The sequence below is a fragment of the Anguilla anguilla genome, chromosome 5 (genome assembly GCF_013347855.1).
Source record: "Anguilla anguilla isolate fAngAng1 chromosome 5, fAngAng1.pri, whole genome shotgun sequence".
NCBI lineage: Eukaryota > Metazoa > Chordata > Actinopteri > Anguilliformes > Anguillidae > Anguilla > Anguilla anguilla.
In genome coordinates, this window is record NC_049205.1 from 36,746,179 (window position 1) to 36,816,790 (window position 70,612).

Sequence of the window (70,612 nt, forward strand, 5' to 3'; positions counted from 1 at the left end):
GCTCACAGGGGAATATGAGAAGGGCCTTAATAAGAGTATGCTATTGATCGGCAGCTTCAGACTAGTGTGAATACAATGCTCTTTGGAAATACAGTACTGTGCAAAAGTCTTAGGCACCTGCAAAAAAAAATGCTGTACAGCTAAGATGCTTTCAAAAATAATGAAATGAAAGGTTATACATATCAAATAAATAATTTAAAGAGCAGTAAATAGTTAAAAACTAAGTAAAATCAATGTTTGGTGTGACCACCCTTCGCTTTTAAAACTACATCAATCCTCTTAGGTACACTGTCCGGCAGTTTTATAGGAAAATTGGCTGGTAGGTTGTTCCAAGCATTTTGGAGAACTTGCCACAGTTCTTCTGCAGATTTTGGCTGTTTCGCTTGCTTCTGGCTCTCCAGGTAATCCCAGAGACCCTTGATCAAGTTTTTATCTGAAAAGTAGTCTATTACTTAAAATATTACTTTATTTAACAAAATACAAAAATGTATCTGTAAAAATTCATGTTTGGACATCTCAATTTTGCTCTTTTCTACTGACATACTAATGCAGAAAACAAAAAATAAACATCTAAGACCAAATATATACAATATATTATATTTAAAAATCTAGGGTACCTAAGACTTTTGCACAGTACTGTATAAAACAAGCTTGTCAGGAGAAAGTTATTATGGGTGACTTCAATTACTCTGCTATTAATTGGGAATTGTTGACAGGACAAGAAAAAGGTGAGGAAGAATTTCTAAATTTTGTATATTACCATGTTTTAACACATTATGTCAGTCAGCCTACCAGAAGGAAATAAATTCTGGACTGGGTGCTATGCCATGTAACAATCCTGACATCATTTGCAGCATAGAGACAATGAAGCCACTTGGGACAAGTGATCATTCAGCAGTTAGTTTATATGTATTTGCAAATATAGGCAAATTATATTTGCACATTACGAGGGCCTCCTTGAAGTGCAGAATTTTTTATTTTAGGTGTGCCAACTTTAACAAGATACAAGCGAAATGAAGTCATATAGACTGGGGGCAACTCCTTGATTGTAAGACAGTGAGTGAAGAGTGGGGCAGGTTCAAAAGAGTAGTCCTTGATACACATTGTAAATGCATTCCAAAGGTAAGGGAAAAAAGTTGAAACAAGACCAGGTCAAAACCTAGTATGTGGCTGGACCGGCTGACCAATGGTGTGACGTCATAACTCGGCCGACCAATGGTGTAACTTCATCACTCGCATTTGTAGGGCTGGCCCCGCTGTTGCGGTCCAGCCAAAAACAGTCTCCACCATGGATGAATGAAGCTACATTGGAGAGTTTGAGAAAAAAGAATAAACTTTATAAGACATAGTAGTGATGCTGTGTGAATGACAGCTAGGGTGGACAGAGACAAACAGAGAAGGAAGTTTAAGCCAGCATGCGTGGTTTAATTAATACAGGAAGGCAGCAGAGGCTGCGAATGTGCAGCGGTTCGGGAGGAGCCAGGTGCAGAGGTGGGGGAATTGCTTCCTGACAAAACAGTAAGCCGGTTTCAGGAGAGGCGGGGAGGCTCTCAGACAAGGTTTCGTCCAGGCACATGGCTTTGTTGTCCACGTCTGTTAGGCAATCACACTGAGGTTAGTGTGAGTCTAAAAGCTACATCTACACCGGCTGGTAAAAGTGACCCAACTGACCCAATTCACCATTTAGAAATTACAGAACTTTTTATACATAGCCCCTCATTACAGTATACTATGATGTTGGGAACATATTAATGTTATGTAAATGAAAGTCGTTATGTTTAGTAATTTGTTGCATATCTTTGGATCTTGGGTGGTTCCTTTTTCCAGGTCTTTTAGGTACTTCTTAGGTACTAGCAAACTGTAACTTGGCCATCCTGTTTTTTGTGGCTAACTAGTGGTTTGCATCTTGCAGTGTTTACTCTGTAGTTCTGTTTTTGATGTATGCTGTGGATAGTAGTCACTCACACATCAATAGCCACATCCTGAAGAGATCTTCCTTGGTCAACCAAGACCTCTATGATTACTGAGCACACCAGTGCTCTCTTTCTACTTAGTCAAACAGTTGATTTTGGTAAATCTAAGGTTTGGCCAAGGTTCTCTGACAGTTGTTTTCTAATTTCTTGGCATCAAATGGTAAATGGACTGCATTTATATAGCGCTTTTATCCAAAGCGCTTTACAATTGATGCCTCTCATTCGCCAGAGCAGTTAGAGGTTAGGTGTCTTGCTCAAGGACACTTCGACATGCCCAGGGTGGGGTTTGAACCGGCAACCCTCCGACTGCCAGACAATCGGTCTTACCTCCCGAGCTATATCGCCCTCACATGAAATGGCTTCATTGACTTTCATTAGCACTACGCTAGTCCTCATGTTGACAAATGCAAATGCAGGGCACAAGTGGTCAGTGGTGACTCTCAAATGTGCAATCGTCTTTGTAATGAGGGGTTTATGCACTGACATCCTACTATAATATCCCGCTCTATGTAGTCGTCAATGGACTGTTCTTGCTGACACTGTCTGATCACGTTGTGCATTGACATTCTCAGCCATGAGGAAGAGTTGCTCTTCTTTTTTTCCTTACATATTGCACTAATGGATCAGCATCATGGTCACATAATGTGCACTTTTGACAACAATTTCTGAACCTATTTACTGATGTCTTTCTTCATAGATCATAATGCAGATGTTACTTTAATCCAGTTGAGCAGCCTTTGTGACTGAAGCTCCTGCTATCCGTGCCCCAATAATGAATCCTCTTTCAATGTCACTTAGATCTTTTCCTCTTGCCATCTTGATCCATTGAGGTCAACTGGTCCTGCTCAGAATTTTTTACATGGCTCAGAGCATGGTAACAGCTGGGATGTTAACTGCTTAATTGCATCATGCAGTACACCTGTATGGCAGCATCTGCATTTGTTATGTTTCTCCACTCATTTATTCAGGGGTTTCTTTTAATTTGCCACCAGTCTGTATATACATACATACACACACACACACACACACACACATATATATATCCTTTGGCCCACAAATTAGCGTTTCATTTGAAGTAAATTACTCTACAACGATTCAATACCTCCCCCCAGCGGCCGTTCAATAATGACAAACTGCATTGTAGTGTTACTTTTTTTAGCCTATTTTTATAAGGTACTTGTAATTCTTTCAAACAAAATCATATTGACAAAATAATTTGTCAAACACCTGATTCATAATGACATCAACAATTAGATACCAAGGCTCAAACTGGTTGAGAGACAAGTAAAAACAAAGTCAAGATGACAGCCCGGCGCCGAATGAAAAATAGAAATGCTTGCTTAATTAGTTGTGCGTTTGGTGCACTACAACTCCTATAATTCCTTGCAATACCACGTGTTCGTCGGTCATGTGGTTTGAAGGGAAAATTGACGCTGCCGTGCAGCTGGAGTAGAAAATAAGTTTTAAAGAAACATGCACGGAGGGGATGAGAGTGAAGCAAATTCCCATCGGAACTCCGCGATTCCGGCTATAAAGTCGTTAGAGGCGGCCGACATTGAGGGTACAAAGGAGGAGGCATCGAAACTATGCGGTTATCTGAATAAGATTGTGGGTAAGGGCCCACTAAGAGGTTTCAAATCCCGATGGTTTGTGTACGATCCCAGAACATGCTATTTGTATTACTTCAAGACTCCTCAAGACGCTCTGCCTCTGGGACACATTGAAATAGCCGATGCCAGCTTTTGCTACGATGTGGAAGGGGAGGAGGGACAGTTCGAGATCCACACTTCAGGGAAGGAATTTTTGCTCAAGGTAACGTTTGTAGGCTACACATATCGAGCGACCCATATTCACTTTACTTTGTGCATTTCACGGCTTTGTCAAAAAACCATGGAACGTGACTGTCAGTGTAAGTGCTGGTTCTCGTGATATAGTTAATGGAGTCATTGTAAATACGCGTTTTAGTGTAGCTATTATATGAAGCTACAGTTTTGACTAACAGCAGCACGTCGACTGCTGACATCTGTATTTGAGAGCGAAATGGTCCAGGTTTAAGAGCAGCGCACACGCTCACATGCGTTTGCGTCGAGTGGCGTGGTGGGCACGGTGTTGGTAGTATTATTGCAACTGCGCACGGTATGGCGCTGTGCTGCTTTATTAAAGCGTGCGGCTGAGAAGTTAGAATCGGACTGTCGTCCAAGTGGTTCTTCAGGTATAATTTTAATCCTTTGAATAGTTATCATTTTGCCTTTACCGGGTAGTGCTTGCTTTTCAATGCATGAATGGGATTTTGTTTTAATACAGTGCTTTAGGGCAGGACGAGGTCTACAGGTTTGCACTCGGATTTTAACCTAATGTTAATAGGTAGAAAACTAATATTTTAAAACATTAGAACATTTTAAAATTCGTCTTCCGTGTCGGAAAAAAGTGTATCCTGCTGCTACGCGGAAACATATGCTGGTTTACATGTACTCAAAATGAAAATAGAATTGTTGCGCTCAGTCAATAAAGGTTGCCGCAGGTGCGCATAGCCAAAGCCAATAATGAGAAAAATAAAAATGTGCCTGTAGAGCGCGCTTACTCTTTTCCATATCAAATATCATAAATGAAACTTCTTAACGTGTCAAACCTGTTTTACAGTATTGAGAGCCCCCTTGACATTATGCGCTATTAATATAGAGTGTAGGATACCAATAATAAAATGGGTTGTAAAATCTGCCATAATGGGCAGAACGGTCCTCTGTGTTCAACGCTGAATATGGCAAGTATTTTTGCTTCTGTACAGACTGCAAACCTGTTTTAAAATTACTTTAAGCATTCGACCAAACATGACCCGCAGGGCTCAATGGTTCTTTTATCTATAGTGATATACTGAAGTGGATAATTCTGTGATTTAAGCATCTTTTATGTTTTCTTATTGTTGACTAGGACTGCACATCAAATGGATGTTTTTATTGTGTTACTGTACATCAGTACATCAGGGAGCGTTGTTGGGCTGAATGGCCCGCTCTCGTTATATTATGTTATCAGTTCATTCAAGTTGCAACTGGTACAGTTTTCAACACTGGCAGCCAGTGTGAGACAGATTGGCACCATGTTTGACGTTTGTTGGTTGTGAATCCAAGTCAGAATACATTTGTATTGACAGCCCCTCTTAAATTAAGATTGAAGAGTACATACGTCAAGTTGAAGAGTGCCATTGATTCTGTTATTGTTGACTAAAACTATGCATTTCTTGGATGTTTGTCTTTATGCTGTGGACTTCAGATACGGGAGTAAACGTGAGCAGAAGTTGATATCACCCCCAACAGCCTGAATAAGAGTACGGTTTGCTTACTCGGATAGAAGATTCACTCTGTTGTTAGCTCTCTGAGCGAATATCTGTTATTCCGTGGATTAGGAAACCACAACAGGCTAACCACAACAACCGCAGCAGTTATTGAAAATGCACTGTACTGCACCCCACACCAGAAGCACAGAGGCTGGTGTCCCAGGTACAGACACAGGAAAAAAGCAAATAGGCATGCTGTACATGGACTCCAGCTACGGGTACATGTCATTTCAGCCATTGGTCAGCAAACATAGCACAAAGCTGTGTTTCCTTGTCACTGACTCGAGTGTGAAGAATCGCCAGTCAGTCACCCGAGGTGGCAGGGAAGATGTCAGGGAGTCTGAACAAAAACAATTCCCACATCAGTCTTCTTTTAACACCACAAAAACTGATTTAATAAATATCAATTATTCCTGTATGTGCATTGACTAGCACTGCTGCTGCTACTTTATTTAGGAAGAAGCTAAATTTGGTCAGGTAAGAATGTTCGGTATACATGTTGAATATTGCTTTAGTAAGAAATGCCCTGTTGGCAGTAAAAGGAGTCCACCTGGCTGATACAGGGATATGCTGGGACCTTCACCACCAACCAATGATTGGCACGAGCATGAACGGCTCATTTCAGGTCCTGCCACAGCCTCTACTGGGTTCAAGTCAGGACTTTGAATTGGCCAACTTTTATGGTTCTCCGAGTGGCTAGGCCTGAATGTGGGTGACAACACATCCTGTTAGTTTCAGACACATGCAGGTGTTCAGGAAACTGCTGCATGTGGAGGAACTGAATGCAGTTCTCTGGCTAAAAGGAAGACCGTTATTCTCCACTGAGCTAAGAATAGCGAAGCAGTACAAAGAGAATGACAGAGAATTTGCCATGCAGACAGCTTAGAAAATAATTTAGTGACAAATTAAAAAAAAAGAGCTTAAGTATAGTATAATCTATTACATTTTTATATAGGACTTTACATGGATGCTTTACTGTGAAAGGAGAGGAGAGAATAGCCTGAATTGAAAGAGTAAAGAGTAGCACCCACCTCTCAGGTATTTTTTTGTGGAATGCTCGCTACATGTCAGCTGAGTTGGAGCAGGAGGGGTTAATTAGCCAGTCTTACAGGAGGATTAACCCTTAGAGACCAGGATGAGTTATCCAATCACATGGCTAAACCCTGACAGCGAGGGATTAACGGTCAGTCACTCTGGACGATAGACCCTTACAGCATGGATTTCACAGGGCTGCAGTGTCTGTTGGTATTCACTCAGTTCCCACAATTAAATGCTTAATTTAAGCCGTTGATTGGCTACAGCAACCTGGAGGAAATTTCTAGTGAAACAGGACGTAACCCAGCCAAGGGCTGTGCCACAGAACCTCGTGGCAGACAGGGAAGATGGTAATCAACAGTGTCAAATGCAGTGGGGAGGTCAGTGGGAATCAGACCTGAGGAAAGTGAAGCCGCTCGTGCAGTCGGTGGCCTGACTGACCGAGAGGAGTGCAGTTTCTGTGGGGGGTGGCCAGCTGTGACTGGTGATGATGGAGACTCCTCCTTTAGAGGGAGTGATGGAAACCCAGTCTCATTCCAAGATAAACCCCGAGAGAAAGGGAAGAATCAATCACGTGGCCAATCACGTGGCCGATCTAGACCAACCAGGGGAATTTGATTGCTGTTTCTTTTGCTCAGTCAGAGAGGTTGAGTGGATGGAAAGTCCCAGCAAGGTGGATTTTACGTCTGGGAGAACTACAGGATCATACAGAGGAAGCAGTGTTCTGGTTTGAATGGGAATCCAAGGGATTTTTTCCCCAACATTTCAAGTCAGCTATTTTACTCATTAACGAGTAGGCCTAATATATTTTGGAATAACTTTACTTACTAATGCCTAGGTGGTCAAGAAAATGTTCTCATGAAAATGTCACAATAAGGAAATTTTGTGACTAATTATTTTATACTGTATGACTGTGTTACTTTATGTACATTATATTAATAAAATAGGTATGACATTTGTTTGGACGGAGGACGGAGTGTAGCACAGTGGGTAAGGAAATGGGCTTGTAACCGAAAGGCCGCAGGTTCGATTCCCGGGTAGGACACTGCCGTTGTACCCTTAAGCAAGGTACTTAACCGAAATTGCTTCAGTATATATCCAGCTGTATAAATGGATACAATGTAAAAATGCTATGTAAAAGCTGTGTAAGTCGCTCTGGATAAGAGCGTCTGCTAAATGCCTGTAATGTAATGTTTGAGAAGTTATGTTGGCAGTTTGAATAACTTAATGGATTGTTCACACTTTCTCATTTTCTTACACAACTGAAAAATAGGCCTTTTATTGGCATTTGAGTTAGCTCTCAAAGTCATTGTTTTGGTTAATAACTGCATGCTGCTTGAATGTTTGTGCAGATGTTCTTGCATTAAGACTGTCTAGTCTCAACACGTCGAGTAAGTTTTCTGACAGATTACAGTCTGACTGCCACTTGCAGATATCAGTCTCCATTGACTTGTATTGTAATGTGTGTCTTGGCATTTCCTCCACTATCTTTGGCTCAGTGGACCTTTGCATTGTAACGTGTATCTTGGCATTTCCTCCACTATCCTTGGCTCAGTGGACCTTTGCATTGTAACGTGTGTCTTGTCATTTCCTCCGTTGTCTCTGACTCAGCAGACCTGTTTGCCTCCGGCGCTATGATGTGTCTCTTCCTCTGTCCTCTGTCTGCAGGCGCAGAATGCGCAGGTGATGCGTTACTGGCTGCAGCAGCTGCAGCAGATGCGCTGGGAGTTCTGCACGGCACGTGGCTCCGTCAGGCGGGACAGCTGGAGCTGCCCGACTCCGCCCCACCTCCACAGCGGCCTGGTGGCTCGCGACGCAGGTACACCTGCACCGTCGACCCCGCGGGCACAGACCAGCACGCTCACACACACACACACACACGCTCGAGCACATACACGGACACACACAAACAGAAACATACTGCTTTTAGAACTTCTCACCAGATATTATCCCAGAAAAGTAGTTTTTCAGTATATATATATGGTGAATAATTCAGAGGCAGAGGTATCCTATAATTCAAACAGCTACCACACTAACTCTTTTTGGTAAATGTAGAACCTGTGGCCATATGGCAGGGAATGGGTGTCCAGTGGGCTGTGGCTGTTCGCTATAGAGCTGGAGCTGTAGCTGCTCTGAGAGAGGAGAGCATGTGTCCATGCGGCAGGTGTATTAATTACAGCTGCGCTGCTGCTGCGGACAGCGTCTTTATGGCCGTGATGTAGCGTTCCCTACTGAGATCGTAAAACACTAGAGAATCACATTAGCATGCTTTATGCCATCTATAATTTTTAGGCTTACTGGTCCGTTGGCATTGGTTTTACACTTTTTAAAAAAATATATTGCTGTGATTTAAATTTTTCATGTTTTTTTTTCATAGTAAAGTATGTTAACATAAAAAATAAAACCACGTCTATAAACATAGATTCCGTCTTGGTCTGTTCATTGTACGGATGTATGTATTCAGCCAGCAGCTACATGAGCTGAGCCTTTTCTGGCATATAATTTGGAAGAGTTCTTATAAGCAGCTTATACCCGATGTTGCAGTTGGGCTGAGTAAGATTCCATAAGTTGGAGTGTGCAGTTATGAATGTGTTTGTTGTGTTGATCCTGACGTGATTTCCCCACAGATGTGTATAGTGGGAGTCTCCTCTACGACAGTCTTGCCAATAAAGGGCTTTTATGTGTGCTTGTGCTGAACAAGTCGCTTTTCCTAAAGTTATTATATTGAAACTGCATTATTTGTAGAATAAAAACAGAAATGTATAATAAAATAAATTTAATAAAACGCAAACCACAGAAACGTACAAGTGGTTGTGTGATAAGGGGATGAGGGACTTCGGTGTGCAGTGATTAAACCGAGTTGAGAAGGCTTCAAGGATGAAAGGAAATGGTAAACTATGCCAATCGGGAAGTACTGGCGAGTAAATATTAACTCAAGCTGGTGGACTGGTGAATAACACCTGGTTCTTAGAAGGTCACGCTTTGGAAATTATGATGGTGTAAAATCCATAGCTTAGTCGCTGGTTTGAGTTCCTGCTCTATGTTAACGCAAACTTGTTTCATGTAAGATGAGAAGAGCTGTTGACGGAGGGCTTCCACACAGCATGGCAAGCAAATACTGTATGCGTATGCTCTCTCACTCGCATACGCATTCATGCATGCCTTCACACAAACGGGCACAAATGCAAGTACATGTAGTTATTGGTGCTCTGAACCAGGCCTGGGTCAAATACATATTTCTTTTGGATTCAAATACTTTTCTATTCCTTACTGATCTTGTCTGGTTTATTGTAACCAATGAAATACTCTCAAAAAGTGCAAACCCCGCCTTCTGGTCATATTGTCGGGCTCAGTTACTCCAGGCAAGATCAATAGAGCACAGAAAAGTATTTGAATCCAAAACAAATGCGTATTTGGGTATTTGACCCAGGTCTGCTGCGAACACATCTTTACCGTGCTTCTCTGTCCCAGAGACGTTTGCCCCGGACAAGCGCACTGAGACCGTGGAGAAGGTGCGCAGCGACTTCGCCATGGAGACCAGCGCGGAAGGCCAGGTGGGGGCGCACACCGCCCGCAGCCCCACCGCCAACATCAACCGCTCCTTCCGACAGTGGGGCACCGAGCTGAGGTGAGGCCGTCTGAAAGACCCCGCTGACCCCGCCCTGTTCCGCCCTGCTGCACCACGCCCTGCCCTATTCATCCAGCCCCAGCATGTTAAACCAGACAGAAATGGTCCACATGCTGTCCCAGCGCAAGTCTGTGTTAGGGAACACTGTGCAGGCCTGTTTCATGCTGGTTTTAATGCAGAAGTTATTATGCTGTATGCTTTTCTCATTATTATGGAGCCTTACACTTCCTCTACCCTGAGGCCTTAATGTTGTCATGATGCACATGACGCAGTGACCAGTTTCGGTTGGCTTATGAGCCCTGGTTTCTCTTCCATGTTCCATCTGATCATTTATTACAAAATTGGATCATTTACTATGCAAACTGAATGCTTGTGACTGACTCGGTGTCCTAGGCGGTAAAATTCTGGGTACCTCCCGTACGTAGGCAACTGCCTTGATTTATTGTAATCATCTGTTTTGTCATGCATTTTAAAACCTCAACAAAATGTCAGAAAAATCAGCAACATAATCTGATCAGCTGCACATGTGCTGATCTTAGTATTGAACTAGCCTATGGTCAGTCCACTTGTTTGAATCCCTATTGTGTTTGAATGCCAAATCATTTCTGTACGTATATGGAATAAAATAATACAGAAGTGATAATAATAATAATGCAAGCAGGAGGAGTTACAGCTTCGTTATGTTGTTATGAAACCTGGTTTATAGAGCGGAGCACTGTGGGAATTCACCTGGGTAATGATCCTCTTTTCTTGTCTGCATTGGTGGATCCCATACCTGCTAAACTAGTCACGCTTGTATTTCACCTGTTGACGTAGAATCTCATGCATGCAGCGCTTTTTGAAAAGGCCCATTCCGGGAGTTTGCATGTCTCTCCTTCTCCTCCGTGCCGACAGAAACTCCATGTCGCATTTCCGCCCGTACCGCGGGGGCGAGTCGAAGCGCAGCGTCTCCCTGCGGGGCCGCTCGGGCGAATGGGAGATGGCGGACCCCCCGGAACAGGGGGCACCGCTGGACACCCCCAGGAAAGCCCCCACAGAAACCCGCAGGAGTGAGGCCTTTCTTTCTTTCTTTCTTTCTTTCTTTCTTTTCTTCACCGGGGGCGGGGGGTAGAACGGTAGTCCTCCAGGACTGAAGATTAGTCACCCTGCAGGCACCGTGCGAGTTGCCCCTGTTGCCTGGTGTGCTAGTTGCCCTGAAAACACTGGAGCCCTCAATGGCTATGGTTTATTGGGGCCTGTATTTTGTTTTTGCAGTTTTATTTATATTTTTTAAGCGTAATTATTTTTTTGTATCAATTTTAAAACGAAAAATGTAACTCAAGATGATCACTTTCTTTTTGCATTATATTGCTTGGTTATTACCATATTTATGATATTTGTTCAGCTATATTACACCTACATTTAAGATTCTCTCGAACAGCTTACAGTTCTATAGATTTACAGGTAAAGTCTCTGTCTGCTGGAATATTAGTTTGCTTCTTCGTTAATTTGGGCAAGCCATTTTATAAATATATAGTTACTGGTTGAAAAAAACACGTACATCTGTTGCCCGGTTAATAAGTACTCGGGGCTTTCCTAATGTTTGTTTCTTGGTTAATAATCGCGGGAGCTTTCCTAATTTGACGACCTTCCTCTGTGCCCCAGACTCCGCCAGCTCGGCATTCACCTTTGACCTCAGCCGCGGCTCCCTGCGGTCCAGACGGCCCTCCCCGCGGGGCGCAGCGGCGTCGGGGAGGCCGGGCCGCGGCGCGGACGCAACGGCATCGGACTGCAACGGCAGCAAGGCGTCCGACATAGAGCTCCGCCTCCAGAGCCAGGAGGAGGAGCTTACGCTGCTCCGTGAAGAGATGGCCAATTACCAGGTAGCATTCATTCTCTCTTTCTCCCTCTGTTTCTCTCTCTTTTCTCTCTGTCTCTCCCCCCCGCCTTCCTACCTCCCTCTCTCGCTCTCTCGCTCTCTCGCTCTCTTGCTCTCTTGCTCTCTTGCTCTCTCGCTCTCTCACTTTCTCACTCTCTCTTTCTTTCTGTCTCCCTCTCTCTCTCTCTCTCTCTCTCTCTCTCTCTCCCTCTCTCTGTCTCTCCCTCTATCTCCCCCCACTTCACAAGGCACCTTTCCATGTATGGGCAATTTTGTGCTCCACTTATCTCCTATCCTACACAAAGGACCATTCTAAGAACAAAGATCGAAGCGATAGCTCATCATTTCAATTCAGTGTGCACACTTGCCATTGGCCATGGCGGGTTTCCCCTTGCCATCTGTGACAAATTTTTCTTTTAAAAAAATTCCTTGTGGGTGTCCTAGCTGTGTTTAAATGTTAATAAGTGATGGGAGGTAGATTCCCACTGTCTACAAAAAGCACATCTTTGTTTGTATTAGTCTTGATGATTGATTTCTCTTTAAGTCCTGACTATTTGTACAGTGATGGGTGCTTTCTGGGTGAATTCTGCACATGGAGAAGTGGTGATGTTCATTCCTGATAATAAACAGCAGCATTTAGGTCAAACAATTATTTCAAATATGTTAACTTGTATATATCAATAGAGATTCTGTGGATTACATCACTTTCACCAATATGCAGAACAAGTTCCCTCTTTCATAACATGACGTTGTGGTTAAAAATATTTTTTGTCAAAAAGAAAAAAATTTTCTTCAAAAATTTAGTTGGCATTGTGCAGTTTTTGAGGAACAGACTCTATGACTAACTGTAATCTTCTTAATGGTCTGCAATGTTCAGCTGCAGGGAAGTGAGAGTACAGAGTGTGTTGGTGATGTCATCCTGCCCGTCTCCTAGGATCTGGTGAAGGTCCTACAGCACAGCCTTAAGGGCCTTCAAAGGGGGAGGAGCCCTGTGGGGGCCACGCCCAGTGGTCTCCAAGACACGCCCAAAGACTTGCCCAGAGGGCACCCGGACATGCCCGCAGGAACCCTGGACATGCCCGCTGAGCCCCGGGACACGCCCGAGACCTTGGGGGCGGAGGATGAGCAGGTGCGGGCCCTCAGGGGCCACTTGGAGAAGCTGTCGGCGGAGAAGGCGGGGCTGCAGGGCGAGGTGGACACTCTGAGGACCAGGGTGGGGGAGATCGGCGAGCAGCTGGCCATGCTCATGGAGACCATCCAGGCCAAGGACCGGATCATAATGGAGCTCTCCCAGCAGGGCGGCGCCGTGCTCGCGGCTGACTGCAGCTCCCCCACCTCCATGGCCCAGGAGCTCCAGGAGCTGGACAAACTTAGGGTAGGAGACGCACAGACCCAAGCTAATCCCATGCTACATGTGCTAAACATACTACACCTACATACTGCTACACCTGTGTTAAACTCATGTTACACCTGTGCTGAACACATGCTACACCTGTGCTGAACACATGCTACACCTGTGCTAAACATACGCTACACCTGTGTTAAACTCATGTTACACATGTGCTGAACACATGCTACACCTGTGCTTAAATTCATGCTACAACTGTGCTGAACACATGCTACACCTGTGCTAAACGCACGTTTAGCCCTGTGTTAAACACATGCTACGCCTGTGTTAAACCCACGTTACACATGTTAAACATATGCTACACCTGTGCTAAATTCACGCTTCACCTGTGCTAAAAACACACTATGCCTGTGCAAGATCCACACTACACATGCGCTAAACCAACATTAAGCCTCTTGTAAACACTCTTGTAAACTAAATCTATGCTAAATTAATTTTTAAATTACTCCAAAGTGTGGACTAAACTGATACCTAGCCCATGCTAAACCTCCAATAAACACATGCTAGCCATACAATAAAGCTTTCCTTAACCTATGTGAATCTTACATTAAACACCCCCTGAACTTAGGATAAATCCACGGTAAACCCATGCGTGCTAAACCTATGCCCAACCTACACTCATTATGCATAAGACGCAGGAAGGTGATGTGATGTCATTGACAAGACAATACAGACTTATCATGTAACGAAACAGTGTAGTTATGTGCATGGGAAACAGTACCTAGAATAAAGTGGAGAAGCTTATTTGACCTGTTTATCACAGCTGTTGTGGAGACCTTTGCTGGAAATGGTGCTATTAGTTGTTTTAAAGCTGAGCCCCCCCCACACACACACACACACACACAGAATCAATACAGTGTTCTTATTTATTGGTTTCTACGCATGTGCTGTGGTATTTAAGGCCATAGCATTTTAAGACGAGCCTTTACGTTGCAGTATCATATTACTCTGAATTTTTGGTAAGTGCTTTTCAGAGCCATTATCAGTCAGCCACGCACTAAGTACGTTTAAAGCTGCTTGTGGAATCTCATCGTTAAATACTGCATCTGGGGCTCTTTCATATGGAGAGTATTTAAATTTGCCAGTTTAAGCTGGTCTTCACAGTCACTCATGATAACCGAGTGACTTTATGGGAGAGGAGCAACAAGAGCAGAAATGATCTACTGTAGATATAAAACAGCTAGAGTTGCAGTTAACAGGTATTAACGATGAAGACAATACAATGAAAGCATAGAAGCCTATAGTGCATAGCAATTATCCTTAACTGCAGCAGACTACTATACACTACAATAAATGCAGAGCCATACAAGTATCTGTAAATGCTGCATTGAACTGCCTTAAATCATGTTGTGCCAAATAATGTTCCCTAGGAGTGACATTAACTTGCGTGATAATACTGTCACCATGAAGCAATAATGCTAATTGAATGAATGAAGTGATTGGACTTTTGGGTTCTGGGCAAAAATATATACAGAAATGCCCCCCATCTGTACAGCTTTTTGTTAGTGTGTTTTTTAGTGTGTGGGTTTGGTTTGTATGAGCATTAATTGTAGTTTTTGAAACATTTTTTGGCAGTGTCACTTTTTAGCGTGTCCTTTTGCTCTCTTTTCTGTCTTTGTCCGCTGATGTTTGGCTTTGTTTGTGCGACTGTAGGATAGTCTTCAGGGGTATAAATCGCAAAATAAGTTCTTGAACAAAGAGATCCTGGAGCTGTCCGTACTGCGCCGCAACGCAGAGAGCAGGGAGAAGGCCCTGGAGGTCAAGGTAACTTTCAAACAACTGCACGTGTGTGTGTGTGTGTGTGTGAGATTGGGCATGTGCATGTGTGCGCACGCGCGCGCGTGTGTGTGTGTGTGTGTGTGTGTGTGTGAGTGAGAGAGTGGGCATGTGCATGTGTGCGCACGCGCGTGTGTGTGTGTGTGGGCGTGTGTGTGTGCGTGTGAGCGTGTGTGCGTGCATGCGAGGGTGTGCGTATGTCTGTGCGTGAACGCGCTGCTAACCATGTCGCCCGTGCAACAGTGCACTGTGCTGTCTCCTGTGTAACACTGCCCGGTGCTGTCTGTGTATCTTGTGTAACGGTACCCTATGCTGACTGTGTCTCCTGTTGCAGTATAAATCTCTGGAGGCTAAGCTGTGCCAGGTGGAGAGTAAGTACCTGGTGCTGCTGCAGGAGGTGAAGAACCCTGTGTGCTCTTCATCAGAGCAGAGTCCTGCACGCGAGGTAATCTGCAGACTGCTGGAGGATGCCCTGCAGGTGGACAGCAGTGAGGAGGAGAACCCCATCTTTAAACCCCACCCTGTCAGGTACTGAACCTCCCCCCCTCCTGCTAAATCCCTCCTGGTCAGGTTCTGCAGCCCCTCCCCCTTCTGCTAAATCCCTCCTGGTCAGGTTCTGCAGCCCCTCCCCCTTCTGCTAAATCCCTCCTGGTCAGGTACTGCAGCCCTGCCCCCTCCTGCTAAACCCCTCATTGTCAGGTACTGCAGCTCCACCCCCTTCTGCTCAATCCCTCCTAGTTGGGTACTGCAGCCCTGTCCCCTCCTGCTAAACCCCACCCCTTTAGGTATTATAGCCACACCCATCCCTCTTGACCCCGCCAAACCCCATCCTGTCGGGTACTATAGCCCTGCCCTGTTGCTAAGCTGCACCCAGTCACGTACTGTAGCTCCACCTTGCCACTAAACCACAACATGGTATTGACACCCCCATCACAAATGGTCGCTTCGTGGTCACGCAGTCCTCACATTACCTCAGAAGGTAAACACAACGTGTGCCAAAAACTCTTTGCTGCTCCAGTTTCACTACCGGGCTCTTACAGCTTCAGCTTTACTTACACTCTTCGCTTCTCTTCATTTACTCAGATTCTGCTACTTCAGCTGTACTCGCGGTCTATCTAGCCAGTCTCAGCCTCTTGCCATGGGTCCTGTTCTGCACTGGATTCTGTGACTGCATTACTCTTCTTCAGCTGCTTTTACCTGAAGGACCTGTATCCATTTTGCATCCTCTGAAGTTTAAGCAGCTCAGCTGGCTTACCTAATGAAATACAGCAGGACTACAGAGTTATGGACTGACTGGTCTACCAAACGGGATGTGAAACTGGAGCATACGCATTTAATATATAATTGTGGAATGAACCTCTCTGTTTGGAAGTATCATGTGGTAAGGCACTCTATTACCTGAAACATGGAGATATATGCACAATAACCAGTTTAGTGCTTCGCTGAACTGGATTGGTCTCGGCTGCACCGGCTGGTGGAGAGAGCATACACACCGGGGTTGCGTTAACTAATCAGCCCAAGTGCTTAAAGGTGTGTTCCTCTCCGCAGTTTGGGGCAGAGAGAGCGGTTATTTATTTAGTTTTTGTTTTTGTGTGTTTGTGTCAACACGAAAAGGAAGTAAACCACCGCTGAAAAGCTGGAGGAGCTGATCAGCTAAAAAACTGGCCCCCTGAAACACCTGAGTCTACTTATCAAAGTCTGGATTGAAGACCGTGTTTAGTTAATTAGTTGAATCAGGTGTCCTAGAGCACCCACACTGGCCCTTTTTGAATAAGATTGGGGACCCCTGGTTCACCGCATCGATGTTGTAAATGCAGAAGTGTGTAACTGGTGTAGCCTCTTTAATTCCTTTTGGTTATTCACTGATCTCCCTCCTGCCCCCGCAGCGAGTATGACGTGTACGGCTTTAAGACCGTTCCTGAGGACGATGAGGAAGAGAGGCTGGCGGCGAAGGCCCGAGCGCTGGACCTGCATTCCCTGTCCCTCACGGAGCAAGAGGTGTCCGTGGGGGTGCGGTGGGAGAACTATCTGGCAGGGACGGTCACCCGGGAGATGACGCGGTCGCCGGAGCTCAAGGTCCTGATGCGCAGCGGCGTGCCCCATGAACACCGGTCCAATGTGTGGCGCTGGTGCGTGACCTTCCACTCCAGAAAGTTCCGGGAGAGCGCCCCACCGGGCTACTACGAGGGCCTGCTGGCCAAGGCCCGGGAGAAGCAGAACCCCGCTTCCAAGCAGATAGAGCTGGACCTGTTGCGCACTCTGCCCAACAACAAGCACTACTCCTGCCCCTCCTCCGAGGGCGTCCAGAAGCTCCGGAATGTTCTGCTCGCCTTCTCCTGGAGGAACCATGACATTGGCTACTGCCAGGGCCTGAACAGGTAAACATACTGTCAGGGTCAGTACAGGTAGCTGTACTGCCGGGCCCCATACAGGTAGCCATGCTCTCCGAGTTGATACAGGTTACCATACTGTTTGGGTCAATCCAGGTAACCATGCTGTCAGGGCCTATGCAGCTAACCATGCTGTCAAGGTAGATATAGGTAACCCCTCTGCCAGGGCTTCTATAAGTATAAGCTCAAGTGGCCCTTCAGAAATATTTTCTCAATGTTGAATACTGTACTACAATGTTGGGTCTATTTCGTTGACCAGAAGTCACACTGGGGGATTCAGCTGACCATGTCTCATCAAGGGTGGGCTGGGTTTCACAGGTTACTGGCCTTCATCAGAAACATTTTCATTGATCTTAGTGGACATGTAGGTGGTACAACAGTAACTCAACCACAATTCATTTAATAATAATAATAATAATAATAATAATAATAATAATAATAATAATAATAATGATAATTAGAAAGGATTTATTAAAGAAGAAAGAAGACTTGGTGAAGTGCTCTGATTGACTGAGAGCAGTGGCTCCATAGTGTGGCTGATGTCTGTCCCTCTCTAAGGTTGGCAGCCATTGCCCTTCTCTACCTAGAGGAGGAAAATGCCTTCTGGTGCCTGGTTACCATCGTAGAGGTGTTCATGCCACGGGACTACTACACCAAGACGCTGCTGGGATCACAGGTAAGGGCAAGGAAGAAAGGGCAACAGGGACAGTGACCGCTTCCAAACAATCAGGCTGAACCAAGGGTTGCTATCTTTTTAAACTAATCGCCAGCTCATGTGCTCATGCTGTAGCTCGCTTGAAATGTGAACTAGTCAGTGATGGGAGCTTTAGCTGTAGCTGAAGTTTCCTGTGGACAGCACAATCATTGAAAGACCACCGACTATGCAGCCTAAACTTCCCCATCACCTTCACTCATGTTCGTGTTTAACCTGCTGGTGATATATGCAGGTTTACACAGAGCAGCTCAAATGCATGTATTATTTTTACACTGCTAGAGACAAATCTCTCTGAGCCTCTCTCACTTCTGTGGTGGTTTGTAAGCAGAATTTAAAAAATGATTTTGGAAAAACACCATCTGTCTAGTTTAAAAATAACATAAAAGCTGGAGTTTATGAGGTGTCACCACAGATTCTATAGACCCATCAGATATTCAGCCCTTATTATTAACATTGAAAATTCTAGCTCCCCACCACTGACTAAGCAACATTCCACTCTGATGCCTCCTATGAATGTTCACGAAGGGATGTAACCATATTTAACACAAAAGAATGGTCAACATATATATATATATATATATATATATATATATGGAGCTCACAGTGTGTTTGTGTGTGTGCATTTTATTAAAGTATATTTTTATATAGTTTGAATTTCATCATGTAGAAATTGCAGCACTTCTTATTCATTAGTCAGGTGTGTTCAGTTTCTTCCTTAGTGCAGGTATAAAAGGGCTTTCAGTATCTAATCTTGATTCTAGGCTTTTGTTTGCCTTTGGAGTCTGTTATTGGGGTTTGTCAACATGAGGACCAGAGTTGTGTGAATGAAAGTCAAGGAAGCGATTATGAGGCTGAGAAATAAGAAAAAAACAGTCTGGGACATAGGCCATACCTTAGGCTAACCAAAATCAATTGTTTGGGACATCAAGAAGAAAGAGAGCACTGGTGAGCACAGTAATCATAAAGGGCCAGGTAGGCCAAGGAAGACCTCAATAGTTGATGCTCTCACTATAATGAAGAAACACCCCTGAACACCGGTCCGTAGATCAGAAACACTCTTCAGGATGCAGGCTTGGATGTCCATGACTACTGTACACAGAAGACTTTACAAACAGAACTACACTGCAAGATACAAACCACTAGCTAGTCATAAAAACAGGATGGCCTGGTTACAGTTTGCTAAGAAGTATCTAAAAGAGCCTGCAGAGTTCTGGATAAAGACAACTTGCGGACAGTTGAGATCAAGATTCACTTGTACCAGAGTGATGGCACGAGCAAAGTGTGGAGGCCAAACAGAAATGCTCAAGATCTGCCCAAGACCCGTTCATCTGTGAAACATGGTGGGGGTGTTATGGTTTGGGCATGTATGGCTGCCACAGGTACTGGCTCGCTTATCTTCTGTGATGATGTGACTTCTGATAGCAGCAGCGGGATGAATTCTGAATCACATGGAAACATCTTATCTGGTCACGTTCAAGAAAATGCCTCCATACTCATTGGACGGCGCTTTATCTGCAGCAAGAAATCTACTCCCAAACATACTGCTAAAGCATCAAAGGAGTTTGAGCATCAAAGCCAAAAACTGGAAAATTCTTGACTGGCCAAGTCAGTCACCTGATCTGAATCGAGTTGAACATGTGTTTCCTCTGTTGAAGAGGAAACCTAAGGCAACAAGCCCCTGAAATAAGCGGGAGCTGAAGATGGCTGCAATACACGCATGGCAGAGCGTCACCAGAGAAGATATCCAGTACCTAATGATGTGTATGGGTTACCGACTTCAAGCAGTCATTGCATGCAAAGGATAGACAACAAAGTACTAAACATGACTATCATAACTGTGGCAGGGCTCGGTTTGCGGGAAGAATTCAGGGCAATTAGAGGACCACGCCTACTGGTTAAGTAGGCACACACCTGGATTGTGTCACGAATCAGTCCAGGATTTAAAAGTGTGCTTCTTTCTGCAGTAGGCATCTGAGACTGGAGATCCCCCACAACGATGAGAGAGAGCACGTACCACGGAAAAGGCTAAAAAGCGACCGTATAATTTCATTTATTTTGTCTTTTTGTTTTAGTTTATTGTCTTTGTCCAGATCCCGTGAGGGTGATGGGCGAAGGTTTTTTTCGTTTGTGTTCATTACTGATTATGCTCTCTCTCGCTACTCCCAGTAAAACGGAGGAGTTATTCGGAATTTCTGCATCTCCCTGTGTGCAGCTCTTCTGTCCCTACTAGGATAGTCACAGCGTGTGACAATAACATTAATATGTCCCAAAATATTGACACCCTGAAATGGGAGGGTGTGTATGAAAAGTTGCATAATTTCTACGGTGTGAAACCAATGTATAAAACATCCTTAAATATAAGCTGAGAATGTTCACTTTAACCTCATGTGAATTATTTAATTACAAATCTAAGATTGTGGAGTACAGAGCCAAATCAAGAAACTATGTCTTTGTCCCAGACGTTATGGAGCTCACTGTATGTATAATATGTATATATTTTTTCTTCCCCCCCCAAAAAAACTTTGAAAATACCAGGTGTACATTGCATGGGAGAAATGAGAATTCACACCAAATATTGTACTTAAATGTCTCTGGTTTGTTAATTTATTGTACTGTAGCGCAACATCTACATTAACATTACAATGGATTTATCTAAACTTCAGATAAACAAATTAAAAGTGAAGTAACATGGTTAATGAATTCTGGATTCTCCCCCCTGCTGTCTCTGCAGGTGGATCAGCGGGTGCTGAAAGACCTGATGAGCGAGAAACTGCCACGCCTTCACGCACATTTTGAGCTGCACCAGGTGGACTTCTCCCTCATCACCTTCAACTGGTTCCTGGTGGTTTTTGTGGACAGCGTGGTCAGTGACATCCTCTTCAAGATCTGGGATGCCTTTCTCTACGAGGGGCCCAAGGTAGACATCATATATGTAAAGTTTTCAGAAACATTTAAGGCCCCATTTTGGCAATCAATGTCGAATGCTAGCAGTAATGCAGTGCGCTGCCAGAATAAGGTGTGTGCAACTCAATTTTGGTACTGGGCCGATAAGAATAAATTAACTGTGGGTGTGATGGGGGTGTGATTTTATTGCGTCCAATCGGATCGCTCCCTTTCCCTTTGAAAACAGTGCATTAGCACCACAGCCAACAGCTAATTTCTTCATGGCTGAAGAGCAAGTATGTTATGAGGAGCTCCGTATCATTAAAGGTCAAAACCAGGCTCAATTTCCTATACAGGGACAAACGTTAACCCTGGTCTGCGTTGGTTTAATTGCAAATGCATTATTCAACACCAAACTTGCACAGCGCAAAATGTTTCTAATGACACATTCCTGTTGCGCTGCCCAACCCATGTTGAAGAAAATGGGCAAATGGAAAGTCCAGGGGTCAGAATGTAAAAGTCCTGCCATGTGTTTCTTCCACCCAGGAATTCAGTCAGCTGATATAACCCATTAGTTGTTCTTTCTGGCTGAGAATTGTTCTAATTAGCAAATCCAGGTGAACAAAAATACTGGGGAGAACTTTCACTTTCTGAACCTGGATTTTCTGCATCTGAAAACGGGTTTGTTGCACACCTGAAAACTAGAGCATGTGAAAGCAGTCTGTTTGCACGAGACAAAACTTGCAATTCCACTTGTGCCCAGGCATGTTTGTTCTTGCGTTGTCGCCAAAATAGGGCCCCAAATGTTTTAAGCTGTGCTGTATACTCTGGATTTCGAAGATAATGCATTGTTGCAAATATATACATTGCATGGCCAAAAGTATGTGAACACCTGGATAGCGCACCCATATGTGGTTGATGAACGTCTAATTCCAAAACCATGGGCATTAATATGGAGTTGGTCCCCCCTTTGCTGCTCTAACAGCCTCCACTCTCCTGAGAAGGCATTCCACTCGATTTTGGAACATGGCTGCGCGGATTCACTTACATTCAGCCACAAGAGCATGAGTGAGGTCTGGCACAAAGGTGTTGGATGGGGTTGTGGTCAGGGCTCTGTGCAGGCCAGTCAAGTTCTTCCACACTAAACTCAAACCATTTCTTTATGGATTTCGCTTTTTGAATGGGAGCATTGTCATGCTGGAACAGGAAAGGGCTGTCCCCAAACTGTTGCCACAAAGTTCTCTAGAATGTCATTGTATGCTGTTAGGTGTCCCTTCACTGGAAATAAGGAGCCTAGCCCAAACCATAAAAACAGCCTCAGACCATTATTTTTCCTCCACCAAACTTTACAGTTGGCACTATGCATTTGGACAGGTAGTGTTCTCCTGGCATTCACCACACCCAGATTCGTCTGTCAGACTGGCAGATAGTGAAGCATGATCCATCACTCTAGAGAACGCCCAGCTCCAATGTCCAATGGCAGTGTGCTTTACACCACTTCAGCTGAAGCTTGGCATTGCGCATGGTGATCATAGGATTGTGTGCAGCTGCTCGGCCGTGGACACCCATTTCATGAAGCTCTTGACGAACAGTCACTGCACTGAGGTTGCTTCCAGAGGTCTGCAACTCTGCAGTGAGTGTTGCAATTGAGGACAGATTTTTAGGCGCTATGTGCTTCAACACTTGGCCGTCCTGTTCTGTGAGCTTGTGTGGCCTGTCGCTTTGTGGCTGAGAGGTTGCTGCTCCTATACGTTTACGCTTCACAATAACAGCGCTTAAGTTGACCGGAGTAGCTCTGTCAGGGCAGAAATTTGACAAAATGACTTGTTGGAATGGTGCCACATTGAAAGTCACTGAGCTCTTTGGTATGACCCATTCTACTGCCAGTGTTTGTCTATGGAGATTGCGTGGCTGTGTGCTTGATTTTATGCACCTGTTAGTGATAGGTGTGGCTGAAGTAGCTGAACCCACCAATGAGAAGGGGTGTCCAAATACTTTTGACCACGTAGTGTAACTGTAATAAATATTTGTTTGTTAATATTGTCTTTAATGTTGTTTCATTAAATAAGTCAGGTTTATTTTAAAGAAAATGAACAGGGTCAGTTGCTCGGTAATTATACTTTGTCACTGCTCATGTGATATGGACTATATGCATCATGCCCTGTTGGCTCCGTGAGTCAGTCTGTATAAGAATGTCAACTGATTAAATAGAAGAAATAATAATAGCCCTTCACTCTGTACAATGGGCCATTATTTTTGTGTGTCACCCAGAGATGTTTTCATGTCTGGCTATTAAGGATATCTGTCAGATGAGAAAATTATTTTAAGGCCCGGTAGGTGCAAGAGAAACTACTTGTAAAGACTGAAAAGTGGAGAGTATATTCCATACATACACATATGTAATCCCCGATTTCATTTATTTGTTTAAGTGTGTGTGTGTGTACGTGTGTGTGTGTGTGTGTTTGTGTTTGTGTGTGTACACAGTGAATTTGCATTACATATTTTGGATCAACTGGACCTTGAGGCTGTGGCAGGCCATCTTGTCCATTATAATACTAATAATAATAATAATTATTATTAGCAGCTGTAATAGTAGTAGATAGTCATACACATATAAAATATATTGCAGTCATTGTATTTGAATGCTTTTTGTCCTCCCCAGGTAATATTCCGCTTAGCCCTCGCCCTTTTCAAGTACAGCGAAGAGGATTTCCTCAAACTTGACGACTCTACCAGCATTTTCAAATACCTCCGCTGCTTCTCCCACAACATCCTTGATTCCAGGTACAAATGCATTTGGTTTCCTTCTTTATGTTTGACGGTAGCGTAGATATTGTATGTTCATGTATATTAATGTGAGTCGGTGATATGTCGCAGCTGTTTAAATGTATGTGCACAGATGGCTGTGCAGGTGTTTTATCTTCTCTGATTTTCTAAACAGTCTGTTTTCAGATAATCTGAAATGCTTTGTTTTTAGCACTCTCCGCATTCACAACAAAGCTTAATATTGAAATATGAAGAGTCTATGGGTAACTTTGAGCTGGCATCATGATTTCCCTGTAACACACTGACTCAGTGTGGTATTTTGGTCTCAAACGTTACATGCTTATCAGTATTATCAATAATCCCATCAATTTAAAGTGTGGCATCCGCACTTCAGACAAGAGCCAACCTGAAAGAGAAAGCTATGTGGTAACCACATTTAGTACACTTAACCCTGCACGTTGTCTCCCCCTACAGGAAGCTGATGGCCCTGGCATTCCAGGGCTTGAACCCTTTCCCTCTGAGACTGATCCGGAATCGCCGGGCCTTCCACCTGGAGAGAGTCCGTTTGGAGCTCACTGAGCTGGAAGCCATTCGCCAGACCTTCCTGAGAGAGAGGGAGACCACGCCCCACGACAGGGCTCTCCTCAGCGACGACGACGAGGATAACTAGCCAATGGCTAATTAATTCTCACGGACACGTGATTGGCAATCAAAAGTTCAGATTACTTGTTTCGGCATTCCTTCCATTCTAGAATTGTGGGCCAATTGCCATGCAGCAGTTTCCTGATTGGGCGGGCGTAGTCTGCTGTGAGCGTACTTATGTAAGCTGGAACCAGGCCCACTTCTGGGCATTTAGACTTCTGTCAATTACAAGAACCAACAGACTATTCATGTTTACAGGCCTTCTTGCCAGTATGTCAGCATGCCCACCTGTGCTTCTGGTTTTGTCTGTCTGTTTAATCTTTTCTAGTGGGGGTCTTGGGGGGCGGGGTGTTGTTCCCTGGGTGTACTGGGGTGAGCGGTTTATATGACCAAACCTAACTATGCTGCTGAATGTAAATTATGATTGCGACTGCAGGCTCTTCAAAAGATCATGACCAGTGTTTCATTGTCATTCCTAGAATTATAATCATGAGCCATTAGTCAACATGAGACTTTCAGACAAGAATCATGAAGTGTTTGAGCAAATATAAATGATTCATACACTTGGGTACAGTAGTGATAAAAAGGCAGGGATTGTTATACCAAGGTTTTCAGGTTTATTGGTGGGAGGGGTGGAGGGTGGAATGGTGTGGGGGCTAGGCACTTGCTGTTGAGCAAGGTATTTAGTCTGACCTGTTCCTGTAAGTCCAGGTATTGGTAAACTGGGATATTGTGCACTACAGATGCTAACCAGTACTAGACAACAGCTATACACATGTGCATTGAATATATGCAGAAATTCGGGTCTGTGGCACAATTCACAGTACAAGCCTTACAAATGGAGTACAGCTTGGGCTAACAGTTCTTCTGTGCAGTAATTACACACATACGGAGATGTGTTTGCATCTAGCCTCCTCCTAGCCCCTTCCTGAACTTCACGAGCACTTCTTGAAGTCGTCCATGTCGTCTTCTGGCACTTGGAGCACTTTAATTTTCATGGATCTGCAGTTTACGGCACTCGCTCCTGATCCTCCAGACAGACAGGAAATGTCTCTGAATCATTCCACGCAGCTGGATTCCAGTCGGTAACACCGGATGAGCAGGGAACGTGAAGAGCCACAAAGAAAGGAAAAAAACCTGGAATCTGAACTCAAATGTAAAGACTGGGCTGGATGCCAAATAACTGAGCACAAGACATTTAACTCTAAATGGGTGTCGTGGAAATGATTCTGACATTGCAAATCCGACTTTAAAACACAGATTTTTGCTTTGTTTTTCTGTTTATATTTTGATGTCTCTGTCTCTGGCAGGTGGTTATGTTTTTGAGAAATGTATTTTTGCACGTTTCTGCAAACCCGTCCTCTTTCATTTTACTGTTCAAAGGTCCTGTGGCCTGCCTTTCAGTCTGTATATATTCAGCAGCTTGCACTCAGCATGTCCAGAATGTCAGAAATGTATACACGTCTCTACATTCTTTGACCTATGACCTATGACCTGTGACCTGTGTCATGTACTTGGAGTTGGAGTTACAGGCTCAGCTTCAGTCTCTTGGCTTTGTGACTTTGATTGCAGGTCTATTTAAAGTCTGCCTTTATTTCTGGGAACATTCTTCCATTTCACCTGCAGGGAGTTTGTGTATGTGCTGCTGCAACTGTACAAGACAGGGTACGGTGACTTTTTTTTCTTGCTGTTTTACCTTTGCTGGCCTCAAGGGGGTGTGTTTTTTTTAAAATCCCTTTTTTAAGGATATTCCGGATATAAAAAAAACTCTGACACAGAAATTAAACAGGATGGTCGTGCATACTAATTGAATTGCATTTCTGTAGACAATTTCAACATCATTATTATATCGTTGGGCATTTTTATGCCTCTGAGCATGGCTGTATTAAATTCAGGGCTCAAGTGGAACTAAGAATAGGACTGAAGAGTGAGAGGACGCTCCTGAAAGGAGGGTAAGATTAAAAAAAAAAAAATCCTGCCCTGTCTTCTAGCCTCTGTATTTACATTTTATTTACTTAAATATTTTTCTTGGATCTTTTCTGATCTTTTTTTACATTAAGAAATTCCTCAAATTCCAAATGCGTGTTTATTTAATTGGCTTATACAATATTTTATACTTTTATGTAATCAGCATGAATCTTCATCATATAAATGTATATAGAACAGTAACCAATGTATTATGTGGTAATTTGCGATGGCTATCACCATGACGATGCTGGATTAGCGTAGTGTCTATATCTCAGTCTGGGAACCTTGCGGTTCAGATGTAAAAAAAAAAAAAAAGGAACATATTTAACAGTCTTTAGTAAAATTGTAGGTTTTCATTTCTTTTGGGGTCACGTCTCCTTGACCTGGTATTGTTTTGGTCTATTCCCTTCTAAGATTTAGAAAAGCTGATTATATGAATGGGAATTCCACTCCAGGCAGCAGGGCTACTAAATTACTCAAATGAATTAAGGTCAGGCACACACACTCATAATTCCTCTTCTCTCCTGCTGTATTTTTTCTGTTACATATTGACCTACCATCAACAAGCTGTATGTTTTTTTTAGTTATTATAAATGATGTTACCAAAGCCATTAAATCAGTTCTTTTCTTTATTGCTACATTTTATTGATATCTGTATGTACGTGTGTGTCTCTGTGTATACATATGTGTGTTTGTGTGAAAGATTCAAGCATGCCATATCACAATTCTTCAGTACAATGACATTTATGTACCTTTGGAATATACAATAAAACACAACAACAAAATGTTTGGGACAAAGATCATATCAGAATTCCAGTTTGGGCCTGTTTTCTACTGTGCTGCTGAATAACATACAGCTTAGTTTCTCCTAACTGCTCTAAGATAGGTAATGTTCTTTGCCAAAGGACAGTACCTGTGACAAATGCATGATATGTCCTTAGGTAGGGTTCCTTGTGAATATTCATAAATATACCAGCAATCAGCTGGAACCTCTAGAGCTCAAAAGGAAAGCAGGATCTGCCCGGTTGGTTACTGTAGATAATCTGTGGCCGTGTGCTGCGGCTCCCTGCTTCTTCCGAGGAATTGTTTTTCCTCCTTTGTGTGTGGAATGTGTCTTGGCTTGCCTCGGTGAATGCTTGTGAATCATACTGCGTGTTGCAAGGTCTGGAACCTGAAGAACAATCACAGAACAGTCTTCCTGTGGGGGGTGTTTCTAAATCAGTAGCAAGGCTGGTTTTGTGCTTATGCCTTTGTAAATAACGGAAACCCCTTCTGTAAAAAGTAATTATTAAGATACTTAAAACACATCAGACAAACCTTAGGTCATTACACCACTTAAATGGCATGCTGTACTGACCACAGACATTTCAAGATGGAAAATTAATTAAAGCTTAAAGGCCAGCAGACCAATACCATAGCTATCTATGGAGTACAGTATGTTGTATTTAAAAAGCTGAAGTTTTCTCTTGGTATAGTTGACATTGTGCTAGTCTTTTTTTATTTAACATTTTACTCCAACCTTAGCGCTGTATGACTTCTATTTCTCCTCTCTGAATGTATGCTGAAGTGTTTTCAGGACCAATAACCTGTGTAAATGTTTATCTACAGAAACAAAAGTGCATTGTAACAGTGTCTTATGAAACTCTTATGAATTTTGGCAGCATAATTTATATCTCGTATACACTCTTTGGCCACTTCATTAGGTGACAGGAGTGGCCCCCGGTGTGGTCTTCTGCTGCTGTAACCCATCTGATTCGAGGTTTGACGTGGTGTGCATTCAGAGATGCTCTTCTGCATACCTCGGTTGTAACAAGTGGTTATTTGAGTAACTGTTGCCTTTCTATCAGCTCGAACCAGTCTGTCCATTCTCCTCTGACCTCTGCCATCAGCAAGGCATTTTCACCCAGAGAACTGGTGCTCACTGGATATTTTCTCTTTTTCAGACCATTCTCTGTAAACCCTAGAGATGGTTGTGCATGAACATCCCAGTAGATCAGCAGTTTCTGAAATACTCAAATCAGCCGGTCTGGCACTAACAACCATGCCACGTTCAAAGTCACTTAAATCACCTTTCTTCCCCATTCTGAAGCTTGGTTAGAACTTCAGGAGATCGTCTTGACCATGCCTGCATCAGAATCGTATTTTTTTTTTATTGCCAAGTACATTTACACATACAAGGAATTTGCTTTGGTCAACACACCGAGGCAGCCATCTGCGGCGCCAACTTATTAGATGAGAAATGAGAGAACAGGAGGAAGGAGGAGGAAAAAAACAGTCCTTTCGATGAAACGAGAGGGCACTCGTTTCATTGAAACGAAGAAAAACCTCAGCACATAGCAACATCATAAAAACATTACAAACATTACAAACATTACAACAAAACTCGAAGACTTGCACATGTGGTAGGGGGTAGGGTGTCGGGGAGGGGAAGTGTCGCACCACAGACACTGGGGGGAGCGCGCAGCCGCTCAGGCGCATCGCATCAACCCTCAGCAGACTGCACTGTAACGGGGGAGGGAGGGGGGGTGGGAGCCAAGAAGGCGTTGAGTAGGAGGTGGTGTGTGTGTTATCTTCATGTGCGTGTGTGTGTAAGTCCATGGACTTCATCTCCACCACAGTCTCAACATTGTCTCTGCCGTCTGATACTGATGACGAGGACACGGCCGTTGCCGTGGAGACGACCTCGAAGAGTCCTGATCCAGAGACAAAGTTCCATAGGAGCAGGGAGGTGGGGGCAGGGCCGAGCATCTGTCTGCATAACAATCCAGGAGAGTGGAGAGATATCAGCCTTCCAAGGCCGATGTGGGGGAGCCAATGAGGATAAGGATTGTTTTGGATTCAGGCAGACTTCTGCATTTTTCGTCTACCTTTAGTCCTGTGGTTCTCTCAGCGTTGTTCCAATCATCCGAATTAGTGGCCCATTTCAGTGAGCCGAACCGACAACTTCTCCAAGTTGGTATCCGTCATGCGAATTTGCGATCCAATCGCATCCAGTTTGCGATTGAGCTCGCAAATCGCTTGAGTCTGAGTGTTGACAGCCCTGCCCGTTCCCTCAATGGCGGGCAGCTTCCCAAGTAGTGTTTCCACCGCCTTTGGCATTTTGCGATAAATCAGGATGCTGCCAGCTCCAAACAGCAGAAAGCCTGTTATCATAATTCCAATCAAGTAAACGTCTTCAACATCCTCAACGGAAAGGATCGACAGGCACACGACCCTCCACTCCTTCCAGGAGTCCATCGTGTATCCGGCTGCAAACGTTCCGTCAGGGCAAGAGGGCTCTCCCTGACCCGTTCTTCTCGTCTCGTCATGCCTAAATGTATTTAGTTGCTGCCACATGATTGGCTGATTAGATATTTGCGTTAATGAGTGCAGTTTGCAGTTGAACAGGGTGACCTAATGAAGTGGCCGGTGAGTGTATATTGTCCACAAATCTGGCTACAAACTCTTTAAAGAACTTACTGGTATCTAGACGGAAAGGGTTCCGGTATGTGCTTAGGGTAGTGCTGCCAACTAGTGATTTTTGGACCCTCTAGAGACTCCTCAATTTTGTATACCCAATCATGCTCTCGCTTCGATGCTCATTTCAACCTCGGTTCTTTAATTGGGAGAGCACAAACACGCATGCTTACATGCCCTAGTGTCCTTCTATGGGTATACGTGTATGTGTGTCTTTTTCTCCTGTAGGTGGCATCAATGTCTTAATATTATAAAAGCACACAGAGGAGGCACTGAAATACTCTATACTGTACAACGGTAAAAAATGATTGGCAATGGATTAAATTAAGTTGCATTCGGACTCTAGGTAATGTCACCGCTGTATTTGGTAATTCCATCATAGCTGCTCATTTTTGTGTAGCAGAACTTGCGCATCTCTGCCAGCTGTCTATTAGAGGCTGAAATGTTACACTGTCACGCTCTGCAGAATTTGATTATTATCATTGCTATGTGGGACTCTTATTTGGAACTCTTGTTGGCCCAAAAAGAATGTGGGGCATTACTAACAGAGTGTCTATTTGGCACAGATGACAAGTGAACAGGAGCATTGAATGGGCCTGTGTTGTCCTTTTAAAGTGGCAACAGCCAATTCCTCAGTAGCTTTGGGTTTCATAGATGGAGCAGATAAAGCTGGGCAAAAGGTAAAGCGACAACCACGGCAACACTTTAACAGGACCTTTGAAACATCCACAATAGAAAATGTGAGCAAAATACACCGTTAAATGGAATTTTTACAACAACGTAGCAAACCTTTCAACATAATGCTTTTGAAGTGTAGAAGAAGTATGTTGAGAATCGTCCCCTACTGACAGCCAAAGAAGTGTCCAATTATATCGTAGCCTATTTATCGAGTATGAAATATTGTAATCCAAGTGTTGTATGTAATGCTATCTATTAAGCCTAGATTACAGTAATATAAAACAGTGTGAAAATGTGTTTGGACCAACTGCGCCCTCTTGCATAATCAACAGACAGTGCCTGTTGCAGACCTACAAACACGTGAGCGCGCAAGAGTGCAGCGGAGCGCGTAGCGGCTCATGAGATAAAACGCTTGCCTATTCGGGATAAGCGTTGACACTTCTGTCGAGCAGAGTACAATGCGGCGGTCTGAGAAGTCGAGGGATTCATTTTTATAAGGTGAGAAACATAAATCTTAACTTTATCCAAACTAAATGCAGTGCAAACACACATACAAATGGGGTTTCATATTTGCGATTTGGCATATAATTGATATGATTTGGGTTTAATGTTTAATTAACATGTAGGCTCATACCTTTCATACAGGTACCGCGTATCGTAAGTCAATAGTGAATTTGACAAGCCAGCCTAGACAATAAACAAGAATTGCGTAATCGTTTTATTTTTTTCTACCCTTCTAGCTGATGTTACTGTTTAACAGCGATGACAGGTTTCCTTCAGTCATGCTCGCCTGTTGAGAAAAATGACAAGTAGCCTATACTCATACAATAATGTGGAGAGAGCTAATATATTTAGAACTCGTGTTAACGTTTGATAGGTGTTAAAAGTGTGTATGATTGAATCGTTCAGTAACATTTAACAAGTTGTTCTTCGGGGCATAGAAAACTGACAGACGTGGGTCGGTGTCCTGTAGCCTACTAACATGCCATTTAAAAATGTCTTGGAATTAATGGTTTTCCATCTTTACAAATGTGTATGCCCTAAATAATTGTATTTCGAAACCAACGTAAACTATACTGTCGATAATTTTTTTATAATTGCGTTGTGTTACCTATGATGGGGCAGGTCAAGTGACAGTGACTGAGTTTATCTCCTGCTGAGATATACTGTTAGACATTGTTCCCTCGCAAGACAGTGTCTTTCGGCGTTTCTGCGTGAGCTTGGTGGGGTTCAACGACTGAACACGGTCGTTTTGGAGAGCTCTGCGAAATTCGTTCAAACCATAATGGAATGTGTAGAGCGTGAATCAACATGCGGGGACGGCGTTCACTCCCCTCGCTGTGTATAACAGCCCCCCCTTAACTTCACAGGTCTAGCCTTTCGCGTCTGACGGGAAATCGGCTGAGCAACGTGCATTGAGTGTCGTACCTTTGAGGGGAAAAAATAACATCCATGAGGACTGCGGGAATGGACGTGTTCAAGCAACAAAAAGTGGAAGATTTCTATGAAATCGGCAAAGAACTGGGGAGGTGAGTCTTAAAATAAAAAAAGAGAGAATGCTGTGACGTGTTATAAAACACCGACTCGTACGTGTGCTGTACACTGCATCCAGGTCATTTCATTTGCATAATTAATGCAGATAATTGAATGCGTGAAGACGGCGGGCGCTGCTGTCCATTTGTCTTCAATTGGTAGATTGTTTCCCTGTTGTATGAAATTGTGCCACTGTCTTTCGTGTTTGGGCGTGCTAGTTATATCTGGTTCAGGGTAGAAGTTACAGCGGATTAAAAAACCAGGGCTCTGAGGTACAGTCCAGTTGAGTGATGAATCAGGCTAAAATGACAGATTTTTACACTTTAATCTCTGGTTTTCCTGATACAAATGTCAAAATACAAGAGCTGTTGTACATAAAGGACGGCCTTTGAGAGTAGCCCTGGACAGAAAAAAGTGTGGAAAATAAATGGTTTAAGTGGCTCTTATATTTGGGTGAATGCTGACATCTCACTCGTTTTGTCTTTTCACTGCTGCAATGATGCTTCTGCATTCTGTGAGTGCTTATTATCACTGAGCACTGCTCAACGAGTTCCCCAACTTCACATAGCGCCGTAGATGACATGCCACCATGATTCAACTAATCCAGGCACATTTGAATACGTTATTCAGAACTTTTTTAAAAGTGGCTTTTCAGTGGAAAATACTGGAAGACTGACTTTAACATACTCTATGTGCCAAGGGAGGGAAACTTATTGACTTTGTTATTTGCTTGAGCTACACATTGTTTTTCCTTCACACCAGACACTTTTGGGCAAATTTGCATACTTGCAGAGCTAGGAGAACTCAGCTGGAAAGGAATGTGTGTGCTACGCATGAAACGTACACACATACATCACCTCCTATAAGATTATTCAATAAAAAAATAGAATAAACAGGTATTCTTCATAATCAATGCGTAAACATTTATGAAGACATGGGCCAAATGCCAGAGGTTGTCATGGAGTGTGCTATATCACTATTCATGTACACTACCCTGACTCCCAAGCCAGAATGGCTGTCTTTGAATGAGAGTAGCAGTGCACGATGTCATGCTGAATGCAAGGGTTCATCTGCAGTCTGATGCTGAGGTTTTCCTGAAAAATGTTGACTCCTGCAATCTGTCCTGGTTCCCTGTTGTGGCAGTGTGCTCCTCAGCAATGGCAGTGTGTTTCTCCCTTGTGTACTTCCACATCTTTCATCTCCAGTGATGCCTGAAGCAGCTTAGCAATGCACTTTACAGTGGAAAAGGGGCCAGCCTGGTTCCAACACTCTAGAAGGAAAGGGGTATACTGAGCCTGTCTGGTTCCAGCTTTACAATGGGGAAGGGGTATTATGAGCACCATAAAAGTGCTCAATATGTGCTTGTTGAACAACCCTAACCCTAACCCATTCCAAAATCATGGGCATTAATGTGGAGTTGGTCCCCCCCTTAGCTGCTGTAACAGCCTCCACTCTTCTGGGTAGGCTTTCCACAAGATTTTGGAACATGATTGCAGGGATTTGATTCCATTCAGCCATAAGAGCACTAGTGAGGTTGGACACTGATGTTGGGTGATGAGGTCTGGCTCGCAGTCAATATTCCAATTCATCCCAAAGGTATTTGATGGGGTTGAGGTCAGGGCTTTGGGAAGGACTGTCAAGCTCTTCCTCACCAAACTCGGCAAACCATTTCTTTATGGACCTCACTTTGTGCAATGGGGCGTTGTCATGCTGAAACAGGAGAGGGCCTTCCCCAAACTGTTACCAGAAAGTTGGAAGCACACAATTTTTTAGAATGTCACTGTAAGCTGAAGCAGTAGGATTTCTCTTCACTGAAACTAAGGGACCCAGCCCAAACCATTGAAAACAGCCCCAGATTTCTCCTCTAAACTTTTCAGTTGGCGCTATGCATTTTGGCAGGTAGCATTCTCCCGGCATTCGCCAAACCCAGAATTGTTTGTCAGACTGAAGCACTATTTATCACTCCAGAGAACGCATTTCCACTGCTCCATTTTATGAAGTTCCCAACGAACAGTTCTTGTGCTGGCATTCCTTCCAGTGACAGTCTGGAACGCGATAGTGAGGACAGATGATTCTTACGCGCTACACACTTCAGCACTCAGCGGACCCATTCTGTGGGCTTGTGTGGCCTTCCACTTCGCAGCTGAGCTGTTGTTGCTCCTAGATGTTTTCAATTCACAATAACAGCACTTACAGTTGACAGTTGACTGGGGCAGCCCTAGCAGGGCAGAAATTTGACAAACTGACTTGTTCGATAGGTGACATTCTGTGACAGTGCCACATTGAAAGTCAGCTGAGCTCGACTCATTCTACTGCCAATATTTGTCTATGAAGATTGCATGGCTGTGTGCTTGATTTTATGCACCTGCTAGCAATGGGTGTGGCTGAAGTAGCCAAACTCACTAATTAGAAGGGGTGTCCATGTACTTTTGGCCATGTAATGTATGAACAGACAAGAACAGATTTTGAGTAAGACCCCCCGACAGCTTTGTCAGCTAATTAAAAAAGGTGGCTAGCAAACTACTGATGTCATAGTACTGTATCCCCAATCCCTTATTATAAGTTAGGGTGTTCAGATGGTCATAGCAAAATTATTTTATTGGCTTGAAAACTTTCCACAATTTTTGCCGTTTCTGAAATTTCCTCCGTTTGTAGTGCTTCCCGTGATTTTGGGGCATTTTGGATGGTAACTGTCAACTTTAACGTAGCCTATGGTGTTATTTGTATAGGCCTACGCATTTTCACAATAGTCTATTGCCACATGCTGCATGGGAGAAACGAAGGGCACCAATGTATACAGATTCTGGAATGTGCTGAGATTAAGATTCTCATCCTTATCAGTTGTTGCAATCAGATGATTTTTGGCCCCTGTCGGCAGGGTTGATGCACAGCGCTCCTTACAGTAACATCAGTGACAACAGACACTCATAAAAGACTCAGAACTTGCAACGTACAACATATTGTACCAAAACAAACTTTACAAAAATGAAAATGGACTCATGACGACTGTTTTATTTTAGTAATGTAATTTGAGCATGCTCTATTTCTAAAATGTTCTGTGAAATTAAAGGCAAAAAGGCATGTTCTTTCTTTCCATCATGGACCAAATTGAGTAAATAAACGCAGCAGTCTATCCCTGTATTTCCCTTGTAGGCTGTTCATAGCAGCCAGCAACTGCCCGTTTTTGAAAGTTCAAGCACTTGTTACTATTGCTACAGTTGCGCATGTTATTTCATTCCTTTCCCACTGGTGCGCATGAAATCTATGAATTCATTTAGCGTTTTAACATTTAAAAAACTTCGAATTCTTCAGCTCTTTTAGTTTTCCGTGAATTATAATAACTCTGCCTTGACTGCTCTGCGACTTCAGCCAACATTTTTCGTGACACCCAGCTTTAATTATGGGGTTCACTCTCCCATCACTCATGCTGGGATGATAGAAGGAGGGCCCCGCCTACTTTCTAGATTGCATTATTCAGCACTGGATTTGTGGAAGCCCTTATTCATGGGGATTTTCACTTCATGCACTACAGATTGATATTTACTCTGTCCATTTATGTTGAGTACTTTTCAGAAAACAGCAATTATAGTAACCCTGCACGGAATTAGATTTGAAAAATTGGGCCATTTCTTTATTTACTCAATTACTCCCCCAATACAACATATGCCTCTCAGTTAGACACCAGTCCCATTCACCAGGTGATAAATTCACAAAGGCCTCTGTGATTGGCTGCATTGTCCTGCCATTCCTGCAGCTGCTGCTGTCGGCCCTGCTAGTGGCATGTTTGGTATCTGTGGAGATAAACATCTCTCACATGTTTTTGGGTCCTGAGGTCTTCCATCCACCCAGAGAAGTTCCTATGGCAGGAGGAAATCGAGTCTATCATGTGTTTAAATATCTATGAGTATATGAGGCTTATTGAGTAAATCATGTATTTAAATTTGTTTATTGGGGTTCTGGGGAAATTATGTGATAATGAAAAAGTTGGAGGCATAGGGAGGCATAAACACAAGGGGGAGGAGAGCTGGACTGACTCATCTCACGCCCCCAAACACGCCTCTCACGAATTCCTTTGGCTTTTCATATGCAATTCCATATTCGGTCACAACATTTAACAGGTATCTGTGACACATTAGCCACACCCCCATCCCCACCCCCACTCCTATTCCATGCTCATTCTCCCCCCCATGCCCCATGGTAATTTCTCTGCTTCTGTTTAATTTCTTTTGGCATAGATACAAGTGTGCCCGTCACTCTCCTGTGACCCTACCTGCGGCTCTTTTCCTTTATGTCTGTGGAGTCATCCTCGCAGTCAGACCTAGGTCAAATACATATTTGTTTTGGATTCGAATACTTTTCTGTGCTCTATTAATCTTGCCTGGTGTAATTGAGCTGACCAATATGACCAGAAGGCGGGGTTTGCACTTTTTGAGAGTATTTCATAGGTACCAATACACCAGACAAGATCAGTAAAGCATAGAAAAGTATTTGAATCCAAAACAAATACTTATTTGACCCAGGTCTGCACGCATTGTTGAGGAAGAGGCATTGGTGTCCCAGTTCTGGCCAACAGATGTGTGGTTTCTAGCTAGAGGAAGTGAAAGGTTGATGATTGATGTCCGGATATCTGTCCCTTGGGAAACATGTGCTTGTTTGTGTGTTTCTCAGACTAGAAGTGCCAGTCACAGGTCTAGAGAAGAACTTTACATTTAATCACTCAATTAGAACACCCGCAGGCCATACATGCCTCTACCTGTGTGTGTGTCTGTATACGTGACTGTTTGTGTGTGTGTTTGTGATTCATGAAGTTGATCCCACTGTGTGAGTGTGGGCAAATCTCCTCTCTCCTTTCAGGCCCTATAGTAATAATGACAGCCTATAGCATGGATTTCAGTAATGTAGGTGCAGAGGATGGAGCAGCAAAATCCACATTGTTGCTAATTTCTCTGAACTAGGAGAGCTGACCAAGATGCAATTCCTGCTCGCTGAATCAATGCGCTGCACTAGAGCGTTTTTAGCATTTATTCCGTTGTGGCCCAGAGTGGAATGGCACCTGTCGCCAGCGTGCAGAATTAGAGGGCCAGAACCAGAGTCAGAGTTCGGTCAGCTGCGAGAGCACGGGCCTGTCTGATCGAGGAGAGGAGAACTCGGGTGCGATGCTTCCTGGGCAGAGCAACGGAGTCTCAGTGGGAATCAAATGCTTAACGATCTCTCGTGTTTTGTTTCTCTCTATTTTCAGTATTTATAATGAACTTGACCAAAGTATTAAGCCTAAAAAGGTTAAAGGTCACAACGCATTGTCGGTATCGGCTAGCACCGTTCTTGGAAAGGTGGCGGTCACGGTCATGGCTGAGCCACTGGAGTGATAGACAGGTGGCGGTAATCCCTGAGGAGCAGAGGCGTACAGCAGACTTATCCTGGGATTTGGCGGATGTGTTTGATGTATTTATAGCAGGGGGAATGGCGTCCACTGGTGTGGCAGGCTGTTGGCATAGTGTGCTGTGAGCTGTCCATCTCTGCTGTTGACTAGGTGACAAATAGGCACGCTTCTTTATTTAATGTGCTATTGAGAGAGCACCCCTTCCTCCCACGTCTGGTATTCTTTACTGTTTCTGTACACCCAAATGTGTCGCCATGGAAACCAGAATGGGTCTGAACTGAAATGAGGGGGGGGGGGGGGTCGCAATTAACCCAGTGCACCACTGGGATGTGGTGACATGGGGATGTGATGGTGTGTGATTGTGTAATTGTAGGGCTGTAGAATTGTGTGATTGTAGGGCTGTGGAAGGACTGTGGAATTGTGTGATTGTACAGTAGGGAAGTTCACAGAAGTCTGCCTCTTATCAGACCCCAAAAGAAAACAATCTGTTTACTGTGCTGACAGAGAGTCAGCAAATGTGATTAAGAGAAAGCGCTCAGTTGCAAAACATCCGATTGGATCAGCATTATGTAAAACTTAGGTTCTCCATAATACTGTGTAATCATGTTTTGTGTTGTTGGAAAGCCGATGTCATGGGGAACAGGTTGGTGTCTCAGCTACCAAGGTTAATCCAGTGTGGTATGCCTACAAGCCAGGATTCTTTGTTGTACTGTTTTGTCATCATTGTATACTTGTGTGGTTGTAGGGGTGTGCAGTTGTGTGGCTGTAGGGCCGTAGAATTGTGTGGTTGTTCATTTTCTGACAGCTGAGTAATACATCTGAATGTCCCGCAGCCATTGACTGCCTGAGCTCACTGCCACCCTGCAGCTCAGCCAGTCAGATTGGCTGGTCAGACCAGCCCCTCAGCATCAGCTGTGGGGTAGTGGGATCTCCACTATTGGTCAAATGCTGTCACGCCCACAGACAGAACTGGCAGAACGGGCCATAAGTAGTTAGAGATCTATTGTCTCTCTCATATGGGTTTAGTGGTCTAACAAATATGTGCTCATCATCAATCACTCTTTCCAGATGATCTGTAATGCTCAGCAAACCTGCATGCAGCACCTGCTCTGACCCAATCCCTGTGACTATACAGGAAGAGAAGAAAATTCATCTCAAAGCATCAAAAATTACCTGCAGCATCATACCGCAAATCCCCGCAATCAACACGCCTGCTTTGGTTGATTTAATTGCAATACAATATTGCAATGTAGAAGTGGTGGCATGCATACTGTAGCCTCAGGGCAGCCAGAACCAGTCACTGTGCTTGACAGTAACTGGATGAATTATTATTCCCAGCAGTTTAGCGCAGCTGTTTGGTTTGTGCTGATCATTTTGCGTTTGGTTCACAGTGAACTACTTCAGTGACTGACAGCTTGGTCAGGTGGGAGTGGTTCCTCCTCTGAAGCCAACTGCACAAACGTTGAAAGCCAAAACGCCCTCCTGCTGGGGAGCTGGCTGCTTTTGTGAGTCTCTTGAGGGATTTGTTTATTTAAGGGATCCATTCATTTCAGTTCTTAGCTCTGTGCTTCCTGATTGGCTGGAAGGAGTTACACCAGCCACAGGGTCCAATGGCAGGCCTTCATGTGCTTGGCTAGAATGGGTGAAGTCTGGTTGTGTACTGTGTAACAGGCATAATGCAGCATTCACTATCTCTTATTAATGCCACTAGACAAGTGGCAGTTATGTTAGACCTCACTTTGTTTAAATTATTTCTCACTCACTCACTCACTTACATAGTCAAACAAAGCTCACTTTCTTACTTGCCCACTTATTAAATCAAGCATTGTCTTTAACTTTTGGCTTACAAACCAATGCAAGTGTTTACTTTTTTTAAAGGTTTGCCATTAAGGAATCCGGAGTCAGATTATCAGTCATTTTTATTGTATTGCGGTTCCAGGGAGAAATATGTGTCACAGTTCATATAGGACAGAGCATATTCTGTAGAAATGGATATGGTACACAAGCGGTGGGAAAGTAGGGCAGTATAATTGAGGTCATACCTCACTGCAGCTTGTTCAGTGGATACAGGCAATTATACCTTACAAGCCTGGACTGTTTTGATATGTGAACCTGTGAACTGTGCATTCCTCTGGCAGTGTACTCATAAAACAGCAGTGTGATGGACACACCCTGTTTTTATGCCTGATTCTGTCTCTGTGAGTCTGTATCTGTGAAAGTATGTGTGAGCCTGTGTGTGAGAGAGCATGTGAGTGAACGTGTGTGTGAGAGCGGCGTGTGTAACTAAGTGAGTGGGTGTGTGAGAGAGCATGTGTTAGTGAGTTTGTGAGACGGGAACGAGTGTGAGAGCGAGTGTGTGTGAGTGAGGTAACACCTCGCTCTGGGGTACTTTGCGTGTCAGGGGGCAGGGGATTTTTGACAGGAACAAATGGTAAATGTTGGAGATCCCAAATTGGGCACCCCCTGGGGGGGTAGGAGGGGCTGAGGAATCTTCCAGAGAGTCTGATCTGCCCCCCCCCCCCATTATATTGCCCCCTGAGGAGCCAACAGGTGGAGAGGCCAAGAAGGCTAGGATTATTAGACATCATGGAAGATTCCTGAGTATGTTTTATTTCAGTATACTAAGAAAGAATTATCAATGTCCATTTAGTAATTAGTGCCAAAATGTTTGTATTTATTTGCACATTAAGAAAGAGACCATTTTTGATTCAAACAGGATCTTTATCAGGATAACAAAGAACAACAAAAGAGATTTCAGATTCTCATGTACTTCTTGCCTTTGCCAATATACGCACACACACACACACACACACACACACCTTGTGTACCTATACACTACATGGCCAAAAGTATGTGGACACCTAAACATCACACCCATATGTGCTTGTTGAACATCTCATTCCAAAACCATGTGCATTAATATGGATTTGGACCCCCCCCCCCATTGCTGCTGTAACCACATCCACTCTTCTGGGAAGGCTTCTTGGAACATGGCTGCAGGGATTCGCTTCCATTCAGCCCCAAGAGCATTAGTGAGGTTGGGCACTGATGTTGGGTGATAAGGCCTGGCTTGCCTGGTGTTCCACTTCATCCTAACGGTGTTAGATGGGGGTGTGGTCAGGCTCTGCCCAGGCCACTCAAGTTTGTCCATACCAAACTAGGCATAATTTCTTTATGTTTTGTTCACAGGGCATTGGAAAGGGGAAGGGCCTTCCCCAAACTGTCCCCACAAAGTTGGAAGCCCACAATTCCCTAGAATGTCATTGTATGCTATAGCACTAAGATTTCCCTTTACTGGAACAATGGGGCCTAGCCCCAAACCATGAAGAACAGCCCCAAAGCATGATTGCTCCTCCACCAAACGTTACAGTTGGCACTCTGCATTCGGACAGGTGGAATTCTCCTGGCATCTGCCAAAACCCAGATTTGGCTGTCAGACTGCCAGATAGTAAAACATGATTCATTACTCCAGAGAAAGCCCTGCTCTGCTCCAATGTCCAATGGCAGTGTGCTTTACACCACTCCAGCCACAATGCGCACAGTGAACGTAGAATTGTGTGCGGCTGTTCAGCCATGGACACCCATTTCATGAAGCTCTCGACGAACAGTTCTTGTGCTGACGTTGCTTCCAGAGGCAGTCTGGAACTTGGTAGTGAGAGTTGCAACTGAGGACAGAAAATTTCTGTGAGCTTGTGTGGCCTAGCTCTTTGTGGCTGAGCTGTTATTGCTCTTAGATGCTTCCACTTCACAATAATAGCACTTACGGTTGACCAGGGCAGCTCTAGCCAGGCAGAAATTAGATTAACTGACTTGTTGGAAAGGTGGCATCCTATGACTGTGCCACATAGAATGTCACTGAGCTCTACAGTATGACTCATTCTACTGCCAATGTTTATCTGTGGAGATTACATAGTTGTATGCTTGATTTTATGCACCTGTTTGCAATGGGTGCAGCTGCAGTAGCCGAACCCACTAATTAGAAGGGGTGTCCACGTACTTTTGGCCTTATAGTGTACATAATTCCAGTACTATGTTCAGTGTTGTTTTATGGATAAAGCTCTCCCTAAGCATTAGAGGACTCAGACTGCATATACTTTTTTATGCTTTAATTGCTTTCATTTACTTGTAACACATGATTTTGTGAGCTGCAAAGGTGTAGTTGCTCTTTGTCTTCATGAAAGTTTCTCTCTTTGGCTCTGTTGAGTTTATGACCTGGAATAATGTTTGAATGAATAAATAGCCTTTACATTCAAACGGTGCATTTCACTGCCCCTTCTACAGTGCATAAGTTGCCATTCTTTGGCACTTCTGTGACTATACAATATGCCTCCAGCACCTGATCTAGGATCAGCTTTCTGTTCAATAACCTTGACCTCCACCATTACATGAAAAGTTGGTTGCTGAGCCCTGGGTTACTGCTTTGGCTTGGGGGGTGTCTGTGTGTCTGGCCTGCTGTGCTGGGGGGTGAGTATCATGGCATTCCTGCCATTGCTGGTTGCAGATGGCTTCTATCTTTAGGGCAATACGTATCCAATCAGACGCTTCTTCTTGCTGAGGAAGCGGGGAGTAAGCTTACTCAAAGTGCCAGACAGAAACAGGAAAAAACAGATTAAACGATTCAGCCTCCGAACTGATGACGGGGGCCAAATTGTTTAATCCCGCTTTTTCTTCCGATGGTCTTGTCTGACCGTTCTTGTCACAGGCCTTGAACAGTGTGACGCGCTGTTTTTAAGAGCATTGGGGCCATCCAGTCCGTCCGTGTCGTGTCGTATTGTGTAAACAAACGAGTGAAAACAGTCATGGCCTTGTTGCTTTCAAAATAACCCACCGTCAAGCGACTCAAATTGGAACATGAAATCACGTTTGTACTTTATATATCTATCCATTCCTTATAAGTGATAAAAATATAGACGCTTTGAACTTGGCTTGTGACTGTTATGAAAGAGTAATTTTACACCCCCCTCCCTCTCTTCCTTCCACCTACCGAAATGGGATGGGATGAGCATATTCAAGATATGGGAATATTGGCAGGATGTGGGGGGTGGGTCTTTAAAACAATTGCTTTTGGCGCCGGAAGGAAGCGCTCATTACTGTATGTGCGGACATGCAGCACGGGCAGACCTTTCTGATACAAATATGTCAGCATGCATGATATATATTAGACCCTTCCTGCCCTGCCTGCAGATTAGTCCATGGCTGACCCAAGTGGACTCTGTTGAATACGAAGTTGGGTCACGTGTGACCCTGTAGTCTGGATCCAAAATTTTTGCGTGACTTGCATTCCCTGTGATAATGCTGCAGGATGGGATTGGCTCTTTGTAATTTGCTGTGCTTTTTCCAAATTTTACAACGTATTGCTTCCACCGATTGTCACTTCACAGGAGTAGATTCATAATGTTCATAGTGTTTAAATTATAATTAATGATTGAATAAAAATATGTAATACACATAAATATGTAATACACATATAATTCAATAAATAGATAAATAGATGATATACTCAAGCAGGGCAGTAGGTTCTGTCTGCAGTGTAATCACTGGTTTTAGTACCACAGCAGAAACTGCAGGCCAACCTTGAACATGCCCCTTTAACCCTGACACACACACACACACACACACACATCCATGAGATTTGGAGCAGGTGTTGTAGGTGAGGTCACTGTTAACACAGATGTTCCCAAGGACAAGTGTGACACAGTCCTGTGGCTCAGTGCTCACTCGAGCAGCAGGCTTTTGATGTGTAACTAACCTGGAACTGCCTCACAGTAAGCACACAGAACACAGCCCATATTTGGAGTTCATGATGACGCAGACGCTCAATACCGCTGGTACCGAGCAATAACATCCCCTGCTCACCTTCCACTCACCTTCCGCTCACCTTCCCTATGCTCAAACTCTCGCTCCTGCGGTTGCCCCTGTCACCCCTAACCTCCCCTTCCCCCCCACCCGCTTCCCTGCAGCGGGCAGTTCGCCATCGTGAAGCGGTGCCGCGAGAAGAGCACGGGACTGGACTACGCCGCCAAGTTCATCAAGAAGCGGCAGAGCCGGGCCAGCCGGCGCGGGGTGTGCCGTGACGAGATCCAGCGCGAGGTGGAGATCCTGCGGCAGCTCCAGCACCCCAACATCATCACGCTGCACGACGTCTACGAGAACCGCACCGACGTGGTGCTGATTCTGGAGCTGTGAGTCACACACGCTTACCATACCTTACCCCATACACGAGTCACACACAGTTACCAGATTTTACCCCATACACGAGACACACACTTACCAAATTTTACCCCATACACAAGTCACACACAGTTACCAAACTTTACCCCATACAAGAGTCACACACAGTTACCAGATTTTACCCCAAACAGGAGTGACACACAGTTATCAAACTGTACAAAATGCAAGAGACACACACACTATACAGTGTGTAAGAGAGTTTGCAAGTGCAGCCATCACGGTGGCTTTCTCCTGCACTGAGGAAAGTGGAATGAATGGCACAGTTTGAGTAAATAGCTGATTTTGTGTGGGGTCCTCTGTGTGCATGTATGTACGTGTACGTGGGTGCGTGTTTGTGTTCTGGCTGTGATGTGCAAGGGGAACACGGAGGCCCCATTAAGCCTAATTAACTGGTCAATTCAATCAGCCAGACCAGCAAATAACATCCAATGCCATAAACATTCCGGGTGCTCTCCACAATTAGAGAGAGAAGTCTCTGCTGGTGGGGAATATAGCTGGAAATATGACTTACTTACCAAAGGTTCTATTTTTGGGAACTCTGACATGGTCTAAATATAATATGTGCATTAGTTCTTTCTATTTTGCAAAGGAACAAAACTGTGCAGTTAGGATGCGGTTAAAGTGATGAAATCTATTCAACAGCAGTGCTATCACCACTCAGTTTTGGTTCTGTGTGAGCTGTTAGCATAAGATTAAGACTCTCACTGGTTTTCTTTACCACCGAAATGTGATAACATCAGAAACAAGCTGTGAATTTTCTTTCCATCAGCATTTCAGCATTTTGACAGTGTTGAATTTGTTCCCTTTTCTATGAAAGATATTCATTAAATATCTTTCATAGAAAGATATTTAATTTAAAAAATGAATATATATAATTAAATATATTCATTTTTTATATTTGTATTATTTTAAATCATAATTGAGTAACTATGTAATATATAATAACCATTTCACACACTTTATACCAGTGTTTAAAATAGGTTAAAAAAAAAGAAACAAATACCAAACAAAAAAAGAAAACCGAACAATCCAGTTTTTCCCAACTCTCGGAGCACACAAACCACTCAACGTGTTTTCTGGGCACCTGTACTGTAAGAGAAGAGAAAGAATGTCAAAATGTGTAATTCATACTTGAAATATATTTCAAAATGCCTGCTTGCACTATGCTAACAGTCCATAGGTGTAATATATCTTACGTTATGTTATGTTATGTTATGTTATGTTATGTTATGTTATGTTAATATGTGAAGTGTTTAATTTGACCGATGACCGGTGTCAATGTCAATGCGAAATCCGTACTTTAATTTTTCATCTCAGGACCCAGCTCAACCTCGATCCATTACCCCATGTTACAGTGTGTTTATTATAATATTTCATACGACGGAGTTGAGATGTAAGTGAAGGTTTGTGCTTGAAGTCATGTGTGTTTGTGCTGCAGGGTCTCTGGCGGTGAGCTGTTTGACTTCCTGGCGCAGAAGGAATCTCTGTGCGAGGAGGAGGCCACGCAGTTCATTAAGCAGATCCTGGAGGGGGTCCACTACCTGCACGCCCGGAAAATAGCGCACTTCGACCTGAAGGTAGACGCCCCTCCGCTTCCCACAGCAGCGGCTTGCCGCTCTCCCTCATGCCCTGACGCGGAGGTCTACATCAGTGGGCGGGTGTTGCTGGTGGGGGGATGTCCTCGCTTTGTAGCCGCCACCTGCTAAACGGGCTCTGACCCCATGAGCCGGCAGACTCAGACGCGAAGCCGCGGTTTCCTGTGCCATACAGGCGCCTGTAACAGGCGGCTCAGTGACTAGCTTATTGTGTATGACGCCTCACAGAGTAGGCCTGTGTGGTGTTGTATTCACTGGGTGATTTCCACTCTGAAAATGGTAACTTCCTTTTGGTAGGTGCCATAGTAACTTAATTAGCATGGTAACTTGCAGTTTAAGGGAAGCCGGTATCACTGTGCGTTCTAAATGCTGGTGAGAAAATGTTATCGATTCATGATTAATTCATACAGCAGTGGCGGCAGCTGCAACACCAGACAATATGGCCTCTTCTCTGCTGAGCTACAGTCATGGAAAGTAATGACTTATTTAGCATGCTGCTAGTAAATTGACCTTGCTCCACATAAAAAATCATCACTTGTCATTCAGTTTCACCGCCGTGGCCTGTCCTGCTTGTAAAAGCAGTCATCACCGCGTGCTGTCGACAGCTGTCATACGTGTTGTGTCAGGTGTGCAGTGACACAAATCACTCTGGCACTAAATAGAGGTCTCTTTGGTGAGATCGGAGTGGAGGGTAATTGTGGGGGTGCAGGACGGGGTACCAGTTAAAGGTACACCCAAAGTTACGTGCTGCTGCAGGCGGGAGAGGTGTGCACATGGCTTTCGGTCTCCACGGTCGACTGTAACCAGTGTCTACAGCTGCCAGTGGATCTCTCTTTCTAATCTAAACACCACGGTGCATCAGACAACGTGTTGTTCTGGGTAAAGTTCAGTTGCGAAATCGCTTGTGTTTGGCCATGACATAGCCAATGCTGTCCTAGCTGCTGTTGCAAAATGTGTTATGTGGAAGGCTTTTTGAGAACGATAAAAATGAAAGAAAATGCTTTTCCTCACGCTGGGAGAGCCTCCTGCCATCATTCCTGGAAAGCGTTTAGTGCGTTCAGACCTGCCCATGTTCCCTGTTGGGTTAGCAAGGATGCAGGCTCGCACAGACGTGCCACAGGGGACGTGCAAGGATGCCACCTACGTAAGCTGATACCAGATCAGCTCCATCAAGCTTCTTTCGGACGTGTCATCTCTTTGCTTTCAAATAATTTCAACTGAGACAGCCAGTCAGTCTGCAAGGCCCGATGGAGAGAGGCCTTGGTACGGCTGAAGGCTCACGCACACTCCCAATCAGCTGCCTGTCGCCACAGATTATCTCTATGGGGAAACTGCATTATAAACATGAACCCATTTCATGGGGTCTGAAAAACAGAGACCTCTACAAAGGAGTTCTTCTGCAGCCATGTTGTTCATTTATTTAACCTTGTGTGAGGTCAGTCATCATGTTCTTAAGCTCCCACAGTCTCTGAGAATATTTGTTGTTGATGCTGGTGTCATGTGACCCTTTGATTTGATTATAATCAATATATCTAATTTAATTGTAAAAGGAACCTTAGTTAATTACTGATGGCTCCGTTTGACTTCTTGTCCTTTCTGTTAATCAACTTAATTTACTTTCAGTGTTACCATTCGCATCCCTTGATGCAATAATGAAATAAAAAAGTTTTTTAAAATAAACTCTTGTAAGCCTGGTTTGATGTTGTTTTTACACATGGTACATTGAGAAACAAACAGTGTTTCTCTTGCGAATTTAAGGTTATGCATTGTTATAAGATGCTTCTTGTAACACATTAAGAATTTGCAATGTAAATTTGCAAGACGATTGCTGTGTAATTGAAATGTAATGTAATTCATGAAATTGTGAAACTGTTTAGATAGATGAGGATATTGAGTTAATACACTGTCCCTTGCAGCTGGGACATAATCGATAAATACACTGTACTCTCTCTGGTAGAGGATAATGATATAATGATGAATAAATTCTCTCTAACACACAGCCAGAGAATATCATGCTTCTGGATAAGAACCATTCCTTGCCAAGGATCAAGATCATCGATTTTGGCCTGGCTCACCGAATCCAGGAAGGAACCGAGTTCAAAAACATTTTTGGAACTCCTGAATTTGTCGGTAAGTAATTCTGGCAAATTTTATCCTATGTATGAGTGGGCATCTGTGCATGTAGAACGTGTGTGCATGTGTGTGTTTGCGTGTGCATGTGCTTGTGTGTGAGTGTGTGTGTGTGTGTGTGTGTCTGTGTATGTGTGTGTGCATGTGTGTGAGCACCCCAGCTATGTGGATGGACTGAGAGTACAGCGATGTTCTGTATGTTACAGTAAATGTACAAATGGCAGCACAATGTTTTTCTCTGTTACAGCGTTTGTGTGCTGATGACTTCTCTGGTCTCTATTTTCAGCTCCAGAGATAGTTAACTATGAGCCCCTGGGACTAGAAGCAGACATGTGGTGAGATTTCTTCATTAACTGTGCCTTTCTATATTGTGCTCATAGCCACTCCCCCTATAATGCATTTCAGCAGATTAACCTGCCCGTTGCTTCTGTCCACAGGAGCATAGGAGTCATCACCTATATTCTGTAAGTACCAAAAGCGGGATTATGAGGTAAAGTAATCAAAAAGAGTTGCATTGTGGGACATGGTACAACGTTGACCTGTGCCCTCGCTCTCATCAGGCTGAGTGGCGCTTCGCCCTTCCTGGGAGACTCCAAACAGGAAACCCTGGCGAACATCTCGGGCATGAATTACGAGTTTGACGAGGAGTTCTTCAGTCGCACCAGCGAGCTGGCCAAGAGCTTCATCAGACAGCTGCTGGAGAAGAACACCAGGTGAGCGTCTGCTTCTGCAGAGAAACGCCCATACGTGTTGCATCTGCAACCTTCAAAGCCCAGTTCAGACCAAAGATTCGCGACGCAACAAAACCGTTTAGCATGTTACTGAGAGGAGTTGCAGCAGTGTGAACCACTCTTCTCAGAATGTCTGATGCCGGCGCTTGCCATTGCAGCCAATTCAAGTTGTCTAATTACAGTTGGCCAGTTTAGAATGTTGCAACGCGTCGCCAGTTGCAGCTGGTCGCGTCGCGAATCTTTGGTCTGAACTAGGCTTTAGAAACTGTCCTAATGATGATGTAACAGACACTATTGGTAATTGAAAGCAATGGAGTTCTAGAACACTGACTTAGAATTTTGAAGAGGAGGGGCGTTACCATTTTCATCCTGCTATTCATGGCTGTTGTGTTTGACCTTTCAGGAAGAGACTGACCATTCAGGGTGCTCTCAACCACCCATGGATTACGGTAATCCTTGCGCTACTTCGATGTCATTCATTCGCTACTTTGCATTCATAGAAGATAATCTGTTATTATACTATTTCCCACTAACACTACTGCCCTGGGACAGATCATAAGGACAGAATTCTTGATGTGTGTTTTTGTGCATGTGTGTGCATTTTGGTCTGTATTGGGGGGGTGTGGGGTCTGAATACTGGTGTCCCACTCCCATACAATGCAGTGACATACACATCCACGGCATTGTCAGCAAAACTCAACATGCATAACATGCAAAAGGGTGTGTGTAAGGAGAAGTCTAGGGTGTGAATAGTGTGTGTCTGGTGTGCCTGTGTCTGCTTACAAGAAAGGAATGGAAGATTCCCAAGCAAAAAACGTACAGTTGAATAACTGTAACTGAACAATATGACAAAAAAAACTGACCAGCATGCATTTGAATTTAGAAAATAACCTCATTAAACTGATTGAAAATCGACATCTTGGCATTGCGGTAGTTTTTGGAGACCAGAGCTGTCCTGGCATTCGGAAGTCACAATTTTGCATTTTTCTGCAAATGGCCTGCATGGGTTTGGACATTATTTTTAACATGAGTTCGTGGGACAGATGAGTTTCCTTCTCAGTGCATCTTCCTGCCTGCGGTGTGGACTAAGGCCCGTGTGCTGTGATTGGCCTCCGTTTTCCTGCCCGTGTGCACGTGTGGTGTGTGGCTCCGCCGAGAACTGCCACCTAGTAATCCCCCCCCTTCTGCCCAAAGTGCAATGAGCACAGAGAGCCCCCCGAAAACTGGAAGAGGGGGGAGAGGCGTCAGCTGAGGACCAAGGAGCTGAAGGAGTACACCATCAAGTCCCACTCCAGCATGCCGCCCAACAACACCTACGCCAACTTCGAGCGCTTCGCCCGGGTGGTGGAGGACATCGCCCTGGTGGAGGCGGGGCTGGGAGGCGTGGCGGCGGCCCGCGCCACCCTGCAGGACGACGTGGAGGCGCTGGCCTCCATCTACGGCGAGAAGGAGGCGTGGTACCGGGAGGAGAGCGACGGCGCGCGGCAGGAGCTGTCGCGGCTGCGCTACGAGCTGCGCAAGGTGGAGGCGGCGCGGCGCCACCTGCGGGAGGACATGAGCGCCACGGAGGCCGGCCTGGCGGCCGTCAGCGGCCGCTTCCTGGAGAGGACGTCGCGCCTGGACGCCCTGAGGCACGAGCTCTCCGCTGAGCTCAAGTGGGTCCAGGACGTCATGGGCTCCCTGCGGGCCGACGGGGGTCGAGACGGTCGCTGCGGCGACCGCACCAATGGCGACGGCAACGGTGGCATGCCCTCTATCACCAATGATGACATCAATGAGACCCTGAAGGAGCTCCTCGGACGACCGCACAGCATCGATCTGAAGATCACAGAGACTGGTCAGCAGAGATAAAACTGGACAGGGATCATAAACGCAGACTGTAGGCTTGTTCGAGTGTGTGTGTGAGTGTGTGAGTGTGTGTGTGTGTGTGTGTGTGTGTGTGTGTGTGTGTGTGCGTGTGTGCTTGGTTTTCGAACTCATGTTGATGTTAAATCATGGCAACTGTGTTTGTACAGAGACACAGAACAAGTTGTTAGCTATGCCTTAAAAGCCACAATTTCGGCAGGCTCAATTCTCAGTTCCTACCCTTTATCTTGTGATGTCAGCACTCAATGGTCTTATGACCCACAATTTTTGATACCTTTGTTCAGTGCAGTCACGCACAGTCGCTCATGTTTCCTTGATATTTCCTTGATATATTTAAAAAAGGGTTTACCGTGCAGTGTCTGGGGTAGTGTGGGGAATTGCATATTATCTACACACCTTTACGTGTATATTGATTGAGTCCGATCTGTTTGTCACTACATCTTTATAAGTTACTGTCCGTTCTCTACTGCTTGTGCATACCATGGTAATTTGCACTTGGTCTTTTTTGCCATTATGTCAGACAGGTACATTGCATGGAACTCCCAACATACAGTACTACCGAAGAAACATACAGTGTGTAACATGCAGCGTACAGTACTTGGGCTGCATAGCACCACCGTAAGGGAGTGAAGTACCCTGCCAAATTATTTACATAATATGATTATCACAGTATGACTATTTATTTGCTTCAGTATATCTCTTTTTTTTCTCCTGGTCATTTTTTCCCCAATGAAACCGCTTGTGACAAGAATGTACTATATAACTGAAGTTTCATGTTATGTGTTTCTTTATAGGTAATTTATTTCTATTTATTATAGAGTATGCAAAGCACTTATTTTAAAAGAACTGTGTATAACACAAGTCACCAGCATAGCTGGTAAGTATAATTACAATGGTTACCCCCACTCGTAAATATTAGTGTAATTGTTGATCCCACTGCTAAATGTGCTGTATTGTGGATTGTGTCCACCCACGGACCATCTCTTCTCTTGTGTTTTAGTGTTGATGGGGCAGTTAAGGTCAGATGGTCATTAGAGAGGATTGTGAAGCTGTTGTTGTTGTTCAGAGCGACCGGAAAACATTTTTCTGTACTTCAGCTGCTTTATTCATAAGCAGCCAAATAAAGTATAAATATTTGTATCGACTCAACTTTAAAATGGAACACTGAATATATTCTGTATTCATATTTGCCTGTTGGTTAAGTCTGTTGGTTAAGTATCATTTGTCCTTTCTGTGACTTCTTCTAAGGTTTGTTGGTCACATTTTATTCAACGATGTTCTTTTACTTGTGAAATTACATATGTAATTTCTATGTTAGTACAAATTGAGTACATATGTTGAATACATACAATACAGTTTGAATCTCACAAATCTTATAAAATACACCCTGATTTGATAACTGCTTTCTACTTTTTTCCCTGTGTTCTATCAGTACTTTTTATTTCATCCAGCAGACAGGTGTGATTTTGATTTTGATGTTCAGTAAAAAAGTGAAAACTGATAGTTTGTTCGGTTCGTGGGCTTCTGAATCACCACCAAATTGCATTCAGCGATAGTAGATTTTCCATACAGTCAGCCACATAGAGTCCCATACCACTTTTATAGTCTCTGTCTCTTTGCACAGATGGCTTTGCCACTTTAACATTGAAAATTACCTTGATTACAGTTAATCCCAGTTGATAGCCAAATTGTGATGTTACCTTGACATTGAATGTGGCATACTGTACCTCTATAATACCTTATAGGGTCTGGAAGTTTGTGCGTGCCAGTGGATGTTTATGACAGGCCCTGTGTAGTGCTTAGGCATTATGAAGATCTTGTGCTTATCTCTGCAGGAAGAATGTGTATAGGGTCTCCCAACCACAGCAATGTACTCAAAGGTCTGAAATCAAAACCTGACCATGCCAGTGTCAGTCATGTGTTGTTTTGTGACAGGAGATTTTGGGGAGGAATCCCTGTGCAGTGATCAGTGATTGGTCACTGCATCACCCAGGGAGGGAGGGGTTTCAGTCATCAAAGCACACCCCATCCCACCCCCATCAGACTGCTCCAGTCAATCATATACCCGCAGTCTGTCTGTACCGTAGAGTGCGGTTCTCAGCTGGTCATGTGGTGGACTGAGGAGTGACGAGAAGCGTCAGCTGGAAGAACTTATTTGAGGACAGGGTGCAGCTATGAATGAATGGCTAATGAATGGATGATGGTACAGCAATGAGACAGTCCTATGAATAAGGCTGACCATTCCAAATGGACAGGAAGAACTGTAATAACGACAGCATGTGCCTGACATGACTTTTCTCTTATCTCTGCTGTTTTAGCCCGTGGACCCAAGACAAGCTCTGGTTCGCCGGCTGTCTGTCATCAACCTGGAGAACTTCAGGAGGCAGTATGTCAGACGCAGATGGAAGGTAGATGTTCTGTATGACTGTCACAGTTCATCAGTTGATCAGTGGAATACATTTGTCTGACATTTACTTCCAGCCATCCATCCATTTTTTATATAGCTTACTCCTGGTCAGGTTTGCAGGGAGGTTGGAGCCCATCCCAGGATACACTGGGCAAAAGGTGGGAATATTCCCTGGATAAGTCACCAATGCATTGCAGGGCCAACACACTCACATATTCATACCCTGCGGACAATTTACTCTTCAATTAACCTAACCTGCATGTCTTTAAACTGTGGGAGTTCCTGGAGGTTTTTCCAAAAGCATATAGCCATGCAAGTGGAAATACTGTTGTCTAAGCAATTCAAATAAAACATTGTACTAAGATAGGGATTTGGTGAATAGAATTTAAAGCAGTGCCAGCTGGTGATCTGTAAAAACATGATTCAGAGAACTTATTTGATATGTCCACTTTCCTGAACCTGCTTAAATTATGCATCTTTTACATTATGTTCAAACGGTGGCAGCTTGTATGAAAAAGCAACCTTTGTCATAATCAAATGATTTAATGTGTAAGAAATCCTGGAAGTACCTGAGTGGTACTTCCAGATTTGAGAACTGAATCCAATGGCAGGAGCTTCAATCACAAAGACTGCTCAACTGGCTAGTGTTTCAATAGGAACAATGACTGAAGTGACATCTGTATTTAGATCTATGGGAAAGACTTAAGGAAATAGGGTCAGAAATTCTGGTCGAAAGTGCACATTCGATGACCGTGATGCTCGTGTGATATGTAAGGAAAAACAACTTACTTGGGTCGCTGAGAAGGAGGTAGTATTGACCATTGCACCTTTTCTCATACTCAGAAATCGAAGCAAAACACCAAGCCATAAAATAAAGACACAATCTTAACAAAACAGTACAGATCAGTGATTCTGCTTGTGCCATTCCCATAAGCATATCACACTGGGTTAACCTTTGTAGTTGAGACACCAACTTGTTCCCCATGACATCAGTTTTCTGACAAGACAAGACATGATTACACTGTATTACGGAGATCCTAAGTTTTACATAATGCTAATCCAATCGGATGTTTTGCTGCTGAGCACCGTCTCTGAACAAAGTCTGTTTTCCTTTGGGGCACCCTTCTGTAAACTGCCTTACAAATGTAACCAAACCTCTTTGGTATCATGTTTCATATGAATGCTATACTACAACATTGGCCACAAAAATGGAAAGCATTTTTAAGTTGGGCAGTGTTATAATCATAAAAAATAAGCAAAAAAATAAATGTTTCCATGTTTGGTGCTTTGGCAAAATAAGATTCCTCTTGTCATGCCATTTTGAATTTGCATTTTCCTTCGTATTTCCATGTGAAAAGAAATGCAGCTTCTCTCCATTCTCATTTCCCTACAGCTGTCCTTCAGAATTGTTGCCCTGTGCAACCACTTGACTCGCATGATGAAGAAAGACCTCCGCAAGCAGGAGGATGAGCTGGTAGGTACCACTGGAGATGCACTCTGACTCTTTCTGAGCAAACTGCCCTCACCTACCCTCGCGGTCCTGAGGACAAAGGGTGTCTTAGTGTAATGTGTTCAAATGTGAGTGATGCTGACCAGGTCATAATACCCTGGTCTCTCTTCTTCTTATTCTCTCACTTAACCTATTTCTGAGACTTTCACTTTTCTCTCTCTCTGTCTCTCTCTCTCTCTCTCTCTCTCTCTCTCTCTCTTTCTCTGTCTCTCTCTCTCTGTCTCTGTCTCTCTCTCTCTCTCTTTCTCTCTCAGTACTATTTGCTTGAGCCCATCTTTAATGCAGATGTGGTTGAGGCCCACAAACGTTCATGTTTCTTCTGATTGCTTGGAGCCTGTGACTTCAGTGACCTCAGAGCTGTAGCTACTGCCTGATTCAGCAAACTGTGGAAGAACAGTGCTGGAGGAGGCACCTGTGACACATCTGTAACACCTGTGGGCTCCTTTTCAGAGGGACTGCGAGAGCGACCAGGAGGAGGAGGCCCTGAAGATGAGACCACCTAGCAGGACGAGGAGCATGTCTTCCTGAATCCAGCACCTCCCCCCGCCTCGTCCATGATTCCAACTCTGACGAACACACAAAAATATTAAAGGGACACAAATGACCCTGTCTGAGCCATGTAGAACGCACACATTCCCTCAGGAGTTTCCCGCATGGGAGGACCCAAACACGCTGTGCCCAATTGCTACATGGCCTTACACGTTTAGAACACCTGAACACCATCCTGTTTTTACCTAAACACAAACGCAAACGCAAACCATTCCAACTTCAGCAAAGAAGTCAAGACTTAGTGCCTGCAAAACACCACTCTGGGGTAATGCACATGTATCATCATATAAGCTTAAAATAGCAAGCGTGATTCTACAGGTTATGAATTAGCTTTTAAAGCGTATGTCTGTTGAATGTATTTTACAGTGGTCATAGTCAAGAAGTGTATTTTTAGACAGTCTGACAATGGCCTTTATTAATGTCTTAATTGTAACTGTTAATATGCTAAGCTATATTGTAAATAGGGGAAACAGAATTCATTACTTTAACTGAAATGTTTTTAAATAAGTGCCTTAGTAACCAGAGTACTTTAAAATTTAACGAAATTATCTGTTGGAGAAACAGGAGATTCAGTTTAGATGTTGAAACACAGCAATGTTTTTATTTCAATGCAGTTGCTTTGACTATGGTTATTTTTCAAATGAACACTGCCTGTGAATAATGTCTGCTGCTGATCAAAGGCAGCTCTGAGTTAGTCTTATTAATAAAGACCAATTGGAAAATATATTGCATCATTCCAAACAGCCAATGTCAAATATAAACACAGCTCAAATTAATCAAATTTTGATTAATTTGAAATAATGGCATGGTGTTCATTTGAAGTGATACAGCACGTGGAGTGTGTGGAGTATGTTCCAGTTTTCAGGAGTGACCAGTGTTTCGGAATCAGAAACAGGTTGCCTGGGATGACCTGCTGGTGTAGATTTGATAGAGCTCTGCATTAGGAGCCAAACACAGGCATCTTACCTGAGAAGACTAATGCATGACTGATGACGTACGTTTACATGAGTGGGCAGAGAAACAGGAGGAAGCTGGTGAAAAGTGAATTTCGTCCATGTGGGTGAATGAAATTGCTCTGGTGCCTGTGCTGTTTGTTCGTAAATCAGATGTTAACAGTGGAAGCATTTGGACCAGAAATGGTGTAGCGCTAGAAAACAAGAAGAGAGTTAAGGATGAACTGCTTACCGAGGTAAAAACTGTTCCAGCCATATTTAAAAATGTACACTGTTGGGGTTCTTGCCTATTGGTGTGGTCATGTACCCCTGGATTCTTGAATTGAATCCTGACCATACCAGTTGCAACAATGGTCAGGCACCCATGGGAAACACGTACTTGGCTATTTCCCTGCCTCATCACACAATTGCAAATCCTGCCTGCACAAGCTCTGCAAGATGTTCAGTGTTCTGGCACAATGACTACACAGCTAAGCTGGTGGACAGTGGATGTTACACTGATGTAACCGAATTGCATTTTCAAATGCAAATTGAAAAAACTGGCATAGGAAGGTGATATGTGTTATTAACTATGCAGAAATATTTTTGATAAATTCTGCTCAAATGGTTTGTCTGTTTTTCTTTTAATGGAACGGTTGAGTCTCCAAAGTCTGAACACAAGGAAGTGCTTGTGTGGTAAACATGGTCTGGCTTCCTTTTCTGGTTAGACCACATCCTGTATGTGTCACCTTTCCTTTCACCAATCACACAGCTTGATTGTGAGTCATGAGGACCCGAGGCACAGATTCCACCCAGTCAAGTCTTGTGACTGTCCTCTGCTCAACGAGTTTGGCTGTCCAATCACGATTCAAGGGGTCTTGTTGACCTGATTACTCTAACAACCTGTTAAAAGGCACATACAGTTCTGCTTCTGCATGCTCTTGGCTTGGTTGGATGAAACATCAGTTTCATCAGTTGAAGTGAGTGTGGTGGTTGGGGTGGGGTGATGATTCAGCTAAATGGTTTATGAAATTTTGGACATTGTGGTGGAGAGCCAGATACCTCTGCAGACATCCCTGCTGTCCAAGGAACAGGGTGTCTGCCATGACCTCCAATCTCACAGTTCTTTTCCTAAATTAATCCTCGTTCTCCCAACTCAATTCAGCCTCACATCTCCACTGTGCCTCACGTGTATTTTTGTGGAAGACTACAAGCTGGTGTGGTCTGGTTTAGCTGCACTGATCCCCAGAGCAGGAGCAGACTGGACTGATCCTGGGGATTTGGAGGAGAGCACTATTACTATCTATTACATTGTGAAACATGTTCTTGTTCTTATTCTTATTAACAATAATAAACCATCTACAGTACATCATCCCTTTAAACTCATTAAATTGAAGCAGGTGATCTATTGCTGAAAGTATGTGCCGCATAAACAATTATGGCTCTGAAACACATGCTGTAACTTAACATATCTTTTATCTAATTCTCAAAACTAATTTAATTATGATCTGTCAGCACCAAAATCTGAAACGCCTCTCAAAATGTGCATCTTCATGGAATGCAAATATAGAGCTTAATGAGCTGAATATGTGCAGTGCTCCTTTAATTGACATCCCTGTACGATTGTTACTTATAACATGAAATGTGTGCATTAACCTTACTAAAGTTTTCAGGATTTCCCAAAAAGAGTTGGCTATGACATTATGGAATTTTTGCACTGAGTTCCAAATGCAAATCATGCATTAATGAACTGTGAAAAAAACAGTGTTGAATGAGGGGGTCTTCATGTTTGTATTTCTATTTTCTTGTTGTCTTCATCTGTCAATGTTTAACCAATGTGCCTGAACACTTTTGTTATGCCAGTGTTGTTGTGCTTATATTAGTGAAGAGTCTAAAATCTGATGTCATCTGAAGAATTAACAAGCATACCAGTTTGAATGACAATTACCAATCTGCCCCTGATTCCCTTTGTACATGGTTGCATGTTTTCTAGTTATGGTGCTACCTTAAATGCCTTAGTGCATATCATGTAATCATGTAAAGCATGTTGGTGTACTTATTGTTCTGATTGCATATATTTAAGGTAGCCCAATCCCATTGTTGAATTTAATGTGAAGTAAACAAAGGAAAGGTGTGAACGAGTGGAAATGCAGATTGAGAATTGTTTAAAATTACACACTTGTTAATCCTACAAAATCATGACAAATTAGCTCCAAGCCAAACAAAGTATAATGAGGGTTTGAGCTTCCCATAAGCTGACTCCACTGGTTTATATAGTTTACAGTCTTTGTCTTCATCTTAAAGCCAGTCCCCCTTAACCCTGTGCCTGGGGGAAAGGTTATTCTGTGCCATTCTTTGTATACAGGGTGTGTGTTTGCTCTGCCCTCACTTGCTGTGCCTAACAGGAACAGAGGGCTGTCTCTGTTTTTTGTTTGTATTTTTCTCAATTTTCTAATTAATTTACAAGAATGAATCAATACAGATATTTATGAATACCCTTCAGTATTGTGCTTACCTTTTCTTATGCTTAATATAAACCAATCCCTTTGTGTGCACACACACACACACAAGCCTGGGAATATATCATTTTGTGCTGCTGTGAACTGTCAAACTACAGGTAATGTTACTGCAGTGTGGAGCACTGTGGAGTGTGGAGTTCTGTACATGGAATGAGTACTACACTTATAGTGAAATAACTCAACCTGAAGAATCTCTTATAGTTCAATTTTTTGATCCCTTTTTTGTTTGAGGCTTTTAAAAAGGAAAGGGGATCAACAAAGTGAACTACAAGAGATTCTTCAGGTTGAGTTTTGTTGGTAGAACAAGGAAACATAAATGGAAATGAGCAAAAGGTAAATTCTGTACAGACATTAGGAATCATTTTTTTCACGCAGAGAGTGCTCAATGTGAGGGATAGCCTGCCAGGTCACGTAGTAGAGGCAGAAACTGATTTTCAAGACCAGGCTTGATATGGTGTTAGATACTGACTTGACTGTAGGTAATCAGAGCACTAGGTACAATTTAGTCAGGCAAATGGTGAGCATTGGTGGGCTGAATAGCTTGTTCTTGTCATTATGTTATGTTATGTTCTGCTATAATTTTATCTTGAAAAACAAATACATCAAATATATTCTCCAAGTGTTCAGAATGAAAGCATTTACATATATTTAACAATCCAAACACCCTGATAAAATAAAAAAAGAAGGACCATCAACAATTCAAATTATTTTTTGACGTGAATTCAAAACTGAAAAATTTTTGAAGGCTGTTCCTGTTTTGTGTGATTTAAATATCACATTAAAGGGACATTCAGGAAACCAGTACCATTTAGCATAACTTTCTTAATGTTCTCAGAGCCAAAAATTGTTATTTGGGGTTTTGCTGCTGAATGCTGAGCAGCAGTTTTCTGTAGGACGCTGAATTCCATGTCATTTTCAGTGTTAGAGTCATAAACTCATGTCACACTGAAGTTGACTCTGTTTATGCATTAATGTGCAAATGTTTATTTGTATGCTTCAGTATTTGTGTGGAAGTGCTGTCTATTTTTCATTTCTTTGTTTTACAGTCACCCTTTAATCAGGTGCTTACTTCGATTTTTGCCTTTGGAAACACATATGGAACAGATATTTGTACTTCTGAAGAAATTCAGGTTGAATCTCACTCAGAGATGCATCGGCAGTGCCCCAGAAATGGGCCATGAGCCTGCAACCCTCTGACTCCAATATGGTCTCCCTGACCAGTGGGCCTCACCGCCACCCACAACCACTTAGCTGCCACCACTAATTGATGCCACTTGTCCCTTCTTGTTATTGTGATGACGGATATTTGCCACAGTTGTGAGTCAATTAAAATGTTTTTTTAAACAGGAGCGGGTTTGTCCGAGCTCCACCAAGCTGAAAGCGATGGGAAGCAAAGCAGAGCCACCGTGCCATCAGGGAAATGTAGGCCAGCTACACAGAGGAGGGGTTGAGAGGGACAGAGCCGAGCCATGTCAATTTGCAAACCAATTTAGTAAAATAATCAAGCGATTCAACAGAGAGAATGATAAAATGGCCTTTCCCTTTGAGATCAAGATCCCATGCACCAGGAGTCCCCAGCCTTTGGCATAGAGAACCACATATTCTGCATACCACTTTTAATCTGAGAAACTAGCTTTACTTCAACTGCTTTCTATGATCAACTACAGTACTGAGTAACAATGAAAACCAGGAGACCAGAAGATTCTCAAAGGCCAGCGTGACCCCTGCCATAGGGTTTGCATAAGGTAAAGGGCTTAAAATGGAGTGAGGGGTACAGTTGTAGAGTTGAGATTGGATTTAGGGTTAGAATGAGGAGGGAGATCCTGTAGCATATAGTTACACAAATCCTGTGTAGTTACACAAAATGCACACATGCTCTACGGTTGCCACATGTCCGGTTTTTAACCAAAATGTCCGGTTTCCAAATTATTTGTACTTTGTAACAAATTTGCGAGTCAATGACTCCCCTCTGGTCCTCTGTTCCTGTGGTAATTACAACATTGTTGAGGGGGTGTAAGGTAGGGATACTGAAATCTAGTGTTGTTCCCATCCCAAAATTTTGACTTCAATAGGCTTCTGGTACCACATTTGTCCGAAAGGTAGCCAAAAAAGGAGGGGAAACTAGTAACAAGAGGTAGTTGGTAGCTATCTACCTACCTGGCATTACTACTTTCCCTATATTTTATTTGGCTGCCTTTCTGTCCATATGATTTATCTGCAGTTTGGCTAATAAATGAGGTCAGACATTCATCCTGGAAGGAGGAATACAGCGAGATTTAATTCTTCTATCGAGGCAAACCTTACAGGCCACTTACATGCCACTAGGTACGTCCAGAATGTCAATGTTCTCTTCCCTTCAGTTCAGTACAGTATTTATTTTCCAGTGCATAGCAGTCATTGTTCTGCAATAGAAAGCAATGTCAGGTGCGTTTTCATGAAGTATCAAATTTAGCAAAATGCTTGTATTATACTTTGGTAGTGCAGTACTGTTTTAGTACTAGTATACCATGCAACCCTTAACCCTCAAATTTGGCCCTCAAGGTGAGTTGTACTGTTGGTTTTCTTACCTGATAGTTACTTGATCTACTGATGCCGCTGACTGACCAGAGATTTAGCTCATGGGTTGTCACAGCTTTAAATTAGTTAATGGAGGTGCAGACCGAAAACAAGCTGTACTACTGGCCTCAAGCACTAGATTTGAGTATCCCTGGTGTAAGGTCAAATTAATATCTGGGATTTTTTTCAGTTGTTAAGCTATCCAACAGCATACCAGTCAGATAACGCAATATAAAACAGGCACCGGAGAAATGATCAACAGAGAAAAGGAGGGGGAATGAGATGGAGCCCCACATGCTTGTGTAATCCTCATTTATCCTGAGCCCCAGTTCCCTGAAGCCACAGTTTCCTTCATGAAGTGTCAACAAGTCACAGTCTGTGCCCTGCATAGGCCAACAAAGAGCTGTTTGCTCAAAATAGCTTTCAGTATGGCCCAGGCAGCTTAAATGTCCGTATGAGACATAGCATCATTTTAGCTCTTATCTGTGTAAGTGCCGAAATATGTACGGGCAGCATAACAAACTCCTCAGTCTTCATGGTTTCTCCACTGTTCTTTATTCACTCCATCTCATCAGCCACTCTGTTTTGATGCTATGCAATCAGTTTTTCAGTGCCTCTCATATATTATAAGAGCTTTAGAAGACTAAAGTGGGGAACCCTTTCATATTTAAAGACAGCGTTTTCCAAATCACTGGTCTTTCAGTGCCCCAGTCAAGCTAAGACTGTAATGATATCTCTCCGATCTAAAATATCCTGTAGCGTACAATACACATAATGAACGTTCACCCCATAAATATCCATTTTTTACTCATATTTTACTGAAACAATTAATGTAAAATAGGATAGGGTATAAGCCCTGCAACCTTTGTGCCATCAAAGATGTTTTTGAACTTATTAAATATATTCTTAAACCTTTCCCCCCACAATGTAAAATCAATTTTTCAGTCTCCTGCTCTGTCATTCATTCACACCTCAGATACTCCTGCTCACAAGCTAGAGTCTATTTTACACACTACAGGCTGCACATCATCACTGTACTACTACTTTTTGGAGGAGCGGGGTATCTCTCAGGCATTTTTTTAGCTACATGTTCCTGAGGCTCTAGGTCCTCAGGGGGAAATGGAGAACAGGGTGTCTGAGTGGCCGGTGCCATGAGTGCCCTGAGGGGACATGCATCCCTGGGGCCAGTGAATCGGTCGCACAAACACCTGTGGCAATGACATGTCACACGTCTACAGTTCCTTTGATGGCCCATGGTGGCGACGCACCTCGCACTGAACGCCCTGCCAAACTGTACATCTAAAAACAGGATCCTGCGGCGACTGCCCCGGATTGACGGGTCCCCCCCCCACCCCCACCCCCTGGGGGGCATTATTTCTGTACTTTGGTGTTTCCATCGCGCTGCTGACGCGGGTGATGCAAGAGGCCAGGCTTATTTTTTACCACGGGCCGAGGTTGTTTCCGTGCCCCCGTGCATCAGGCTGCCAAACCCGTATTGAATTTCCCGCTGAGTCTTGAGTCGCAGATGCTTCCAGCGCTGTGTCATAGTAACGGACTGGTGTTATGCGCGAAGTGCGCGGCATCACCCCGGGCCATATACAGCTCCCTTTTCTAAGCCTGCTCTGCTCCACGCCTTTTCTGGGCCTGGCTTCTGCGCCCAGGTCGTCTCCGCCCTTGGGCTGGCATCCGCGCGATGCTGCAAGGCTCGCGGTCCACCAGGTTGCCGTCGCGCTCCGCCGGCTGCATCACAGGATTCCGCCGGCTTTACCTCCGAACAGAGGGGTGGCGTTGGACTCTCCTTCCCGGCAGCTACCCCAGTCACCGAGTCTGAGAATCAGATGTGATGTGAGCCAAGAAGGCCGTCGACGTTTTAAAATATACTGTGGAAATAACTACGGTGCCTCACAGTCCATCTGAGTGATGTCAACCTCTCTTCACAGTTGCATGCTTTTGGCTTGTCTAAGCCAGGCCTCAGGATCTAAGGTTGCAGACAGGCTTTATATTTTAAAATGGTTCAAATAACAGATGAAGTATGCCATTTGAACATAACCACAAACGTAGCTCACATTGCTGACGGTTCCCATCTGGACGGTTCCCAGTGCTGTTGTGGAATAGCTGCAGTCGCACTGAAATCCTCACAGAGTGCCTCACAAGGACGGCCATAATCCCCATGTAGTGGAGTGAGCTACCCTGTCGCTATCCCCAGCTCACTCCCAGTCAGTCTAGCCATCTCCCAACTTCTGCTTCTTTCTGTCACCCCATATAGTGGTATCTACCATCCATTCATTATCTCTACCTTATCATGGGCAGGGTCACGGGGGGTGCTGCAGCCTATCCCAGTGTGCACTGGGAATACACCCTGGACAGGCCACCAATTTATTGCAGGGCACAGACACCATTCACTCACCCTTCACTCACACACTCATAACAATTTAGAGTCTCCAATTAGCCTACCTGCATGTCTTTGGACTGTGGGAGGGAACTGGAGTGCCACCAGGCACATTTTATGGAAATATTGTGGAAAAGCTAAACACAGAGATTACACTCTTGATAAAAGGCAGTGCAGATGTTTTTCTTTTCCATAGAAATAATCATGTCCCCAAAAAAAAACCCACAGAAAAGAAAATATAGATAATAAAAAATTCAGGCAGGTCTTCATCTGAAAAGGCACATGGGCTTTTGTTACATTCTTTGTGTAGGATATAATAGGAAAAGTTCCCTAGAATTACCAGGACTCAAATATATCCATGGAGTGCTTTACTGCCAGCCCCCACAGCTGGTAGAGTTCACCAGCAGAACCACTGATGACCTACACTAGGGTGCCAATGTATGGCTGCGATGCAAAACGTTCCTCTACTCCTGCTGTCACCACTAGTTCTCACTTACTCTGCATATTGAAAGCCTGCTCATGTAAAAAATTACAGAATAAATGTACATTGCTCTTCTGGGTATAAGTACAAATGTAACTAATGTGTTGGTACTCTGCTGTACATTTCAAACTATGGTCATGACATTATTGGTGCCCCAAGGCAAATATCTAGGTGTCCAACTTTTTTTCCTGGCTCTAAGATAACATCAACCTCTCCCAATATTTACTGTACATGTTTTGCCGCATCACTCATCTGCACTATGTATGCACACATATTGTGGAATGAAGCCTTCAGTGATATCAAAGGTTTCCAGCTGCAAAATTAAACCTGAGCACATGTCAGCTGATATGCCTGACCTTTGATATTTGATTGTTCACTTCAGAACCAGCTGCATTGTTTGCATACTGTGGAATAATCTCTATTCAGAAGATGACCTCATATGAACCGTTCAAAAGAAGAGAACACGCACACACTTGGAACAAATCAATCAACAAAAGGAAGAATTATTTTCTGTACGAACACAGTTTGGTGAATTTCGGAGATCCCTGACATCAAAAAAAAAAAAAAAAAAAAAAAAAAACATTTCGGAAGAACAAAACAAACTTGCGTTTAATTGTGAGTCAAAGTTAAAGACAAATGTTTATTGAATCCAGGCCAATGCCCTCTATCATGACAGGACAGCATGCAGTCTTATTGAGACAGCACACAGTCCCTTATCAGGACATTACGGCCTCTAGTAGTGACAGGACAGTACACATGCAGTCTTATCAGGCAGGACAGCACACACAGTCTCTTCGCCGAAGAAGAGAGGTCTCTCTGGAGCACGCATGGTTTGCTGCTGTGAAACAGAAATGATGTACGCCACTGTGGTTACTGTTGCCATGACATCACTTTCCAGTGGTTGGGGCTCCCCCACCCATGCTTGCTTCTACGCTGCAGGGGCTAGACCAGGGGGCGGCAATAGAGGTGGTGGGTGCTTATTCCATTTTTCTTTCTTCTTGGCAACAGGCAGGGCAGGGTTGGTGGTGGGAATGTCTAATATCTTCCTGCTGATTAAGCAGAATAATCACATGCATGCTACCCAGTCTTCCCATTTCACATGGAAAATAAGACACAAACACATACATGTCCCAAGTATCCCATACGAATCTTTGGTGGATACATTTTAAAAATGTCTTCATATGCTGACTGTAGTTGATAAAGTTTTTAGTTTAGCGATACTTTGTATGCTGCCTATTTTTGTTTCTGGGCATGCATCTCCCCCCTGTAAAGATAGTACCACCTAGTGGTCATAGTTTGTAAGTACTCCTTGGCAAATCCTTTCAACACAGATGCACAGAAATTAGTTTTTTTTCTGAATGGTTTTCAACATCTTTACAACAATCAAGCTTCTGAATACCCTAGTTTATGGTATTTTTATTATTTATTAAAATAAAACTTTGTACATCACACACTCACAGGCCATACTCAGGGAAGACTCAGCATCCTCTTCTCCTAAGCCTATACCACCACCAAAAGCTCATCTGCTGATAAAATTTATCAGGAATAGAGGAGGACAAGTAAAATCTCTGAGTAAAATCTCAGCAGGGAATACCGATATAACATTGAAACTACAACGATCGTCGCGTGCAGGCGGTTGCCATAATGCGTTGTTGTAGTGTCAATGTAGCAACTCGGGTTAGCAACTTACTTTTTTAAAGCAAATAACGGCTTCGAAATTCATAGCTGATGTATCAATATGTGTTCCTATATCTCGTAGAACAAAACGTGAACTGTTTTAGGCTTACGTTCCCCTTATTTTCAGCAGGAAACGAAATTCCTATGGGGAAAAAAGCATCATAAATCTGCCCAAGCCTTGGGAAAAGAAACACATGGCTCAAAACTCATTTCCGTGTTTCGGTAAATTTGTTTTATTCCTACAAACAACACGCACTTTGATTTGGTCGTAATGGAATTATTTACCTCCAGCAATTAATAGTAGTGCACATAGAACAAAAATAAGATTTTTGTAACTTAATGGCCTGTGTCTTCTGTTCCTCCAACATATTCAAAGTGGAAGCGCCAGGCAAACGTCAACCAGCGTCAATAAGGTAGGACCAGAGGCTGTAAAAAATAGGGTAGGCCTAACTTTATCATCACTGCATCATTGCTTTCTAAACTATTTTAACGTACATTATTGCTAAAAGAAACAAATGCTGTACATAACGTTATGCAATTGTCTCAATTCAAGCGATGTTTCGCTTAATTTACCCCAGATAAGCATACCAGTGGTTGGCTGCTCTCACGATGACTAGCTACTCTAACATTAATTGGTTGAGAGATTAAGTAAAACATTGCAGGCATAAAACTGAGTCGCAGATTTGGGTTTAAGACTCTGTTGCCCCGGTAACAAGTCTGGTTGAACTGTGAACTTGCTTCGAAACCTAAAATTCCGAGTTAATCCAAAAATGTAAACAAATGAATCAGCTAAACTGAGTTAGCCACATACGAGAAACAGGAGCCATTTGGCCTTGCTAAATGGCTAACGTTTTCCATGGCTTCGGGACAAAAGGTGCATGTTGTTTTTGGGCATTTTAGAGTATTTATTTATTTATTTTGGAGTAATGAAAGTGTACTCAGTAACTTCATCTGCTGTATATTTGAATCACACTCCGGTTAGCGTAAAGAATAATTGTAGACCGCGTACTAAAATTTTTACCGAGATAGCATGTCGGACCTACTTAGTTGGCCGTGTTTTAATGTATGACGAAACAAGGGTCACCCAACGTCACAGTGGAAATGTCTCAGCATCGCATATAAATCATTGTGGTTACTACCAGGTAATATTTTTCATTAGACATTGGTTGTATAGCCTAGAGAAAAGCGAAAATAGTGATCAATCGTATATCTTTGTGAGAAAATCCAGTCTGTGAGGTAGGTCTTTACATGACCGATTCTAATACTTAATTTGTGTGTGCGCGCGAGTGTGCGTGTTTCGTCATGCATGGCGATGTGATAAAAAAAATATCACAAAGTGAAAATATATAAATATCGCAAAAATATGTCGCTGAGTACGTACTAAACAATATTTTTCAGAAAGACGGTTTGTTTGACATAGACACAAGAGTGATTGGTCGGATAATTTGTGGGTAGGTTTCAATGTTTTTTTAATTAACATAATTGTAAAATGACAAGTTTTTTCTCTAGCGTAGCCTATGCACGAACTAGCTACAGTTCTGGCGCGTGCATACAAATGATAGAAACTGGAGAGCGGGATAACGGTTTTCGTATTTGGCTCAATTCTTAAAATATTTCAAGAGATAATATTATTATTCAGAAAGGCCTTAAATGTCTTGTGCTGTGGTGGCACCATATTACACACCATGTAATATCGCGTGTTGGTTCTTGAGTGAGTAGAAAGCCTTCAAAATATTTTCATTTATTTAGCTTTCTAGTTTGGGATATCCAACTAATTATATGATATCTGGCTAGTTAATTATGTGATGGAGGCTTCTTAACCTTCAATGATTTTAGTTTGTACCATTGTACCCAGCGCAGTACCTGGATTACCTCAGTAAATTTTCAGCTGTATAAATAGACTGCATGTCAACCGTGTAAGTCACATACTTGTTAAGTTAATTACACATTTGTAGTTTTCTTCAACTACACATACATGTGAATAAACCTATAAACTAGAAAGAGCAGTGATGTAGCTATTTTGGTGCTGTGCTCCACATTTCATGAATTCATGAGTGGAAGGAGTCTGCATGAAAAAATGTACCGAACAAGGCGACCACCAAGATGAGTACTGTGCTAAACCAGTCTCCTTATTCAAACAGTGGAAAAACCATGGAGTCAGGTGCAAGGAGAGAGAGGGAGCAAGGCGAGAGGGAGAGAGAGATGCTGGAGAAAGTCGTGCAGGTTCTTCAGGAACAGGGCCTCCTGATGACTGGGGAGAGCCTGGAGGATCTAAGAACACTGAGGGAAGAGCTAAGGAATGAAAGACAGCAGGAGATGAGTGAGTTCAGACAGCAGTGGATGACAGTGCTGGAGAACATGGAGCATCAGAGGACACAGCAACACCGAAACCTGGAAGTGTGGAGGCATTGGCAGGAGTGCCAATTAAGTGAACAGGTAGAGCGCTTTCAGCAGTCTGAAATGTGGAGGAGAGAGTGTGAGGAGGAACAGGGCAGAGCACAGATGCATCAGATGTCGCAGCAGTGGGGAGACAAGTACCACAGAATACATGCCTTGATGTCTGAGATGCATGAAAACTGGAGGGACTTTGAGGAGCTGAACCGCAGAGAACAGGCGGAAGTGTTCGAGCTCTGCGAAGGGCTGAGGAGGGAATGGGCCACCTGGACAGAACAGAGAATGCAGGAGAGAAACCTTTTGGAAAGAGAAACCAGGGAACATGACAGGAGGAAAGAGAGGGAGGAGTGGAGGAAGCAGAGGGAATTCATGGAGATCTCGCATGAGCGCGTGGAACTCCAACATAAGATGGAAATAGAAAGGTTGGAGGTTGAGATAAGGGAACTGAGATCACTTATCTTACGCATAACTGAGGTGAAAACTGAGAGAGAGAGCACTGAGGAGACCTATGAGCCGGTCACTCTGGCCACAGGAAATACAACTGCGGTGCTGATAGAGGAGGAGATCAACCAGATAGAAGTGGAGAATGAGAGGAACCTCGTCACAGTGGAGATAGAAAGCAGTGCGAGGGAGAGCAAGAAACAGGAGAAAGAGGAGAAAGAAAGCCAGAAACACAAGAAGAAAAAGAGTTTTTGGTCACGGTTCTGCTGGAAAAAGCGAGTGACCACAAAAAAAGAGTGCTCAGAGGAGACAGTAGGACAAAGTGCTCTGAAATTGAGGGTAGTGGGAAAATTGACAAGTCCCATACTAGCTGGAGAGAGCAGCAGGGAAAAAGAGAAAAAGATAGAGGGAGTGGCCAATGTCAGTAAGACTGAAACAGAGCAAGAACAAAAACAGAACAAGAAGACAAAAGGTTTCTGGTCTCTCTGGCGTGGGAGAAAATAAGATGGAGGATATAAGAAAAGGTAACCATAGGGGAGATAGGACAAATATAGCATGGATAAGAGATTTGTGTTTATATTATCAATGGTAGTTAAATCAGGATTTCTTCACTCAGGCTGTTACCCACCATGAAATCCTGCGTGTTTTATGTTGATTATGGTTTTTGGTTTTTTGGTTTATGGCTTCTCCTTTAGAAAGCATTTAACATCAAGGGTACAGTGTTAGAGGCGTGCAAGGCCATACGTGCTGCATTCCATCTTGACCTTGGCTTTGTGTGTTTTGATCAGGGCCCAGAAGGTGCTGCAGCAGAATCACCTCTGGCTGGAGGCTACAGCAGGCCAGGCTTGGACCGAAGCAACAAAGGGTGACGGATTCCAGGACAGACCTGTACAGGCCCCTCAGAGTCACGTGGTGGTGAGGCAGTCACAGTGAGCAAACTTGGCAGGTTGGTAAAAGGTCAGCTGGTAAAGAAACAGGGAAAGTATTGAAATGACCAAACAGGAAGAACTATGGTGGCCAGATAGTTCCTTCAACTGGCATTAACTATTAACTCCTGTTTTTCAATTAATAAAATCTATGACCCATCTCTCACAACCCACCCTGCATGTCTTTTACAGGGTGAGTTGTGGATACACTGGTGACTATATGTATATTAGCGGGTATTTCATATAAACAGCAAATTACTAATGGTGAGATTAATTAATATACCTGAGAGATGGGTCATAGATTATTTTGCATATAAATGTATTCAATGTTTGATGAGGTGATTGAGTTCCAGAGCCAGGGCGCGGAGAAGCTGAATGTTTGAGTACCCACTGTGGAGAGGCAGGAGGGAGGTATTGTAAGGAGGCATGTGAAGGGTGGTATGTAGTCCTGGAGGAGCTCGGAGAGGTAAGTTCTGCTTGATTAACCACCTGATGGAGCTCTGGAGCTGTCTGGGTATGTACCCAACAGGAGACACAGCTGGGAGGCAGGGAGTGACTTCTGGAGCTGAGACTATTTCTCCAGAGCTCGGCCAGGATTTGGTTTTGCCTAAATTTGAGGGGACTAGAACCAGAAAAAGTATAGGATTACCAAACAGGAAGATGCATGGTGGATAGTTCCACTGCCCTGACCCATTATGGTTATACTGTAAACCTCTGGCTATTAGACATATTCAGGCTGGGTGAACTTCTTCACGTAAGTTTCATATTGAAATTCACTGAATGCATTGTGAATTTGCTTGGCATAGCCATTAGTGCACTCATGCCTTGGGATTCCTAGCAGTTTCACCATTTATTGTAGTATGTCATGTACAGGGGTGTGTGGCATTCGGTCCGCCGAAGAAGTGGATTGGTCTTGGTTGCGCCGGCTGGTGGAGAGAGCACAAGCACCTGGGTTGTGTTAACTTATCAGCCCAGGTGCTTTAAGTTGTGCTGCTCTCCACAGTCCAGGGCCGAGATCGGGAGCTCACACACAGAGGGCGTTTATGATTTTCGTGTCTTTTTTTAGTGTTTGTTTAACAGAGCATTTAAGAGAGGGTTTAACAAAGCACAAAACGCAAGTGAACCTCCAATGGAAAGTCGGAGGAGCGGGTCCATTGTAAAGCGGGATAGCTACAGGCGGCACACTGGAAAGTGGTTGCTGTGTTTTACTTTCTTTTGTCTTTGCTTGTTGTTTTAGTTTATTGTTTTTGCCTGGAACCCGTGAAGGGGAAGGGTGAAGATGGTTCGTTTATTTTATTTTGTATTTGTGCATGTGAAATCTCTCTCCATGCGGCAACCAACAGTGTTCACTGGAACTGCCGCATCTCCCTCCCAGTGGTTCATGCTAGCGTGTGACATTTTTGGTGCCAAATCCCAGGAGGGAGCGGTCTCGGTGTAAGCCCAATTAGCCTTTGGCTGCATTCTGGGGTTGGAGGTGTGTGCCATTCGGTTCGCTGAAAAATCAGATTGGTCTCAGTTGTGCCGGCTGGTGGAGAGAGCACATGCACTTTGGTTGCATTAAGTAATCAGCACAGGTGCTTAAAGGTGTGTTGCTCTCCACAGTTCGGGGTCGAGAGCTCACACCAAGAGCGCGTTTATCATTTTTCGTGTCTTTGTTTAGTGTTTGTTTAACAGAGTGTTTTAAGAGAGGGTTTAACAAAGCACAAAACGCAAGTAAACCTCCAATGGAAAGTAGGAGGAGCGGGTCTGCTGGAAAGCGGGACAGCTACGGGCGGCGCACTGGAAAGTGGTTGCACCGTTTTACTTCGTTTTGTCTTGTTATTTTAGCTTGTTGTTTTAGTTTATTGCTTTTGCCTGG

General features: G+C 43.7%; 3 protein-coding genes and 1 long non-coding RNA gene across 13 annotated transcripts; 3 read left to right on the plus strand and 1 right to left on the minus strand.

The window, feature by feature from the left end:
- Nucleotides 1-3,392: 3,392 nt before the first annotated feature.
- Nucleotides 3,393-27,176, plus strand: LOC118228101 (TBC1 domain family member 2B-like). 4 transcript variants are annotated; one of them, XM_035419380.1, is made up of 14 exons: nucleotides 3,494-3,585; nucleotides 3,663-3,785; nucleotides 8,008-8,158; nucleotides 9,811-9,967; nucleotides 10,862-11,016; nucleotides 11,612-11,829; nucleotides 12,760-13,200; nucleotides 14,887-14,997; nucleotides 15,344-15,537; nucleotides 16,896-17,387; nucleotides 17,958-18,075; nucleotides 20,846-21,031; nucleotides 23,660-23,781; nucleotides 24,238-27,176. In XM_035419380.1, the coding sequence occupies exons 3-14, from the start codon at nucleotides 8,026-8,028 to the stop codon at nucleotides 24,431-24,433; spliced, it is 2,523 nt and encodes an 840-aa protein (XP_035275271.1). In that variant the 5' UTR covers nucleotides 3,494-3,585; nucleotides 3,663-3,785; nucleotides 8,008-8,025; the 3' UTR covers nucleotides 24,434-27,176. The 4 variants fall into 4 exon arrangements, with proteins under 4 accessions (XP_035275269.1, XP_035275271.1, XP_035275272.1 ...); XM_035419378.1 differs by having other exon boundaries at nucleotides 3,393-3,785; XM_035419381.1 differs by lacking the exons at nucleotides 3,494-3,585; nucleotides 3,663-3,785 and adding an exon at nucleotides 4,104-4,185.
- Nucleotides 27,177-30,851: 3,675 nt separating this feature from the next.
- Nucleotides 30,852-57,873, plus strand: LOC118228102 (death-associated protein kinase 2-like). Of its 2 annotated transcripts, XM_035419382.1 has the most exons (12): nucleotides 30,855-31,005; nucleotides 31,878-32,036; nucleotides 43,381-43,602; nucleotides 45,090-45,228; nucleotides 47,247-47,376; nucleotides 47,663-47,711; nucleotides 47,814-47,840; nucleotides 47,937-48,089; nucleotides 48,511-48,556; nucleotides 52,292-52,381; nucleotides 53,774-53,854; nucleotides 54,341-57,873. In XM_035419382.1, exons 2-12 carry the CDS (start codon nucleotides 31,960-31,962, stop codon nucleotides 54,416-54,418), a joined length of 1,092 nt encoding a protein of 363 aa, XP_035275273.1. In that variant the 5' UTR covers nucleotides 30,855-31,005; nucleotides 31,878-31,959; the 3' UTR covers nucleotides 54,419-57,873. The 2 variants fall into 2 exon arrangements, with proteins under 2 accessions (XP_035275274.1, XP_035275273.1); XM_035419383.1 differs by lacking the exons at nucleotides 52,292-52,381; nucleotides 53,774-53,854; nucleotides 54,341-57,873 and adding an exon at nucleotides 49,302-52,285 and having other exon boundaries at nucleotides 30,852-31,005.
- Nucleotides 57,874-64,074: 6,201 nt separating this feature from the next.
- Nucleotides 64,075-65,818, minus strand: LOC118227209. Its single transcript, XR_004765207.1, has 3 exons — nucleotides 65,567-65,818; nucleotides 65,279-65,419; nucleotides 64,075-64,365 (listed from the first exon to the last, which is right to left on the minus strand). It is a non-coding gene; the product is annotated as an uncharacterized LOC118227209 (long non-coding RNA).
- Nucleotides 64,910-70,003, plus strand: LOC118227208 (golgin subfamily A member 6-like protein 22). 6 transcript variants are annotated; one of them, XM_035417417.1, is made up of 5 exons: nucleotides 64,910-64,993; nucleotides 65,121-65,215; nucleotides 65,370-65,406; nucleotides 67,135-68,352; nucleotides 68,617-70,003. In XM_035417417.1, exons 2-4 carry the CDS (start codon nucleotides 65,188-65,190, stop codon nucleotides 68,330-68,332), a joined length of 1,263 nt encoding a protein of 420 aa, XP_035273308.1. In that variant the 5' UTR covers nucleotides 64,910-64,993; nucleotides 65,121-65,187; the 3' UTR covers nucleotides 68,333-68,352; nucleotides 68,617-70,003. The 6 variants fall into 6 exon arrangements, with proteins under 6 accessions (XP_035273308.1, XP_035273307.1, XP_035273310.1 ...); XM_035417416.1 differs by lacking the exons at nucleotides 64,910-64,993; nucleotides 65,121-65,215 and having other exon boundaries at nucleotides 65,313-65,406; XM_035417419.1 differs by lacking the exons at nucleotides 64,910-64,993; nucleotides 65,121-65,215; nucleotides 65,370-65,406 and adding an exon at nucleotides 65,833-65,867.
- The last annotated feature ends 609 nt before the right edge of the window (nucleotides 70,004-70,612 follow it).

Excerpts from the sequence above, each read along its gene's own strand:
- LOC118227208 (XM_035417416.1), top strand. The coding sequence starts at position 65,333 with ATGGCCTGTGTCTTCTGTTCCTCCAACATATTCAAAGTGGAAGCGCCA. Across the intron at positions 65,407-67,134 it reads CGTCAACCAGCGTCAATAAG|TGGAAAAACCATGGAGTCAG; the intron begins GTAGGACCAGAG and ends TTATTCAAACAG.
- LOC118228102 (XM_035419383.1), top strand. The coding sequence starts at position 31,960 with ATGAGGACTGCGGGAATGGACGTGTTCAAGCAACAAAAAGTGGAAGAT. Across the intron at positions 47,377-47,662 it reads TGGAACTCCTGAATTTGTCG|CTCCAGAGATAGTTAACTAT; the intron begins GTAAGTAATTCT and ends CTCTATTTTCAG. Across the intron at positions 47,712-47,813 it reads GGACTAGAAGCAGACATGTG|GAGCATAGGAGTCATCACCT; the intron begins GTGAGATTTCTT and ends TTCTGTCCACAG.
- LOC118228101 (XM_035419378.1), top strand. The coding sequence starts at position 3,447 with ATGCACGGAGGGGATGAGAGTGAAGCAAATTCCCATCGGAACTCCGCG. Across the intron at positions 9,968-10,861 it reads CAGTGGGGCACCGAGCTGAG|AAACTCCATGTCGCATTTCC; the intron begins GTGAGGCCGTCT and ends CCGTGCCGACAG. Across the intron at positions 21,032-23,659 it reads TTCTCTACGAGGGGCCCAAG|GTAATATTCCGCTTAGCCCT; the intron begins GTAGACATCATA and ends TGTCCTCCCCAG.